General features: G+C 44.0%; 1 protein-coding gene across 1 annotated transcript; it reads right to left on the bottom strand.

Annotated features, from left to right (window-relative positions):
- Positions 1-19,972: 19,972 nt before the first annotated feature.
- Positions 19,973-21,886, bottom strand: LOC125534279 (phospholipase A1-Ibeta2, chloroplastic-like). The gene has a single exon (XM_048697543.1). It carries the CDS (start codon positions 21,803-21,805, stop codon positions 20,186-20,188), a length of 1,620 nt encoding a protein of 539 aa, XP_048553500.1. The 5' UTR covers positions 21,806-21,886; the 3' UTR covers positions 19,973-20,185.
- Between the last annotated feature and the right edge of the window lie 50,203 nt (positions 21,887-72,089).

The following is a 72,089-nucleotide window of genomic DNA, read 5'->3' on the forward strand; positions in this document are numbered from 1 at the left end:
GGACACGCTGGTCGTCACCCGGTACCCCCGGAACAATTCCGGACTCCAATACCCTTCGTCCAATATATCTATCTTCACCTCCGGACCATTCCGGAACTCCTTGTCACGTCCGGGATCTCATCCGGGACTCCGAACAACCTTCGGTAACCACATACTATTTCCCATAACAACTCTAGCGTCACCGAACCTTAAGTGTGTAGACCCTACGGGTTCGGGAACCATGTAGACATGACCGAGACATCTCTCCGGCCAATAACCAATAGCGGGATCTGGATACCCATATTGGCTCCCACATGTTCCACGATGATCTCATCGGATGAACCACAATGTCGGGGATTCAATCAATCCCGTATACAATTCCCTTTGTCTATTAGTATGTTACTTGCCTGAGATTCGATCGTCGGTATCCCCATACCTCATTCAATTTCGTTACCAGCAAGTCTCTTTACTCGTTCCGTAACGCATGATCCTGTGGCTAACTCATTAGTCACATTGAGCTCATTATGATGATGCATTACCGAGTGGGCCCAGAGATACCTCTCCATCACACGGAGTGACAAATCCCAGTCTCGATTCATGCCAACTCAACAGACACTTTCGGAGATACCCGTAGTGTGCCTATATAGCCACCCAGTTACGTTGTGACGTTTGGCACACCCAAAGCATTCCTACGGTATCCGGGAGTTCCACAATCTCATGGTCTAAGGAAATGATACTTGACATTAGAAAAGCTTTAGCAGACGAACTATACGATCTTGTGCTATGCTTAGGATTGGGTCTTGTCCATCACATCATTCTCCTAATGATGTGATCCCGTTATCAATGACATCCAATGTCCATGGTCAGGAAACCATAACCATCTATTGATCAACGAGCTAGTCAACTAGAGGCTTGAAGGAAATATGCCCTAGAGGCAATAATAATGTTATTATTTTATTTCCTTATATCATGATAAATGTTTATTATTCATGCTAGGATTGTATTATCCGGAAACATAATACTTGTGTGAATACATAGACAAACTAAACGTCACTAGTATGCCTCTACTTGACTAGCTCATTAATCAAAGATGGTTATGTTTCCTAACCATAGACATGTGTTGTCATTTGATTAACGGTATCACATTATTAGGAGAATGATGTGATTGACATGACCCATTCCATTAGCTTAGCACCCGATCGTTTAGTATGTTGCTATTGCTTTCTTCATGACTTATACATGTTCCTATGACTATGAGATTATGCAACTCCCGTTTGCCGGAGGAACACTTTGTGTGCTACCAAACGTCACAATGTAATTGGGTGATTATAAAGGAGCTCTACAGGTGTCTCCAAAGGTAAATGTTGGGTTGGCGTATTTCGAGATTAGGATTTGCCACTCTGATTGTCGGAGAGGTATCTCTGGGCCCTCTCGGTAATGCACATCACACAAGCCTTGCAAGCATTGCAACTAATGAGTTAGTTGCGAGATGATGTATTACGTAACGAGTAAAGAGACTTGCCGGTAACGAGATTGAACTAGGTATTGAGATACCGACGATCGAATCTCGGGCAAGTAACATACCGATGACAAAGGGAACAACATATGTTGTTATGCGGTCTGACCGATAAAGATCTTCGTAGAATATGTGGGAGCCAATATGAGCATCCAGGTTCCGCTATTGGTTATTGACCGGAGACATGTCTCGGTCATGTCTACATTGTTCTCGAACCCGTAGGGTCCGCACGCTTAAGGTTTCGATGACAGTTATATGAGTTTATGAGTTTTTGATGTACCGAAGTTAGTTCGGAGTCCCGGATGTGATCACGGACATGACGAGGAGTCTCGAAATGGTCTAGACATAAAGATTGATATATTGGACGGCTATATTCAGACACCGGAAGTGTTCCGGGTGATTTCGGAGAAAACCGGAGAGCCGGAGGGTTACCGGAACCCCCCCGGGAGAAGTAATGGGCCATATGGGCCTTAGTGGAGAGAGAGAGGGGCAGCCAGGGTGGGCCGTGCGCCTCCTCCCCCTGGTCCGAATTGGACTAGGAGAGGGGGGGGGCGCCCCCCTTTCCTTCTCCCTCCCCACTTCCTTTCCCCCTCCTAGTAGGAGTCCTACTCCTACTAGGAGGAGGACTCCTCCTTGGCGCGCCAATAGGGCCGGCCGGCCTACTCCCCTTGCTCCTTTATATACGGGGGCAGGGGGCACCCCTAGACACACAAGTTGATCCTCGTGATCATTTTCTTAGCCGTGTGCGGTGCCCCCTTCCACCATATACCTCAATAATATTGTAGTGGTGCTTAGGCGAAGCCCTACAACAGTTGAACATCAAGATCGTCACCACGCCGTCGTGCTGACGGAACTCTTCCCTGACACTTTGCTGGATCGGAGTCCGGGGATCGTCATCGAGCTGAGCATGTGCTAGAACTCGGAGGTGTCGTAGTTTCGGTGCTTGATCGATCGGGCCGTGAAGACGTACGACTACATCAACCGCGTTGTCATAATGCTTCCGCTGTCGGTCTACAAGGGTACGTAGATCACACTCTCCCCTCTTGTTGCTATGCATCACCATGATCTTGTGTGTGCATAGGAATTTTTTTGAAATTACTACGTTCCCCATCAGTGGTATCAGAGCCTAGGTTTTATGTGTTGATGTTATTTGCGCGAGTAGAACACAAGTGAGTTGTGGGCGATATAAGTCATACTGCTTACCAGCATGTCACACTTTGGTTCGGCGGTATTGTTGGACGAAGCGGCCCGGACCGACATTACGCGTACGCTTACGCGAGACCGGTTCTCCCGACGTGCTTTGCACAAAGGTGGCTAGCGGGTGTCAGTTTCTCCAACTTTAGTTGAACCGAGTGTGGCTACGCCCGGTCCTTGCGAAGGTTAAAACAGCACCAACTTGACAAACTATCGTTGTGGTTTTGATGCGTAGGTAAGATTGGTTCTTGCTTAAGCCCGTAGCAGCCACGTAAAACTTGCAACAACAAAGTAGAGGACGTCTAACTTGTTTTTGCAGGGCATGTTGTGATGTGATATGGTCAAGACATGATGCTAAATTTTATTGTATGAGATGATCATGTTTCGTAACCAAGTTATCGGCAACTGGCAGGAGCCATATGGTTGTCGCTTTATTGTATGCAATGCAATTGCGCTATAATGCTTTACTTTATCACTAAGCGGTAGCGATAGTCGTGGAAGCATAAGATTGGCGAGACGACAACGATGCTACGATGGTGATCAAGGTGTCGCGCCGGTGACGATGGTGATCATGACGGTGCTTCAAAGATGGAGATCACAAGCACAAGATGATGATGGCCATATCATATCACTTATATTGATTGCATGTGATGTTTATCTTTTATGCATCTTATCTTGCTTTGTTTGACGGTAGCATTTTAAGATGATCTCTCACTAATTATCAAGAAGTGTTCTCCCTGAGTATGCACCGTTGCGAAAGTTCTTCGTGCTAAGACACCACGTGATGATCAGGTGTGATAGGCTCTACGTTCAAATACAATGGGTGCAAAACAGTTGCACACGCGGAATACTCAGGTTATACTTGACGAGCCAAGCATATACAGATATGGCCTCGGAACACGGAGACCGAAAGGTCGAGTGTGAATCATATAGTAGATATGATCAACATAGTGATGTTCACCAATGAAACTACTCCATCTCATGTGATGATCGGACATGGTTTAGATGATTTGGATCACGTAATCACTTAGAGGATTAGAGGGATGTCTATCTAAGTGGGAGTTCTTTAGTAATATGATTAATTGAACCTAAATTTACCATGAACTTAGTACCTGATAGTATCTTGCTTGTTTATGTTTGATTGTAGATAGATGGCCTGTGCTATTGTTTCGTTGAATTTTAATGCGTTCCTTGAGAAAGCAAAGTTGAAAGATGATGGTAGCAATTACACGGACTGGGTCCGTAACTTGAGGATTATCCTCATTGCTGCACAGAAGAATTACGTCCTGGAAGCACCGCTGGGTGCCAGGCCTGCTGCTGGAGCAACACCAGATGTTATGAACGTCTGGCAGAGCAAAGCTGATGACTACTCGATAGTTCAGTGTGCCATGCTTTACGGCTTAGAATCGGGACTTCAACAATGTTTTGAACGTCATGGAGCATATGAGATGTTCCAGGAGTTGAAGTTAATATTTCAAGCAAATGCCCGGATTGAGATATATGAAGTCTCCAATAAGTTCTATAGCTGCAAGATGGAGGAGAACAGTTCTGTCAGTGAGCATATACTCAAAATGTCTGGGTATAATAATCACTTGATTCAATTGGGAGTTAATCTTCCAGATGATTGCGTCATTGACAGAATTCTCCAATCACTGCCACCAAGCTACAAGAGCTTCGTGATGAACTATAATATGCAAGGGATGAATAAGACTATTCCCGAGCTCTTCGCAATGCTGAAAGCTGCGGAGGTAGAAATCAAGAAGGAGCATCAAGTGTTGATGGTCAACAAGACCACTAGTTTCAAGAAAAAGGGCAAAGGGAAGAAGAAGGGGAACTTCAAAAAGAACAGCAAGCAAGTTGCTACTCAAGAGAAGAAACCCAAACCTGGACCTAAGCCTGAAACTGAGTGCTTCTACTGCAAGCAGACTGGTCACTGGAAGCGGAACTGCCCCAAGTATTTGGCGGATAAGAAGGATGGCAAGGTGAACAAAGGTATATGTGATATACATGTTATTGATGTGTACCTTACTAATGCTCGCAGTAGCACCTGGGTATTTGATACTGGTTCTGTTGCTAACATTTGCAACTCGAAACAGGGACTACGGATTAAGCGAAGATTGGCTAAGGACGAGGTGACGATGCGCGTGGGAAATGGTTCCAAAGTCGATGTGATCGCGGTTGACACGCTACCTCTACATCTACCTTCGGGATTAGTATTAGACCTAAATAATTGTTATTTGGTGCCAGCGTTAAGCATGAACATTATATCTGGATCTTGTTTGATGCGAGACGGTTATTCATTTAAATCAGAGAATAATGGTTGTTCTATTTATATGAGTAATATCTTTTATGGTCATGCACCCTTAAAGAGTGGTCTATTCTTATTAAATCTCACTAGTAGTGACACACATATTCATAATGTTGAAGCCAAAAGATGCAGAGTTGATAATGATAGTGCAACTTATTTGTGGCACTGCCGTTTGGGTCATATCGGTGTAAAGCGCATGAAGAAACTCCATACTGATGGACTTTTGGAACTACTTAATTATGAATCGCTTGGTACTTGCGAACCGTGCCTTATGGGTAAGATGACAAAAACACCGTTCTCCGGTACTATGGAGAGAGCAACAGATTTGTTAGAAATCATACATACAGATGTATGCGGTCCGATGAATGTTGAGGCTCGTGGCAGATATCGTTATTTTCTCACCTTCATAGATGACTTAAGCAGATATGGGTATATCTACTTAATGAAACATAAGTCTGAAATGTTTGAAAAGTTCAAAGAATTTCAGAGTGAAGTTGAAAATCATCGTAACAAGAAAATAAAATTCCTACGATCTGATCGTGGAGGAGAATATTTGAGTTACGAGTTTGGTGTACATTTGAAACAATGCGGCATAGTTTCGCAACTCACGGCACCCGGAACACCACAGCGTAATGGTGTGTCCGAACGTCGTAATCGTACTTTACTTGATATGGTGCGATCTATGATGTCTCTTACTGATTTACCGCTATCATTTTGGGGTTATGCTCTAGAGACGGCCGCATTCACGTTAATAGGGCACCATCAAAATCCGTTGACACGACGCCTTATGAACTGTGGTTTGGCAAGAAACCAAAGTTGTCGTTTCTGAAAGTTTGGGGTTGCGATGCTTATGTGAAAAAGCTTCAACCTGATAAGCTTGAACCCAAATCGGAGAAATGTGTCTTCATAGGATATCCAAAGGAAACTATTGGATACACCTTCTATCACAAATCCGAAGGCAAGACTTTTGTTGCTAAATTCGGAAACTTTCTAGAGAAGGAGTTTCTCTAGAAAGAAGTGAGTGGGAGGAAAGTAGAACTTGATGAGGTAATTGTACCTGCTCCCTTATTGGAAAGTAGTACATCACAGAAACCAGTTTCTGTGACACCTACACCAATTGTGAGGAAGCTAATGATGATGATCATGAAACTTCAGAACAAGATACTACTGAACCTCGTAGATCAACCAGAGTAAGATCCGCACCAGAGTGGTATGGTAATCCTGTTCTGGAAGTCATGCTACTAGATCATGATGAACCTACGAACTATGGAGAAGCGATGGTGAGCCCAGATTCCGCAAAATGGCTTGAAGCCATGAAATCTAAGATGGGATCCATGTATGAGAACAAAGTATGGACTTTGGTTGACTTGCCCAATGATCGGCAAGCAATTGAGAAGAAATGGATCTTTAAGAAGAAGACTGATGCTGACGGTAATGTTACTGTCTACAAAGCTCGACTTGTCGCAAAAGGTTTTCGACAAGTTCAAGGGATTGACTACGATGAGACCTTCTCACCCGTAGCGATGCTTAAGTCTGTACGAATCATGTTAGCAATTGCCGCATTTTATGATTATGAAATTTGGCAGATGGATGTCAAAACTGCATTCCTGAATGGATTTCTGGAAGAAGAGTTGTATATGATGCAGCCGGAAGGTTTTGTCGATCCAAAGGGAGCTAACAAAGTGTGCAAGCTCCAGCGATCCATTTATGGACTGGTGCAAGCCTCTCGGAGTTGGAATAAACGCTTTCATAGTGTGATCAAAGCATTTGATTTTGTATAGACTTTTGGAGAAGCCTGTATTTACAAGAAAGTGAGTGGGAGCTCTGTAGCATTTCTGATATTATATGTAGATGACATATTACTAATCGGAAATGATATAGAATTTCTGGATAGCATAAAGGGATACTTGAATAAGAGTTTTTCAATGAAAGACCTCAGTGAAGCTGCTTACATATTGGGCATTAAGATCTATAGAGACAGATCAAGACGCTTAATTGGACTTTCACAAAGCACATACCTTGACAAAGTTTTGAAAAGGTTCAAAATGGATCAAGCAAAGAAAGGATTCTTGCCTGTGTTACAAGGTGTGAAATTGAGTAAGACTCAATGCCCGACCAATGCAGAAGATAGAGAGAAAATGAAAGATGTTCCCTATGCTTCAGCCATAGGCTCTATCATGTATGCAATGTTGTGTACCAAACCTAATGTGTGTCTTGCTATAAGTCTAGCAGGGAGGTACCAAAGTAATCCAGGAGTGGATCACTGGACAGCGGTCAAGAACATCCTGAAATACCTGAAAAGGACTAAGGATATGTTTCTCATATATGGAGGTGACAAAGATCTCATCGTAAATGGTTACGTTGATGCAAGCTTTGACACTGATCCGGACGATTCAAAATCGCAAACCGGATACGTGTTTACATTAAACGGTGGAGCTGTCAGTTGGTGCAGTTCTAAACAAAGCGTTGTGGCGGGATCTACATGTGAAGCGGAGTACATAGCTGCTTCGGAAGCAGCAAACGAAGGAGTCTGGATGAAGGAGTTCATATCCGATCTAGGTGTCATACCTAGTGCATCGGGTCCAATGAAAATCTTTTGTGACAATACTGGTGCAATTGCCTTGGCAAAGGAATCCAGATTTCATAAGAGAACCAAGCACATCAAGAGGCGCTTCAATTCCATCCGGGATCTAGTCCAGGTGGGAGACATAGAGATTTGCAAGATACATACGGATCTGAATGTTGCAGACCCGTTGACTAAGCCTCTTCCACGAGCAAAACATGATCAGCACCAAAGCTCCATGGGTGTTAGAATCATTACTGTGTAATCTAGATTATTGACTCTAGTGCAAGTGGGAGATTGAAGGAAATATGCCCTAGAGGCAATAATAATGTTATTATTTTATTTCCTCATATCATGATAAATGTTTATTATTCATGCTAGAATTGTATTATCCGGAAACATAATACTTGTGTGAATACATAGACAAACTAAACGTCACTAGTATGCCTCTACTTGACTAGCTCATTAATCAAAGATGGTTATGTTTCCTAACCATAGACATGTGTTGTCATTTGATTAACGGGATCACATTATTAGGAGAATGATGTGATTGACATGACCCATTCCATTAGCTTAGCACCCGATCGTTTAGTATGTTGCTATTGCTTTCTTCATGACTTATACATGTTCCTATGACTATGAGATTATGCAACTCCCATTTGCCGGAGGAACACTTTGTGTGCTACCAAATGTCACAACGTAATTGGGTGATTATAAAGGAGCTCTACAGGTGTCTCCAAAGGTAAATGTTGGGTTGGCGTATTTCGAGATTAGGATTTGTCACTCTGATTGTCGGAGAGGTATCTCTGGGCCCTCTCGGTAATGCACATCACACAAGCCTTGCAAGCATTGCAACTAATGAGTTATTTGCGAGATGATGTATTACGTAACGAGTAAAGAGACTTGCCGGTAACGAGATTGAACTAGGTATTGAGATACCGATGATTGAATCTCGGGCAAGTAACATACCGATGACAAAGGGAACAACGTATGTTGTTATGCGGTCTGACCGATAAAGATCTTCGTAGAATATGTGGGAGCCAATATGAGCATCCAGGTTCCGCTACTGGTTATTGACCGGAGACATGTCTCGGTCATGTCTACATTGTTCTCGAACCCGTAGGGTCCGCACGCTTAAGGTTTCGATGACAGTTATATGAGTTTATGAGTTTTTGATGTACCGAAGTTAGTTCGGAGTCCCAGATGTGATCACGGACATGACAAGGAGTCTCGAAATGGTCTAGACATAAAGATTGATATATTGGACGGCTATATTCGGACACCGGAAGTGTTCCGGGTGATTTCGGAGAAAACCGGAGAGCCGAAGGGTTACCGGAACCCCCCCGGGAGAAGTAATGGGCCATATGGGCCTTAGTGGAGAGAGAGAGGGGCAGCCAGGGTGGGCCGCGCGCCTCCTCCCCCCTGGTCCGAATTGGACTAGGAGAGGGGGGGCGGCGCCCCCCTTTCCTTCTCCCTCCCCACTTCCTTTCCCCCTCCTAGTAGGAGTCCTACTCCTACTAGGAGGAGGACTCCTCCTTGGCGCGCCAATAGGGCCGGCCGGCCTCCTCCCCTTGCTCCTTTATATACGGGGGCAGGGGCACCCCTAGACACACAAGTTGATCCTCGTGATCGTTTTCTTAGCCGTGTGCAGTGCCCCCTTCCACCATATACCTCGATGATATTGTAGTGGTGCTTAGGCGAAGCCCTACGACAGTTGAACATCAAGATCGTCACCACGCCGTCGTGCTGACGGAACTCTTCCCCGAAACTTTGCTGGATCGGAGTCCGGGGATCGTCATCGAGCTGAACGTGTGCTAGAACTCGGAGGTGCCGTAGTTTCGGTGCTTGATCGATCGGGCCGTGAAGACGTACGACTACATCAACCGCGTTGTCATAACGCTTCCGCTGTCGGTCTACAAGGGTACGTAGATCACACTCTCCCCTCTCGTTGCTATGCATCACCATGATCTTGTGTGTGCGTAGGAAATTTTTTGAAATTACTATGTTCCCCATCAAGGCTTACTAGGGACATGTTGTGGTCTATGTAGTTACACATGTATTACGGTTTCCAGTTAATACAATTATAGCATGAACAATAGGCAATTATCATGAACAAGGAAATACAATAATAACTATTTTATTATTGCCTCTAGGGCATATTTCCAATAGTCTCCCACTTGCACTAGAGTCAATAATCTAGTTCACATCACTATGTGATTGTAATGAATCCAACACCCATGGGGTTTGTTCATATCTCGCTTGCGAAAGAGGTTTATTAGTCAATGGGTCTGAACCTTTCAGATCCATGTGTGCTTTACAAATCTCTATGTCATCTTGTAGATGCAGCTACCACGCGCTACTTGGAGCTATTCCAAATAACTGTTCTATTATACGAATCCGGTTTACTACTCAGAGTCATCCGGATTAGTGTCAAAGTTTGCATCGACATAACCCTTTACGACGAACTCTTTTACCACCTCCATAATCGAGAAAATTCCTTAGTCCACTAGTTACTAAGGATAAGTTCGACCGCTGTCATGTGATCCATTCCTGGATCACTCTTGTACCCCTTGACTGACTCATGGCAAGGCACACTTCAGGTGCGGTACACAACATAGCATATTGTAGAGCCTGCCTCTAAAGCATAGGGGACGACCTTTGTCCTTTCTCTCTCTTCTACCATGGTCAGGTCTTGAGTCTTACTCAATACTCACACCCTGTAACACAGCCAAGAACTCCTTCTTTGCTGATCTATTTTGAACTCCTTCAAAATCTTGTCACGGTATGTATTCATTTGAAAGTACTATTAAGCGTTTTTGATCTATCCTTATAGATCTTGATGCTCAATGTTCAAGTAGCTTAATCCAGGTTTTCCATTGAAAAACACTTTTCAAATAACCCTGTATGCTTTCCAGAAATTCTACATCATTTCTGATCAACAATATGTTAACAACATATACTCATCAAAAATTCTATAGTGCTCCCACTCACTTCTTTGGAAATACAAGTTTCTCATAAACTTTGTATAAACCCAAAATCTTTGATCATCTCATCAAAGCGTACATTCCAATTCCGAGATGCTTACTCTAGTCCTTAGAAGGATTGCTGGAGCTTTGCATACTTGTTAGCATCTTTCAGGATTGACAAAACCTTCTGGTTGTATCACATACAACCTTTCCTCAAGAAAATCGTCGAGGAAACAATGTTTTGACATCCTATCTGCAAGATTTCATAAATAATAAAGTAACTGCTAACATAATTCCAACAGACTCTTAGCGAAGTCTCATCGTAGTTAACTCCTTGAACTTGTCGGGAAACATCTTAACGATAAGTCGAGCTTTCTTAATGGTGACACTTACCATCATTGCCCGTCTTCCTTTTAAAATATCTGCACCCAACAACCTTACGACCATCAAGTAGTTCTTTCAAAGTATATACTTTGTTTTATACATGGATCCTCTCTCGGATTTTATGGCCTCGAGCCATTCGTCGGAATCCGGGCCCACCATCACTTCTCCATAGCTCGTAGGTTCATTGTTGTCTAGCAACATGACTTCCAGGACAGGATTACGTACCACTCTGAAGTAGTACGCATCCTTGTTGACCTATGAGGTTTGGTAGTGACTTGATCCGAAGTTTCATGATCACTATCATAAGCTTCCACTTCAATTGGTGTAGGTGCCATAGGAACAACTTCCTGTGCCCTGCTACACACTAGTTGAAGTGACGGTTCAATAACCTCATCAAGTCTCCACCATCCTCCCACTCAATTCTTTCGAGAGAAACTTTTCCTCGAGAAAGGACCCGTTTCTAGAAACAATCACTTTTGCTTCCGGATCTGAAATAGGAGGTATACCCAACTATTTTTGGGTATTCTATGAAGATGCATTTATCCGCTTTGGGTTTGAGCTTATCAGCCTGAAACTTTTTCACATAAGCATCGCAACCCCAAACTTTTAAGAAACGACAACTTAGGTTTCTCTAAACCATAGTTCATACGGTGTCGTCTCAACGGAATTGTGTGGTGCCCTATTTAAAGTGAATGCGGTTGTCTCTAATGCCTAACCCATAAACAATAGTGGTAATTCGATAAGAGACATCATGGTATGCACCATATCCAATAGGGTGAAGTTATGATGTTCGGACACACCATCACACTATGGTGTTCCAGGCGGTATTAGTTGTGAAATAATTTCCACAATGTCTTAATTGTGTGCCAAACTCGTAACTCAGATATTCATATCTGTGATCATGTCATAGACATTTTATCATCTTGTCACGACGATCTTCAACTTCACTCTGAAATTACTTAAACCTTTCAATAATTCAGACTTGTGTTTCATCAAGTAAATATACTTAGCATCTACTCAAATCATATGTGAAGTAAGAACATAATGATATTCACTGCGTGCCTCAGGACTCATTGGACTGCACACATCAAAATGTATTACTTCCAACAAGTTGCTTTCTTGTTCCATCTTACTGAAAACGAGGCCTTTCAGTCATCTTGCCCATGTGGTATGATTTGCATGTCTCAAGTGATTCAAAATCAAGTGAGTCCAAACGATCCATCTGTATGGAATTTCTTCATGCATATCTACCAATAGACATGGTTCACATGTCTCAATCTTTTCAAAAACGAGTGAGTTTAAAGATCCATCAACATGGAGCTTCTTCATGTGTTTTATACCAACATGACTCAAATGGCAGTGCCACAAGTATGTGGTACTATCATTACTATCTTATATCTTTTGGCATGAACATGTGTATCACTATGATCGAGATTCAATAAACCATTCATTTTAGGTGCAAGACCATTGAAGGTATTATTCAAATAAACAGAGTAACCATTATTCTCCTTAAATGAATAACCGTATTGCGATAAACATAATCCAATCATGTCTATGCTCAACGCAAACACCAAATAACAATTATTTAGGTTTAACACCAATCTCGATGGTAGAGGGAGCATGCGATGTTTGATCACATCAACCATGGAAACACTTCCAACATATCGTCATCTCACCTTTAGCTAGTCTCCGTAGCCTTTTATTTCGAGTTACTAACACTTAGCAACCGAACCGGTATTTATTACCCTGGTGCTACTAGGAGTACTAGTAAAGTACACATTAATATAATGTATATCCAAAATACTTCTGTCGACCTTGCCAGCCTTCTCATCTACCAAGTATCTAGGGTAGTTCTGCTTCAGTGACCGTTCCCCTCATTATAGAAGCACTTAGTCTCGGGTTTGGGTTCAACCTTGGGTTTCTTCACTAGAGCAGCAACTGATTTGTCGTTTCATGAAGTATCCCTTCTTTCCCTTGCCCTTCTTGAAACTAGTGGTTTAACCATCAACAATTGATGCTCCTACTTGATTTCTACTTTCGCTGTGTCAAACATCGCGAGTTGCTCAAGGATCATCATGTCTATCCCTGATATGTTATAGTTCATCACGAAGCTCCAATAGCTTGGTGGCAGTGACTATGAAGAACCACCACTATCTTATCTGGAAGATTAACTCCCACTCAATTCAAGCGATTGTAGTACTCAGATAATCTGAGCACATGCTCAACGATTAAGCTTTTCTCCCTTAGTTTGCAGGCTTAAGAAACTTGTCAGAGGTCTCATACCTCTTGACGTGGGCACTAGTCTGAAATTCCAATTTCAGTCTTTGGAACATCTCATATGTTCTGCGACGTTTCAAAAACGTCTTTGGTGCCACAATTCTAAACCGTTAGTATTACGCACTGAACTATCATGTAGTCATCAAAACGTGTATGTCAGATGTTTCCCAACATCTACAGATGACGCTCGAGGTTCAACACACTGAGCGGTGCATTAAGGACGTAAGCCTTCTGCTCAGCAATGAGGATAATCCTCAGTTTACGGACCCAGTCCGCATAATTTCTACTATCAACTTTCAACTAAATTTTCTCTAGGAACATATGTTAAACAGCAGAACTAAAGCGTAAGCTATGAGATAATTTGCAAAGACCTTTTGACTATGTTCATGATAATTAAGTTCATCTAATCAAATTATTTAATGAACTCCCACTCAGATAGACATCCCTCTAGTCATCTAAGTGATACATGATCCGAGTCAACTAGGCCGTGTCCGATCTTCACGTGGGACGGACTAGTCATCATTGGTGAACATCTTCATGTTGATCGTATCCACTATACGACTCATGTTCGACCTTTCGGTCTTCCGTGTTCCGAGGCCATGTCTGTACATGCTAGGCTCGTCAAGTTAACCTAAGTGTATTGCGTGTGTAAATCTGGCTTACACCCGTTGTATGCGAACGTTAGAACCTATCACACCCGATCATCACGTGGTGCTTCGGAACAACGGACCTTAGCAACGGTGCACAGTTAGGGGGAACACAATTCTTGATATTTTAATGAGGGATCATCTTATTTATGCTACCGTCTTTATAAGCAAATAAGATGTAAAAACATGACAAACATCACATGCAAATCATAAAGTGACATGATATGGCCAATATCATCTTGCGCCTTTGATCTCCATCTTCGAGGCGCGGCATGAACACCATCGTCGCCGGCATGACACCATGATCTCCATCGTCGTGTCTTCATGAAGTTGCCTCGCCAACTATTACTTCTACTACTATGGCTAACGGTTAGCAATAAAGTAAAGTAATTACATGGCGTTTTCATTGACATGCAGGTCATAAATAAATTAAGACAACCCCTATGGCTCCTGCCGGTTGTCATACTCATCGACATGCAAGTCGTGATTCCTATTACAAGAACATGATCAATCTCATACATCACATATATCATTCATCACATCCTTTTGGCCATATCACATCACATAGCAAACCCTGCAAAAACAAGTTAGACGTCCTCTAATTGTTGTTGCATGTTTTACGTGGCTGCTATGGATTTCTAGCAATAACGTTTCTTACCTACGCAAAACCACGACGGTGATATGCCAATTGCTATTTACCCTTCATAAGGACCCTTTTCATCGAATCCGATCCGACTAAAGTGGAAGAGACAGACACCCGCCAGCCACCTTATGCATCAAGTGCATGTCAGTCGGTGGAACCAGTCTCACGTAAGCGTACGTGTAAGGTCGGTCCGAGCCGCTTCATCCCACAATGCCGCCGGATCAAGATAAGACTAGTAACGGTAAGCAAATTGAACAAATCATCACCCACAACTGCTTTGTGTTCTACTCGTGCATAGAATATACGCATAGACCTAGCTCATGATGCCACTGTTGGGGAACGTAGCAATAATTCAAAATTTTCCTACGTGTCACCAAGATCAATCTAGGAGATGCTAGAAACGAGAGATAGGGAGTGCATCTTCATACCCTTGAAGATCGCTAAGCGGAAGCGTTACAAGAACGCGGTTGATGGAGTCGTACTCGCGGCGATTCAAATCACGAAAGATCCGATCTAGCACCGAACGGACGGCGCCTCCGCGTTCAACACACGTACAGCCCGGGGACGTCTCCTCCTTCTTGATCCAGCAAGAGGATAGGAGAAGTTGAGGGAGAACTCCGGCAGCACGACGACGTGGTGGTGGAGTTTGTGGTATTCCTGCAGGGCTTCGCCAAGCTCTATGGAGGAGAAGGAAGAGTTGGAGGAGGGAGGGGCTGCGCCAGGGAAGGGGTGCGGCTGCCCTCTCTCTCCCTCACTATATATAGGGGGAAGGGGGGTGGAGGAGGCGCCCTAGGGTTCCCTAGGGGAGGGGCGGCGGCCACAGGGAAAACCCTAGATGGGTTTGGGCGCCCCCACCACTAGGAAACTTGCCCCCAAGCCGGGAGGGGTGGCTGCCCTAGGGGAGGCGCCCCCACCTCTCCAAGTTACATGAGATGGGGTGGGAGGGGCGCACAACCCCTTAGTGGGCTGGTGTGCCCCTTCCCCTTGGCCCATAAGGCCCCCCAACGCTTGCCGGGGCCTTCGAAACCACTTTCAGACACGCTGGTCATCACCTGGTACCCCCGGAACAATTTCGGTATCCAATACCCTTCATCCAATATATCGATATTCACCTCCGGACCATTCCGGAACTCCTCGTCACGTTCGGGATCTCATCCGGGACTCCGAACAACCTTCGGTAACCACATACTATTTCCCATAACAACTCTAGCATCACCGAACCTTAAGTGTGTAGACCCTACGGGTTCGGGAACCATGCAGACATGACCGAGACATCTCTCCGGCCAATAACCAATAGCGGGATCTGGATACCCATATTGGCTCCCACATGTTCCACGATGATCTCATCGGATGAACCACGATGTCGGGGATTCAATCAATCCCGTATACAATTCCCTTTGTCTATTGGTATGTTACTTGCCCGAGATTCGATCATCGGTATCCCCATACCTCGTTCAATCTCGTTACCGGCAAGTCTCTTTACTCGTTCCGTAACGCATGATCTTGTGGATAACTCATTAGTCACATTGAGCTCATTATGATGATGCGTTACCGAGTGGGCCCAGAGATACCTCTCCGTCACACGGAGTGGCAAATCCCAGTCTCGATTCGTGCCTTCTCAACAGACACTTTCGGAGATACCCGTAGTGTGCCTTTATAGCCACCCAGTTACGCTATGACGTTTGGCACACCCAAAGCATTCCTACGGGATCCGGGAGTTCCACAATCTCATGGTCTAAGGAAATGATACTTGACATTAGAAAAGCTTTAGCAGACGAACTATACGATCTTGTGCTATGCTTAGGATTGGGTCTTGTCCATCACATCATTCTCCTAATGATGTGATCCCGTTATTAATGACATCCAATGTCCATGGTCAGGAAACCATAACCATCTATTGATCAACGAGCTAGTCAACTAGAGGCTTACTAGAGACATGTTGTGATCTATGTATTCACACATGTATTACGGTTTCCAGTTAATACAATTATAGCATGAACAATAGACAATTATCATGAACAAGGAAATACAATAATAACCATTTTATTATTGCCTCTAAGGCATATTTCCAACAGTTTCGTCCTAAGGTGAGCTATCTTCGTCTCCATACTCTCGCTATCTTCAAAGTCGAGCTTATCCAAGACATATGGTCTTGCATGGCAGGGGATGCACTAGTCAAGTTGTAAAAAATGAAAATTACACATCGAAGCAAAGAAGCACAAGTCATGCTTAATTATGAAAAATTACTTGTCGTCATTAAGTATCGTAAAAACTTGGAAGGTCCCGTCCAGCTTGATGGTGAAGCACCTACCGTTTTGTAGGTGATACCTGTCGCACATACCCCGGTCGTCATTGCAGTAATCGCACTCAGGGATCCTATCTTCGTCAGACATTTCCTGTGTTCATAATACAAATACTAAGAATCGACGAAAATTACCGGGAACTCAACACACAGATCACTATTCAGCACGGGTTGACTTTCGGCCTGTCGAGTCTTCCTTGGAAACTCTCATCTCACGTGGTGTATATGGTGGGCACTCCCTCTTTGATATTTTGACAGTCGATGATGGTCGCTCCTCCCTTCGTTCCCGAGTACATTACACCAAAATTTCTAGCACACGAGAAAGAAGGAGACGACCTCGACGACAACATTCGGGATTCTTCCTCTCTCATATATCGACCGTATATGGTGGACACTCCCTCACTGATAGTTGACCATCAGTGATGGTCGCCACTCCTCCTTCACCTAGTGCATTACAAAGTTCTAGCACAAGGAGAAGAAGGAGAAGCGCTCCCCATGACAACAATCAGGATTCTTCCTCTCTCATATATCGACCGTATATGGTGGACACTCCCTCATTGAAAGTACCACAAGGAGCCCCAACAGAATGAAAGTTAACCTGTTACATATATCGAGCAATGACATAAAAATGGCATGTGTTTTGCCGGAATTTTGTTTAATTCATGTTCCGGCAAATCACGGGCACTTGATATTTCCTACCTTATAGCACAAGTCATGCTGAAATCCATGAATTTTTTGGGCTTGACCTTTGCTAGAATAGGATATATCGAGCGCCTGAAATTTGCACGAACAAAAATGAATCAACATTCCGGCAAAACATAGGCCACTCAGAGGTGTTCCCTACAAAATCATACACATGTCCGAAGAGACAACCAATACATGTTGAAATATCATCATACACATGTCCAAGGAGAAGAGAAGGAGGTGGACTTTTAGCTCACCGGCTCGGCTGTTGAGGAAGTAGAGGAAGCTCTGACGATGATCACTACGAAGCCTGTATATTCCACCGAGTGAAAATTTTAGATCATCAAATCTCATGTAGCATTCTTTGATGACAAAGTGATAATGACATAAAAAATAATTAAAGTGTCCACTATATTTCTATATTAAAAACCTATTCGATACCTAAAACATTTGTATATTCGAAAAACCTATTCGATACCTAAAACATTTCTATATTCAAAAACATTATTCGATACCTAAAATATTTAAAGGTGTTTTCTATTCTATTACTAATTTTTCTATTCTATCATTAGTTATAATTTCTTTTCTATTCTATTACCAATTTTTTATTCTATTACTAGTTATAATTTCTACCAACTAAGTGTCCAATACACTTTCTACCAACTAATTTTTTAACTAATTCAGTAAACTAGAAACCATAAAGTAGAAACTACAAAATAATCCAGTAAACTACAAACTATAAACTAATTTAGTTAAATGAGGGAGGAGGCAGGGAGGAGGAGGAGGTGTGGCAGCTGGAGAAGGGAGGAGGAGGACGAGGAGGAGGAGGAGGAGGGGGAGAAGGAGGATGGAGGAGGGGCTGCGGCTGGAGGTGGAGGAGGAGTCTTACCCAGGCTGGCAACGGCGGCAATGGTGTACGGCGGCGCGCGGCGACAGTGGTGAGAGAGAGTGAGCACAGGGAGAGTGAGGTGGACGGTCGGGGGGATAATACTGTCTAGCAGTAGCGATGGGCCACTTACCCCATGCTACTGCTAAGCCAGGCCCACGGGGGCCGCAGTGCCCTCGGGGCTAGCCATAGTAGCAACGCGGGCCAGGAACCCGACGCTGCTGCTACCACGTTAGTAGTAGCACGGGCCAGGCATAGCGCGCTGTTGCTATTGCTAGCCCCGGGGGCACTATGGGCCCCCATTAGCAGTAGCGCATGTTTGTTCAACCCACGCTGCTGCAACGATTTACCTGCAGCGAGGCTTTTAGAGGCGCGTTACTGCTAACTCTCAGCAACGCGGGCCACCTACCCCACACTACTGCTAAGTATCTTCCTATAGACATTTCCCTATTAGTGGTTGGCGCAACTTGGCCTAGTATGTACCATTGATATTTTTAGGGGAGCTCTCACTAGATCCATCACTAACCATAGCCATCTACCGTGGAAGACCACCAGGGGAAGAAACCAACAACCACCGGGTGCAACTCCCGAGCATCAAAGTGAAGCTCCAAAACAATACAAGCCATTCGCCCTTAAGGAAACCCAAACCTAGACCTAGCACATACATAGTCAACTTGCCTCCTCCCTCATCCTCATTCTAGTCGGCGACACCGCCAAAGAAGAAGGGAAGAGGAGTTGATGCAGGCATGCGACTTTCAAGGAGGAAGAGAAGGGGAGAGAAAGAACGAAGTCCATTTGCGACCGCTACAATATAATCTCCCCTTAGAGTGCAAAAAATATAAAAAATAGGTGTGAGCATTGTATCTCTAGTGCACGGCCCCAATTTGATGTGTGGTAGATGGTGGAAAGACCGACTTTTAATATGGGTGTTAGCCAGGGGGTTTCCAAGAAATGACCAAAGCTCCCCGGTAGCTCCCATGCGTGAATTTGGCACATCCATCCGAGATCAGACGGTCCATGTTAAAAATTTATACTTTGCACCTCCAATTCTATTAGCACCATGACCCGACATGAGCATTTATGCAACCAGACGAACGTACGACACATCATCAGCCAATTCGTTAATCCACCATGCATAGCGTCGAGGCAACCCTTGTCCAGTGCCCACTGGATTAGATGGCCATTGACACGTCGCCTTGCTGGCAGTGGTGGAGCTACAAACTAAGAGCAGAGCGAGCCAGTCTAAAGAATATCACCCAATTTTTTTGAAATGGCTTAGTGAGGCTTATACTTTGCATTGTCTTTGTTCTGAGTTGGGCCGGCCATGGCACAGTTTTGCCCTTACGTAGCTTTGCCACTGGCTCTTGGCTATCAGCGCACAATGCACCCCACATAATTTTCATTCTATTATTGTATTATTGCAGATGCCCAAAGTGTATTACTTCATGGTTGTAATGCCTCCGGGCGGGGTACAAGGCCGCAACACCTCACATCTAAATTGTCCCCTTATATCAACACTAGTCCGTTTTCACACTTTACGGTTAACTTTGAGGTTCCTTGCGTACAGTCTTCTGAAAAAGAAGAAAATCTATATTGATATGATGACTATCAATCCTATTAAGCCGAATATTATAGGATGATATACGTGTAACAAATTTACCAAGTACTAGATTCTTCTGAACAAAACAACACGAAATAGATTGTTCATGTCGAACGAGCATGCTGCATGATACGGGGAGAGACATATGCCTCTCTCGTCCAGTACACAAGTTTGCACGTCAGGACACGTGCACTGCAGATACCCAGAGTACACTACATGCATGCGACTGATCAACGTCACGAGGGACTGGCCAGGAAGCCGTACTGCCCATCAGCAGTGCCAGCGCCGTTGGCCGTGGCGGCCCTTGGCATGGCCGCCGGCTCGAACCCGAGCACCCTCGCGCGCTCCACGTAGGCACGCTTCACGCTGGTCCGCTGGTAAACCAGCAGCCCCGCCACGCTGCGACTCGCGTCGGCGCGGAACGGCCGGCCGGAGCCCATGAACCCGTCCAGCAGGTGCAGGTAGGCCTCCAGGTCGTGGCAGCAGGCCGGGCCGGCGTCCGGGCGCAGGCACGGCGAGTCGCGGCTGTCCAGCGTCAGCTCCGCGCCACCCGCGTGCACGTATCCTTCGGCCATCGTCGTCGGTTTCACGAGCCCGGGGACGCGCGTCACCACGTCGCCGGCGTTCACCACGCGCAGCACGTTCACGCCCCGCTCGTGCTGTAGCCGGTCCGCGAACGCGCGGTTGCCTGCCTTCGGGCCGCCGAAGGAAACCACGGAGACGGGCGGCGGCTGATGATCATCTGCAGCGGTGCTGTTACTCGCCGCATCGGCGGCCAGGCACGCGCTTAGCTCGTCGGCGGCGAGGAGGGCCAAAGATGCGCCGAGGCTGTGGCCAACCACCGTGATGCTGAGCTCCTCGCCCTTGTACACCTCGATCAGCCGCCTCACCTCCTCCACAATGGCGTCCGACAGGCTGGGCACGTGGTCGCCGGCCGTCTTGTACAGGCTGAGGAACCCCTTCGCCACCTTGGGCACGTTCTGCGCCGCCGTGGCGTCGTCGCCGTCATCGTCGTCCGACACTGGCACGAGGCCGGTGCGGAGGTTCTCTGCCCACTCAGGGCACGTGGCGGTGCCGCGCAGCACAATGACGATGTCGTGACGGCCCATGCGCCGAACCTCGCGCTCGTTGTCGCAGACGGCGACGTAGCCGGCGAAGCTGGTGCGCTGTGTCAGCCACTTGGGCGCTGACCGCCGCTGCACCCACGGCGGGATTGTCAAGGAAGACGTGGCAAACAGGCTGCGCGTCGGCCGGTACGACCGGTCCGGTAGCACGAGCGCGCGATGCTGGCCGCGGCCGTGCGACGGCGACGACGGCATGGAGTGGAACGCCGTGTAGGCGGCCTGCACGAAGTCGCCGTATCGCAAAACCTCGCGGCGGAGGTTCTGGTCGAGCGGGTCGACCAGGCCCTTCCACGCGCCCTCACCGTGGTAACGTCGCCATTCGGCGGCGATGGAGCCCCTGGGCGAGGGCCGCGGCGAGAGCGTGAGGAGCCGCTGCATTTGTGCCAGGCTACGCGGGGACATCTCGTCCGTGGCGGGCCTCCCTGTGAACGGCAGGAACGTGGACAGGTTCAGCGCGTTGAGGAGACCGCCCCGGCGGCCTTTGCGTTCGTCGGAGTCGGTGGTGGTCTCCTCCCTGTCGCCCCCGCCGGGCTCGTCGGCGAGCGCCTTCTTAGGCCGGACTGGGAGCGGGAGCGGCGGCGGGCGGAGGAGGAGGCGGTCGAGGTTGGCGAGGTGCGTCTTTGTACAGACGGCGTTAGGCTTGGTGGTGATGGCCATCGCCGTTGCGTTTGGGTTGAGAGGCGACGGCCGGCTGTGGCGCGGCGGTGCCGCGATAGCTGCCGCGGCGGACATGGCCGGAAAAGCAAAAAAGCGCGCGGGCGCGGTGCGCCAAATTCGTCGACGTGGAGTGGTTCGAAGGTGGCAATCGCTAGCGTGTGCACAAGCATGTCAAGTGCAAGTGCGGTGGTTTATAGCTAGGCAAGGGGCGCGCGCAAAATGTGCATCACGTGTAGTCGTCACGCGTTGTGCTTTCTTTTGGGTCTGAATCAGGTTACCAAAATCAAGTGCAGTTCTAAACTAAGCGTAGTTCAGATGACTAGATTCTTTGTGGTGAAACATATGCTCATAGAGGCAAAATATGCGTGCATGCATTTATAGAATTGATTGCATGTGAGTATTTGGGTTTATACAGCGTGAAAAAAAGTGAATTACGGTTATTATTCTAAAACAAAATCAATTACAGTTCCTACACCAAGCGGTCAACTTGCTAAGCTATCAAAAATATGAAATCAATTGTGGTTCCCAAAATTCCATTACTAATAAAAGGCGTGAGGCAAAACTAAATGGGGGTGGATCTCTTGTCGGCCCTTTCTACTTGCTCTGATCCTGAATTCTTGATTTGATTTTCTAACACATGTCTAAGTAGATGTCTTGCACGACTGAAATCTAAGTAAGAGCCTTAGTCTATACTCTAAAACGAAGTGTCATCATTATTCTTCTCCGTTTTCTTCTAACAGTTCGGTTAAAGATCGTAATGTACATCTTTTTATTTTTCGAGAAAGATCAGTAGTTCAGCGCTATTAGTACGTAGTAGTACGAAGCACTAGTTGGCGCACGTGCAGAAATAAGCTGCTTCCACCGGCCAGGCCGCAATTCAGTGAACCTGACTGAACTGTTCACACAAAGGAATGATGCATCAACTCAAACTCATGGTGCACGTGTCAGTTACAGCACGGATGTTCTTTCTCTGGGGATACCAGCAGAGCCGGACACCACTTTTTTTCTAGGACGCGTTTCGTTCATATGCACTTGTGTTTTGTGGCCCAATGATAATAAATTTATTACATCTAAAAAGACTGTTAGGCGATTGTGCAGGAACAGCAGCGGCGTCTCATCTATTGAGAAGAAGGAACGGTGTTTGATCTACGATTTAAAAAAGGAACAGTGTTTGATTGAGAGAAACAAAGTCAATACAAACAACTGGAAAGGATGCAAGAGGCATTTTTTTTTGCGGGTGATGCAAGAGGCATTATTAAAGGACTTCACATCTTCAAGATTTTTAGAAAGAGTTATTTATTTATTCATTGCGGGTAAAAACTCATATTACTCGAGCATTAACCGTACAATCCTCTTTGCATAAAGCAATGACTTCTGGGAGACCAGAGCTCAACCAAACTACAGTTCTACTTCCAGTTCTTGCAAAATTTGATAAGAAATCATTAACTAAATTTTGACGACGGTTGATATGAGCAATATAAGTCATACGAAGAGACTTTAGATGCTTGCTCTCTGCCACCAAAGACGCATAGACCGATCTGTCTATTCCATTCTTATTCAACATGTTCATCGTTGAGGAGATCCATTCTTTGAATAGCTAGAGATAACCCCTCCATGCATGCACATATTTCTGCTTCAAGGGCATCTCGGCAAGCAAAGAGTTCCCTGCAAGATGAATAAATGATGTTGCCGAGGTCATCATGAAGCACCATGCTAGCTCCGGCCTTCCCATCCTCTAAATATATCAGGTTTGTAACATATCTTACCCCATCTAGCAAAAATTCTCAATTTATACCCCATTTAGGTGAACTTTGTGCCACATAAGTTTTACTTTCGTACACCCCCTTTGAAAGTTTCCACGAATATTAAAGTTACTTTAAAAAGTTATCACCATATTATCCTCCACATCAAACGTATTGAATACATTGGTTGACTATATTATCCTTTTTGATTGAAGGGATACCTTCTAATCTTCATATTTAATCTGCATCAAAATCCATAAACTTTTCTCGGGGGTGTGTCGAAGCAAAGTTCATGCCACATATTACCACATTTTTAGTGTTTTCCCCAATTTTGGAGCAGACTAGATGCGCCATGTTTGTAGTTTTTCATTTTCTCTAGTTTTTTATCACCTGGTATTTGTAGTGTATCAAATCGGACCAGCATACTAGACCTGGCTTGCACCCGCGCCTAGTCCACACCACACATGCTCTGGTCTTGGTCGCACCACAAGATGCGTTACACCACACCCAACCCGCACCACACCACATCGCGCACTCGCTCAACCGCTAGGGTTTGGTTTCGCCAACGCCGACGGAGATCTCATGTTGGAGGAAGCATCATAGGCTAGAGTTGAAGCACGTAGCATGCATTGGTTATTCCGTTGCTTTGCAAGTGCCAAGCAACAACAAGCCAAGAAGATGGGAAGCATGAAGTCGCCCGCGAAGGCGAAGCCGAGGGGGTTGCCATCCCGACAATGAGCAGCTATAGGTAGGAAGCCAAGGTGTCCACGAGCACGTTCATGGTAAGTTTCCAATGATGACTATTAAATTAGGTTGGGAAGCGTGAGTACCCCGTAGGGCCGCGTGTGGTGTTTATAGATGTTGGCTGAAAGCCTGCAGTAGTGTACATGTTGGGACTATCACTAACGATGTGTCTGGGGGGAAACAAAACATAGAGATATGGATACAAAGAGGTTTAAATGGCTCTATCTCTAACTTGTCTAACACTCCCTCTCAATCTATGCTCTATGGAACTTTTCCAAGATTGAGATTGTACTTGAAGTTAACCAACCTTCTCATTGTGAGAGGTTTTGTGAAACCATCGGCCAACTGATCTCCAGATGAAATGAACCTTATGTCAAGTAATTTTCGAGCTACTCTTTCTCTGATAAAGTGGAAATTAATTTCAATATGTTTTGTGTGTGCATGAAAAACATGATTAACTAAGAGATATCTTACACCAATATTATCACACCATAATCTCGCAGCCTCTGGAGCCTTGATTTCAAGTTCATAGATCAAAGTCTGAATCCACAATACTTTAGCTATAGCATTTGCCAAAGCTTTGTACTCAACCTCGATGCTTGACCTTGAGAGAGTAGTCTGTTTTCTTACACTCCATGATACAAGATTTGTTCTCAGAAACATAGCAAATCCACCTATGGATCTTCTATCATCAGCACACCCTGCCCAACCTGCATCAGAGTAGACAGTGACAAGCATAGATGGAGGGTTGACAATCAGAAGTCCAAGTCCTTATGAGAACTTTAGATACCTCAAAGTTCTCTTAACTGTAGTCCAATGAGTGATGCTAGGTGCATGCAAATATTAACATACTTTGTTTACATAATAGGAGATATCAAGACATGTAAGAGTTAAATATTGTAATGCACCTAGAACAATTCTGTAATTTGTAGCAAACTCTGGTCCAAGTGCGTCTCCACTCTCAACTGTATGTTTTTCTGAAGTTAAGATTGGTGTACTCACAGGTTTGCAATTTTGCAATCCTACTCTCCTGAGTATTTCACTGGTGTATTTTTTTTCTGTGTGAGAAGTATACCATCCTTTACCTGCTTGACCTCTATACATAGGAAGTATTGAAGATTTGCCAAGTCCTTCACGACAAACTTCAGCTTTAGGTCCTTAAGCAGACAGGTAGTGGCATCTGAAACTAGCAACAATTATACCATCAACATAAACAAGCACAAATATAGTGGTGTTGCCTTTACTGTAAAAGAGAATTAAGGTAAAATATGGACCCACCAGCTACATCTTCGCATGCAAGGAAGTGCCTTGTTTTGTGAAAATAAAAATGATTCCTCCCATGACAGCTGAAACCCAACAGCTATATCTTCGCACGCAAGGAAGTGCCTCCTTATCCTTCCTGACAGCTGGGACCCACCCGGTCGAAGCATATGTAGCATTGTCCGTCTTGTCGCAAATGTGTGCGTATATACTGGTCGGTCGGTCTCTCTACAAATATGAACCTTGGCCGAGTAAGTAGCGGCACGTGTCATATAGAGTCCTTGACGTAGCAGTTCAGGCAGTCCCATCTAAACCGTGTACACGTACCTATAGCCACATGATAAAAAATACGGCCACGTACGTACATACAGGTGGGGTCTCAAATGCGTACTCGCGCATATGTACGACCAGGGCTTGTGTATATGGAGAGACAACACACAACAACAACAGCGTCCTATTCATCGGCAGCCAACCGGCTAGGTCGAAATGGAGAAACAACATCGTGTTCATCGGGAGGCAACAGAATGCGTCATGTTCATCGGGAGCCAACCAGCTTGGACGAAACAGTCGAAATGGGGTTTGAAGTACCGCAAAATTAAGGAAACAACCTTTTGTTCGACCGTGTACGGTCGAAACAGGGTTTTGTTTATCGAAAGGAGTCTGGCGTACCGCAAAACGGAGGAAACAGACTTATGTTCGAGCGCCTACGTGAAGGAAATATGCCCTAGAGGCAATAATAAAGTTGTTATTTTATATTTGCTTATATCATGATAAATTTTTATTATTCATGCTAGAATTGTATTAACCAGAAACTTGATACATGTGTGAATACATAGACAAAACACCATGTCCCTAGTAAACCTCTACTAGACTAACGCGTTAATCAAAGATGGTTAAGTTTCCTAACCATAGACATGTATTGTCATTTGATGAACGTGATCACATCATTAGGAGAATGATGTGATGGACAAGACCCATTCGTTAGCTTAGCATAATGATCGTTAAGTTTTATTGCTATTGCTTTCTTCATGACTTATACATATTCCTTTGACTATGAGATTATGCAACTCCCGAATATCGGAGGAATACCTTGTGTGCTATCAAACGTCACAACGTAACTGGGTGATTATAAAGATGCTCTACAGGTATCTCCGAAGGTGTTTGTTGGGTTGGCATAGATCGAGATTAGGATTTGTCACTCCGAGTATCGGAGAGGTATCTCTGGGCCCTCTCGGTAATGCACATCATAATAAGCCTTGCAAGCAATGTGACTAATGAGTTAATTGCGGGATGAAGCATTACAGAACGAGTAAAGAGACTTGCCGGTAACGAGATTGAACTAGGTATGAAGATACCAACGATCGAATCTCGGGCAAGAAACATACCGATGACAAAGGGAATAACGTATGTTGTCATTACGGTTTGACCGACAAAGATCTTCATAGAATATGTAGGAACCAATATGAGCATCCAGGTTCCGCTATTGGTTATTGGCTGAAGAGGTGTCTCGGTCATGTCTACATAGTTCTCGAACCCGTAGGGTCCGCGTTCGATTACGATTTTGTATTATATGAGTTATGTGATTTGGTGACCGAATGTTGTTTGGAGTCCCAGATGAGATCACAGACATGACGAGGAGTCTCTAAATGGTCGAGAGGTAAAGATTCATATATAGGACGATAGTATTCGGACACCGGAAATGTTCTGGGGGTACCGGGTACGTATTGGGTCACCAGAAGGTGTTCCGGACAACCCCCGGCAAGCTATATGGGCCTAATGGGCCAAGAGGGGAAACACACCAGCCACAAAGTGGCTAGTGCGCCCCCCCACATATGGGCTGGCCAAATTGGAGAAGGGAAGGGGAAGAAGGAAAGGAAAAAAGGAATAGGATTCCCCCTTCCCCCTCTTCCCTTCCTACTCCGAGTAGGAATAGGAAAGGGGGGAGGCCGAATTGGGAGAACCCCAGGTAGGATTCCTCCTACTTGGGGCGCCCCCTTGGTTGCCTCTCCTCCCCTCCAACCTATATATATATATGTGTGTGTGTGGGGAGGGGGTGGCAGCGCTAGAACACACAATAAATATTGTTAGCCATGTGCGGCGCCCCCCTTCACAGTTTACGCCTCCTGTCATATTCACGTAGTGCTTAGGCGAAGCCCTGTGCGGATCACTTCACCATCACCGTCACCACGCCATCATGCTGACGGAACTCTCCCTCGACACTTTGCTGGATCAAGAGTTCGAGGGACGTTATCAAGCTGAACGCGTGCAAAACTCGAAGGTGTCATACGTTCGGTGCTTGATCGGTCGGAACGAGAAGAAGTCCGACTACATCAACCGCGTTGTCAAACGCTTCCGCTTTTGGTCTACAAGGGTACGTGGACACACTCTCCCCCTCTCGTTGCTATGCATCTCCTAGATAGATCTTGCGTGAGTGTAGGAAATATTTTTAAATTGCATGCTACGTTCCCCAATAGTGGCATCCGAGCCAGGTCTATGCGTAGATGATATGCACAAGTAGAACACAAAGAGTTGTGGGCGATCATAGTCATACTGCTTACCACCAATGTCTTATTATGATTTGGCGGTATTGTTGGCTGAAGCGGCCCCGACCAACCTTACATGACCACGTTCATGAGACCGGTTCCACCGACAGACATGCAACTAGTTTTGCATAAAGGTGGCTGGCGGGTGTCTGTTTCTCCAACTTTAGTTGAATCAAATTTGACTGCGGTCGGTCCTTGTTGAAGGTTAAAATAGCAAACTTGATAAATCACCGTTGTGGTTTTGATGCGTAGGTAAGAACAGTTCTTACTAGAAGCCCGTAGCAGCCACGCAAAACTTGCAACAACAAAGTAGAGGACGTCTAACTTGTTTTGCAGGGCATGTTGTGATGTGATATGGTCAAGACATGATGTGATATACGTTATTGTATGAGATGATCATGTTTTGTAGAAGTTATCGGCAACTGGCAGGAGCCTTATATGGTTGTCGCTTTATTTTATGAAATGCAAACGCCATGTAATTGCTTTACTTTATCACTATGCATTAGCGAGAGTTGTAGAAGCAATAGTTGGCGAGATGACGACGACGCTACGATGGAGATCAAGGTGTCAAGCCGGTGACGATGGAGTGTTGGGTAACGTAGTAATTTCAAAATTTTCCTACGCACACGCAAGATCATGGTGATGCATAGCAACGAGAGGGGAAGAGTGTTGTCTAGTACCCTCGTAGACCATAAGCGGAAGCGTTATGACAACGTGGTTGATGTAGTCGTACGTCTTCACGGTCGACCGATCCTAGTACCGAAAGTACGTCACCTCCGCAATCTGCACACGTTCAGCTCGGTGATGTCCCACGAACTCTCGATCCAGCTGAGTGTCGAGGGAGAGCTTCGTCAGCACGATGGTGTGATGACGGTGATGATGATGCTACCGTCGCAGGGCTTCGCCTAAGCACTACGATGATATGACCGAGGTGGATTATGGTGGAGGGGGGCACCGCACACGGCTAAGGGATCAATGATCAACTTGTGTGTCTATGGGGTGCCCCCTGGCCACGTATATAAAGGATGGAGGGAGGAGGAGGGCGCGCCCAAAGTGTGGAGTCCTACTAGGAAAAAAGGAAGGGAGAAGGAGAAGGAAGGAAGGAGCTGTTGGGGAACATAGTAATTTCAAAAAAATTCCTACGCACACGCAAGATCATGGTGATGCATAGCAACGAGAGGGGAGAGTGTGACCTACGTACCCTTGTAGATCGACAGCGGAAGCGTTAGCACAACGCGGTTGATGTAGTCGTACGTCTTCACGGCTCGACCGATCAAGCACCGAAACTACGGCACCTCCGAGTTTTAGCACACGTTCAGCTCGATGACGATCCCCGGACTCCGATCCAGCAAAGTGTCGGGGAAGAGTTCTGTCAGCACGACGGCGTGGTGACGATCTTGATGTACTACCGTCGCAGGGCTTCGCCTAAGCACCGCTACAATATTATCGAGGATTATGGTGGAAGGGGGCACCACACACGGCTAAGAATATGATCATGTGGATCAACTTGTGTGTCTAGGGGCGCCCCCTGCCCCCGTATATAAAGGAGTAAGGGGAGGAGGCCGGCCGGCCCCTACTAGGAGGGGGAAAGAAGTGGGGAGGGAGAAGGAAAGGGGGGCGCCACCCCCCTCTCCTAGTCCAATTCGGACCAGGGGGGAGGAGGCGCGCGGCCCACCTTTGGCTGCCCCTCTCTCTCTCCACTAAGGCCCATATGGCCCATTACTTCTCCCGGGGGGGTTCCGGTAACCCTCCGGCTCTCCGGTTTTCTCCGAAATCACCTGGAACACTTCCGGTGTCCGAATATAGCCGTCCAATATAGCAATCTTTATGTCTCGACCATTTCGAGACTCCTCGTCATGTTTGTGATCACATCCGGGACTCCGAACTAACTTCGGTACATCAAAACTCATAAACTCATAATATAACTGTCATCGAAACCTTAAGCGTGCGGACCCTACGGGTTCGAGAACAATGTAGACATGACCGAGACACGTCTCCGGTCAATAACCAATAGCAGAACCTGGATGCTCATATTGGCTCCTACATATTCTACGAAGATCTTTATCGGTCAGACCGCATAACAACATACGTTGTTCCCTTTGTCATCGGTATGTTACTTGCCCGAGATTCGATCGTCGCTATCTCAATACCTAGTTCAATCTCGTTACCGGAAAGTCTCTTTACTCGTTTCGTAATACATCACCTCGCAACTAACTCATTAGTTGTAATGCTTGCAAGGCTTATGTGATGTGCATTACAGAGAGGGCCCAGAGATACCTCTCCGACAATCGGAGTGACAAATCCTAATCTCGAAACACGCCAACCCAACATTCACCTTTGGAGACACCTGTAGAGCTCCTTTATAATCATCCAGTTATGTTGTGACGTTTGGTAGCACACAAAGTGTTCCTCCGATAAACGGGAGTTGCATAATCTCATAGTCATAGGAACATGTATAAGTCATGAAGAAAGCAATAGCAACATACTAAACGATCGGGTGCTAAGCTAATGGAATGGGTCATGTCAATCACATCATTCTCCTAATGATGTGATCCCATTAATCAAATGTCAACACATGTCTATGGTTAGGAAACATAACCATCTTCAATTAACGAGCTAGTTAAGTAGAGGCATACTAGTGACGTTTGGTTTGTCTATGTATTCACACAAGTATTATGTTTCCGGATAATACAATTCTAGCATGAATAATAAACATTTATCATGATATAAGGAAATAAAATAATAACATTATTATTGCCTCTAGGGCATATTTCCTTCAGGAGCGCCCCCTTTCCCTAGTCCAATTCGGACCAGTCCACGGGGAAGGGGCGCAGCCACCCTTGCGGCCTTTCTCTCCTTCCCGGTATGGCCCATTAAGGCCCAATACGAATTCCCGTAACTCTCCGGTACTCCGAAAAATACCCGAATCACTTGGAACCTTTCCGATGTCCGAATATAGCCTTCCAATATATCGATCTTTACGCCTCGACCATTTCGAGACTCCTCGTCATGTCCCCGATCTCATCCGGGACTCCGAACAAACTTTGGTCATCAAATCACATAACTCATAATACAAATCGTCACAGAACGTTAAGCGTGCGGACCCTACGGGTTCGAGAACTATGTAGACATGACCGAGACTCATCTCCGCTCAATAACCAATAGCGGAACCTGGATGGTCATATTGGTTCCTACATATTCTACGAAGATATTTATTGGTCAAACCGCATAACAACATACGTTGTTCCCTTTGTCATCGGTATGTTATTTGCCCGTGATTCGATCGTCGGTATCTCAATACCTAGTTCAATCTTGTTACTGGAAAGTCTCTTTACTCGTTCCGTAATGCATCATCTCGCAACTAACTCATTAGTCACATTGCTTGCAAGGCTTATAGTGATGTGCATTACCGAGAGGGCCTAGAGATACCTCTCCGATAGGCGGAGTGACAAATCCTAATCTAAATCTATGCCAACTCAACAAACACCATTGGAGACACCTGTAGAGCATCTTTATAATCACCCATTTACGTTGTGACGTTTGATAGCACACAAGGTGTGTTGGAAATATGCCCTAGAGGCAATAATAAAATGGTTATTATTATATTTCATTGTTCATGATAATAGTCTATTGTTCATGCTATAATTGTGTTATCCGGAAATCGTAATACATGTGTGAATACATAGACCACAACACATCCCTAGTGAGCCTCTAGTTGACTAGCTCGTTGATCAAAAGATAGTCATGGTTTCCTGACTATGGACATTGGATGTCATTGATAACGGGATCACAACATTAGGAGAATGATGTGATGGATAAGACCCAATCGTAAGCATAGCTCAAAGATCGTATAGTTCATTTGCTGTAGCTTTTCTGAATTTCAAGTATCATTTCCTTAGACCATGAGATTGTGCAACTCCCGGATACCGTAGGAGTGCCTTGGGTGTGCCAAACGTCACAACGTAACTGGGTGACTATAAAGGTACATTACAGGTATCTCCCAAAATGTCTGTTGGGTTGGCACGAATCGAGACTGGGATTTGTCACTCCGTATGACGGAGAGGTATCTCTGGGCCCACTCGGTAATGCATCATCATAATGAGCTCAATGTGATCAAGTGGTTGATCACGGGATCATGCATTACGGTACGAGTAAAGTGACTTGCCGGTAATTAGACTGAACAAGGTATTGGGATACCGACGATCGAGTCTCGGGCAAGTAACGTACCGATTGACAAAGGGAATTGTATACGGATTGATTGAATCCTCGACATCGTGGTTCATCCGATGAGATCATCGTGGAGCATGTGGGAGCCAACATGGGTATCCAGATCCCGCTGTTGGTTATTGACCGGAGAGTCATCTTGGTCATGTCTGCATGTCTCCCGAACCCGTTGGGTCTACACACTTAAGGTTCGGTGACGCTAGGGTTGTTAGGAAGACTTGTGTGTGATTACCGAATGTTGTTCGGAGTCCCGGATGAGATCCCGGACATCACGAGGAGTTCCGGAATGGTCCGGAGGTAAAGATTTATATATGGGAGGTTGTCATACGGTCGCCGGAAAGGTTCGGGGGCATATCGGTATTGTACTGGGGCCACCGGAGGGGTTCCGGGGGTCCACCGGGAGGGTCCACCTCTTCCGGGGGGCCTTATGGGCTGTATGGAGAAGGGAACCAGCCCAAGTGGGCTGGGTCGCCACACCCCCCTAGGGCCCATGCGCCTAGGGTTGGGGGGAAACCCTAAAGGGGGGCGCCCCCTTGCTTGGGGGGCAAGCCCCCTTCCCCTTGGCCGCCGCCCCCCTCTAGATCTCATCTAGAGGGGGCCGGTCCCCTTCCCCCTTCCCCTATAAATAGAGGGGTGAGGGGAGGGATGCTTACAACATCCAAGGCGCAGCCCCTCCCCTCCCCAACACCTCTCCTCCTCCATAAGAGCTTGCTGAAGCCCTGCCAAAGTATTGCAGCTTCATCACCACCACGCCGTCGTGCTGCTGTTGGAGCCCTCTTCCTCAACCTCTCCCTCCTCCTTGATGGATCAAGGCGCGGGAGACGTCCTCGCTCCGTACGTGTGTTGAACGCGGAGGTGCCGTCCGTTCGGCGCTAGGATCTTCGGTGACTTGGATCACGACGAGTACGACTCCATCAACCCCGTTCTCTTGAACGCTTCCGCTCGTGATCTACAAGGGTATGTAGATGCTCTCCCCTCTCCCTCGTTGCTAGATGACTCCATATATTGATCTTGGTGATGCGTAGAAAAAGTTTTAAAATTCTGCTATGTTCCCCAACAGTGGCATCATGAGCTAGGTCTATGCGTTGTTACTATGCACGAGTAGAACACAAAGTAGTTGTGGGCGTCGATATTGTCAATTATCTTGCCGTTACTAGTCTTATCTTGATTCGGCGTCATCGTGGGATGAAGCGGCCCGGACCAACCTTACATGTACGCTTACGTGAGACCGGTTCCACCGACTGACATGCACTAGTTGCATAAGGTGGCTGGCGGGTGTCTGTCTCTCCCACTTTAGTCGGATCGGATTCAATGAACAGGGTCCTTATGAAGGGTAAATAGAAATTGGCAATTCACGTTGTGGTTTTGGCGTAGGTAAGAAATGTTCTTGCTAGAATCCTATAGGAGCCACGTAAAAACTTGCAACAACAATTAGAGGACGTCTAACTTGTTTTTGCAGCAAGTGCTTTGTGATGTGATATGGCCAAAGGATGTGATGAATGATATATGTGATGTATGAGATGATCATGTTCTTGTAATAGGAATCACGACTTACATGTCGATGAGTATGACAACCGGCAGGAGCCATAGGAGTTGTCTTTATTTATTTATGACCTGCGTGTCAACATAAACGTCATGTATTTACTTTACTTTATTGCTAAAGCGTTAGCCATAGTAGTAGAAGTAATAGATGACGTGACAACTTCAAGAAGACACGATGATGGAGATCATGATGATGGAGATCATGGTGTCATGCCGGTGACAACGATGATCATGGAGCCCCGAAGATGGAGATCAAAGGAGCAAATGATATTGGCCATATCATGTCACTATTTGATTGCATGTGATGTTTATCATGTTTTACATCTTATTTGCTTAGAACGACGGTAGCTTAAATAAGATGATCCCTCGAATTAATTTCAAGAAAGTGTTCCCCCTAACTATGCACTGTTGCGAAGGTTCGTTGTTTCGAAGCACCACGTGATGATCGGGTGTGATAGATTCTAACGTTCGAATACAACGGGTGTAAGCCAGATTTACACATGCAATACACTTAGGTTGATTTGACAAGCCTAGCATGTACAGACATGGCCTCGGAACACAGAAGACCGAAAGGTCGAGCATGAGTCGTATAGAAGATACGATCAACATGAAGATGTTCACCGATGTTGACTAGTCCGTCTCACGTGATGATCGGACACGGCCTAGTTGACTCGGATCATGTTTCACTTAGATGACTAGAGGGATGTCTATCTGAGTGGGAGTTCATTGAGTAATTTGATTAGATGAACTTAATTATCATGAACTTAGTCTAAAATCTTTACAATATGTCTTGTAGATCAAATGGCCCACGTTGTCCTCAACTTCAATGCGTTCCTAGAGAAAACCAAGCTGAAAGACGATGGCAGCAACTATACGGACTGGGTCCGAAACCTGAGGATCATCCTCATAGCTGCCAAGAAAGATTATGTCCTAGAAGCACCGCTAGGTGACGCACCCGTCCCACAGAACCAAGACGTTATGAACGCTTGGCAGACACGTGCTGATGATTACTCCCTCGTTCAGTGGGGCATGCTTTACAGCTTAGAACCGGGGCTCCAAAAGCTCTTTGAGAGACACGGAGCATATGAGATGTTCGAAGAGCTGAAAATGGTTTTTCAAGCTCATGCCCGGGTCGAGAGATATGAAGTCTCCGACAAGTTCTTCAGCTGTAAGATGGAGGAAAATAGTTCTGTCAGCGAGCACATACTCACAATGTCTGGGTTGCATAACCGCTTGACCCAGCTGGGAGTTAATCTCCCAGATGACGCGGTCATTGACAGAATCCTTCAGTCGCTTCCACCGAGCTACAAGAGCTTTGTGATGAACTTCAATATGCAGGGGATGGAAAATACCATTCCTGAGGTATATTCAATGCTGAAATCAGCAGAGGTAGAAGTCAAAAAGGAACATCAAGTGTTGATGGTGAATAAAACCACTAAGTTCAAGAAAGGCAAGGGTAAAAAGAACTTCAAGAAGGACGGCAAGGGAGTTGCCGCGCCCGGTAAGCAAGCTGCCGGGAAGAAGCCAAAGAATGGACCCAAGCCCGAGACTGAGTGCTTTTATTGCAAGGGAAGTGGTCACTGGAAGCGGAACTGCCCCAAGTACTTAGCGGACAAGAAGGCCGGCAACACTAAAGGTATATGTGATATACATGTAATTTGTGTGTACCTTACCAGTACTCGTAGTAGCTCCTGGGTATTTGATACCGGCGCGGTTGCTCACATTTGTAACTCAAAGCAGGAGCTGCGGAATAAGCGGAGACTGGCGAAGGACGAGGTGACGATGCACGTCGGGAATGGTTCCAAGGTCGATGTGATCGCCGTCGGCACGCTACCTCTACATTTACCTACGGGATTAGTTTTAAACCTCAATAATTGTTATTTAGTGCCATCTTTGAGCATGAACATTGTATCAGGATCTCGTTTAATTCGAGATGGCTACTCATTTAAATCCGAGAATAATGGTTGTTCTATTTATATGAGAGATATGTTTTATGGTCATGCTCCGATGGTGAATGGTTTATTCCTAATGAATCTCGAGCGTAATGCTACACATATTCATAGTGTGAATACCAAAAGATGTAAGGTTGATAATGATAGTCCCACATACTTGTGGCACTGCCGCCTTGGTCACGTAGGTGTCGAACGCATGAAGAAGCTCCAGGCAGATGGACTTTTAGAGTCTCTTGATTACGAATCATTTGACACGTGCGAACCATGCCTCATGGGTAAAATGACCAAGACTCCGTTCTCAGGAACAATGGAGCGAGCAACCAACTTATTGGAAATCATACACACTGATGTGTGCGGTCCAATGAGTGTTGAGGCTCGCGGTGGCTATCGTTATGTTCTCACCCTCACTGATGACTTGAGTAGATATGGGTATGTCTACTTAATGAAACACAAGTCTGAGACCTTTGAAAAGTTCAAGGAATTTCAGAGTGAGGTTGAGAATCAACGTGACAGGAAAATCAAGTTCTTGCGATCAGATCGTGGGGGAGAATACTTGAGTCACGAATTTGGCACACACATAAGAAAATGTGGAATAGTTTCACAACTCACGCCGCCTGGAACACCTCAACGTAATGGTGTGTCCGAACATCGTAATCGCACCCTATTGGATATGGTGCGATCTATGATGTCTCTTACCGATTTACCGCTGTCATTTTGGGGCTATGCTTTAGAGACTGCCGCATTCACTTTAAATAGGGCCCCGTCGAAATCCGTTGAGACGACACCGTATGAATTATGGATTGGGAAGAAACCTAAGCTGTCGTTTCTAAAAGTTTGGGGATGCGATGCTTATGTCAAGAAACTTCAACCTGAAAAGCTCGAACCCAAGTCGGAAAAATGCGTCTTCATAGGATAACCTAAGAAATTGTTGGGTATACCTTCTACCTCAGATCCGAAGGCAAGATCTTTGTTGCCAAGAATGGGTCCTTTCTAGAGAAAGAGTTTCTCTCGAAAGAAATAAGTGGGAGGAAGGTAGAACTTGATGAAGTATTACCTCTTGAACCGGTAAGTGGCGCAGCTCAAGAAAATGTTCCTGAGGTGCCTGCACCGACTAGAGAGGAAGTTGATGATGATGATCATGAAACTTCAGATCAAGTTGCTACTGAACTTCGTAGGTCCACGAGGACACGTTCCGCACCAGAGTGGTACGGCAACCCTGTCTTGGAAATCATGTTGTTAGACAACGGTGAACCTTCGAACTATGAAGAAGCGATGGCGGGCCCGGATTCCGACAAATGGCTGTAAGCCATGAAATTTGAGATAGGATCCATGTATGAAAACGAAGTGTGGACTTTGACTGACTTGCCCGATGATCGGCGAGCCATAGAAAATAAATGGATCTTTAAGAAGAAGACAGACGCGGATGGTAATGTGACCATCTATAAAGCTCGGCTTGTCGCTAAGGGTTATCGACAATTTCAAGGGGTTGACTACGATGAGACTTTCTCACCGTAGCGAAGCTGAAGTCCGTCTGTATCATGTTAGCGATTGCCGCATTCTATGATTATGAGATATGGCAAATGGACATCAAAACGGCATTCCTTAATGGTTTCCTTAAGGAAGAATTGTATACGATGCAGTCGGAAGGTTTTGTCGATCCTAAGAATGCTGACAAGGTGTGCAAGCTCCAACGCTCGATTTATGGGCTGGTGCAAGCATCTCGGAGTTGGAACATTCGTTTTGATGAGATGATCAAAGCATTTGGGTTTATGCAGACTTATGGAGAAGCCTGCATTTACAAGAAAGTGAGTGGGAGCTATGTAGCATTTCTCATATTGTATGTGGATGACATACTGTTGATGGGAAATGATATAGAATTCTTGGAAAGCATAAAGGCCTACTTGAACAAGTGTTTTTCAATGAAGGACCTCGGAGAAGCTGCTTATATATTAGGCATCAAGATCTATAGAGATAGATCGAGGCACCTCATTGGTCTTTCACAGAGTACATACCTTGACAAGATATTGAAGAAGTTCAAAATGGATCAGTCAAAGAAGGGGTTCTTGCCTGTATTGCAAGGTACGAGATTGAGCACGGCTCAATGCCCGACCACGGCAGAACATAGAGAAAAGATGAGTGTCGTCCCCTATGCCTCGGCCATAGGGTCTATCATGTATGCTATGCTGTGTACCAGACCTGATGTAAACCTTGCCGTAAGTTTGGTAGGAAGGTACCAAAGTAATCCCGGCATGGAACACTGGACAGAGGTCAAGAATATCCTGAAGTACCTGAAAAGGACTAAGGAAATGTTTCTCGTTTATGGAGGTGACGAAGAACTTGTCGTAAAGGGTTACGTCGATGCTAGCTTCGACACAGATCTGGATGTCTCTAAGTCACAAACCGGATACGTGTATATTTTGAATGGTGGGGCAGTAACCTGGTGCAGTTGCAAGCAAAGCGTTGTGGCGGGATCTACATGTGAAGCGGAGTACATGGCAGCCTCGGAGGCAGCACAAGAAGCAGTCTGGGTGAAGGAGTTCATTACCGACCTAGGAGTCATACCCAATGCGTCGGGCCCGATGACTCTCTTCTGTGACAACACTGGAGCTATTGCCCTTGCCAAGGAGCCCAGGTTTCACAGGAAGACCAGGCATATCAAGCGTCACTTCAACTCCATTCGTGAAAGTGTTCAAAATGGAGACATAGAGATTTGTAAAGTACATACGGACCTGAATGTAGCAGATCAGTTGACTAAACCTCTCCCTAGAGCAAAACATGGTTAACACCAGAACTGCATGGGTGTTCGATTCATCACAATGTAACTAGAATATTGACTCTAGTGCAAGTGGGAGACTGTTGGAAATATGCCCTAGAGGCAATAATAAAATGGTTATTATTATATTTCATTGTTCATGATAATTGTCTATTGTTCATGCTATAATTGTGTTATCCGGAAATCGTAATACATGTGTGAATACATAGACCACAACACGTCCCTAGTGAGCCTCTAGTTGACTAGCTCGTTGATCAAAAGATAGTCATGGTTTCCTGAATATGGACATTGGATGTCATTAATAACGGGATCACATCATTAGGAGAATGATGTGATGGACAAGACCCAATCCTAAGCATAGCTCAAAGATCGTATAGTTCGTTTGCTGTAGCTTTTCTGAATGTCAAGTATCATTTCCTTAGACCATGAGATTGTGCAACTCCCGGATACCGTAGGAGTGCCTTGGGTGTGCCAAACGTCACAACGTAACTAGGTGACTATAAAGGTACATTACAGGTATCTCCGAAAGTGTCTGTTGGGTTGGCACGAATCGAGACTGGGATTTGTCACTCCGTATGACAGAGAGGTATCTCTGGGCCCACTCGGTAATGCATCATCATAATGAGCTCAATGTGATCAAGTGGTTGATCACGGGATCATGCATTACGGTACGAGTAAAGTGACTTGCCGGTAACGAGACTGAACAAGGTATTGGGATACCGACGATCGAGTCTCGGGCAAGTAACGTACCGATTGACAAAGGGAATTGTATACGGATTGATTGAATCCTCGACATCGTGGTTCATCCAATGAGATCATCGTGGAGCATGTGGGAGCCAACATGGGTATCCAGATCCCGCTGTTGGTTATTGACCGGAGAGTCATCTCGGTCATGTCTGCATGTCTCCCGAACCCGTAGGGTCTACACACTTAAGGTTCGGTGACGCTAGGGTTGTTAGGAAGACTTGTGTGTGATTACCGAATGTTGTTCGGAGTCCCGGATGAGATCTCGGACGTCACGAGGAGTTCCGGAATGGTCCGGAGGTAAAGATTTATATATGGGAAGTTGTCATACGGTCGCCGGAAAGGTTCGGGGGCATATCGGTATTGTACCGGGGCCACCGGAGGGGTTTCGGGGGTCCACCGGGAGGGTCCACCTCTTCTGGGGGGCCTTATGGGCTGTATGGAGAAGGGAACCAGCCCAAGTGGGCTGGGGCACCACACCCCCCTAGGGCCCATGCGCCTAGGGTTGGGGGGAAACCCTAAGGCCTCGTTTGGTTTCAAGGGCCAATTATCCCAGGGCTCTAATCCCCCTCGGGGGGATTTCCATGGCCTCTCCCACACCACGGGGAGATTACCATGCCAGTTTGGTCAACAGGGGGGAGGGGTGGGGATCACGTCCAGAAAGTGTAAACAAAATTGTAATATTCAGGAATCATGAAAATGACTCAGTTTCTTTACAGAAACATCATACCAATTCATAAGTAATCGAAATTTATGTATATTTCCTTGAAAAAAAAGAAAAATCAGAAATGACACAAAGTACTAGAGAATAATTCGGGAATTTTAATGAAAAAACATGAAACACATAGATAATCAACAAAATAACACTTCAACCCACTGACAAGCGCTAACCACAAGTTATACATATCGATTCGCACAAATAACATAGCACTACCGAGGTGTCCTAATCATGGTTTAACATCAAAAACACAAACTACGGCTAGAAATCCAGCAATAATAAGCATTTTGTTCCATAAAAAAATGCCCATGTGTGACTGATCCATAGCAAAATGTTTGTTGTCGAAATAGTTACTCTACTGAAACTTCCATCATCAACTTCTTTGAACATTTTTATCAGATAGCTTTAGTAAACCTGCAAAACAAGAAAGAACAGTGTTGTTACCACACAATATCACGTTTAAAACTATATATAAGCACATATTTTTATTTACATGCATGTTTCGCAAAGAAACAGATGCACACATAATAAAATGTTGTCCTCTCTGACAATAATCTACAGGAAAACTCAAAACCTTAACAATACATTGATTCATGTTTTCATTGCTTTGTCACTAATACACGTTTTTCAAATCAAGCTTGAATCTAAGACAACAACAGATCAATTCAATGGTGTATGAATAAAGTCAAAATGGACAGATGATGAACTGAAAAAACACTTGGGTTCATAGAGTTTGAACCCAAAGCAATTATCAAGATTACATATGCTCATCCCATAGTTCTTTAGCTTGGTACAAAACGGAAGAACTTGAATGATTAATGTTCAACGTTGTCAATGGTTAGAGTTAAACTGAATAGTTAGCTTGATACTAATGCTACCTTTATCAATGGAATTAAATTCCAACAAGTATTATAGGAAGATAAGCATACTTCAGGTTATCTTGAAGATTCTAAGTTAAAATTAGGACAAGGCTAATCCAGGCTGACTAGTCCCTTCCATATGTGATTTTTAGATTAAGTTTACTGACAGAAGCAAATTATATCAAGACCATAATTTCAGAGAACTTACCAAGCAACACATGGACCAACTAGCAATTCTACAACAGAGCATCTACTCTTGGCATGGTGAAGAAAATAAAATGGAATTGTAAGATAATGCACAAGAAGTAAGATCATAGGAAGCTCGATTTGTATGAAGAAAAAACTGTAGCGCTCGATGATTAACCTGGCATCGACGTTAAAGATTTCGCCAGGATTGGAGGGGAATCGCTGGAAACGGCTAGGATTGGGATCTTGGAGCCCGTCCTTGGTGCCAGCATTGTAGGTGCCCTTAAACTACCATCATAGTCATTAATCTAGATAAATTAAAGCACTTGCTATTGTCAGAGCACCTGCATTTGACGCACAATAATATAAATTTTAGTTGATGGCACAAAACTTTGCCAGATATAGTGCGCATCTCCACCTGATATTTCTAAACCAAAACAAAGAAAAAATAACTCAGTCCAGAGAGTATGGAGAGCTGCAGGTTACTATGTTCACAAGATGAGTCATAAAACTATATCGATCTACATGTATCTAAATCTAATTGATAATCAATGTTGTGTACCTCCTATAACATACGAAATATGATGTTAATTGTTAACTATGAAAATACTATTGACAAATAGAGGATGATCTGTTTAGGATGGACAAATACATAATTATGAAATACTTTGGACAAATACATAAGAGGTACACATACTATATATGGACAAATACATAGCTATGAAAATGAACCAACTGAACCACAGGTCTGCTGTATACAAGTGGACAGATTTATCAAATAGATAAGCAAATATTACACCACAAAAAAAGATAAGCAATTTTTAATGAACAATAAAATGTAGTGATCAGGAGCAGGCAAGTTTCTCTCTGCATCAAGCTTCAGAATACATTTTTCAATCCGTATGGCCAGAACGGTATGCTACATTGGAACAACTCGTAGGCAGCTAGAAAGAAAATAAAAATTCGTTTGGATCTGGGCTCAAGTTCATCAGGGACGGAGGCATGAACTGGAGAAAATATATGAGGTTGAAGAGGGCAGGAGGAGGAGGGAGCTAACCTTGATCGGAGAAGGTAGAAGTCGCGGTCGCCGAAGGGGGCCAAAACTTTGATGCAGATGGAAGATCTGGGGAAGGAGGAGGGTGACGGTTGCGGTCCGTCGCCATCGCTGGAGGGGAGTTTCGATCCTGAGCCCCAGAGGGAGGAGGTCAGGGGCGTCGCTTCGGTTGCCGGCGCAGGAGCTCGGAGGCGGAGGAGACGGGGCACCGGATCTTGGTCGACGGCGCCTGTTGTTCACTTGTACCGCTCAAGATGGGGGTTTCCTTTCTGATCTCTGGGGTCGTGGAGTTTCTTCCCGTGGAAACAATGTGGGTTGGGTAGGGCTACCTCCCGTACAGATGCATCCAAATGTCGTGGCGGATCTCCCGGGGCCAACTCAGCCCGAGGTTCTCTGGCCCGGGGAAATAGTGGGGATCCCGGGGGGATTACTTGCAACCAAACGAGGCTTAAAGGGGGGCGCCCCCTTGCTTGGGGGGCAAGCCCCCCTCCCCTTGGCCGCCACCCCCCTCTAGATCTCATCTAGAGGGGGCTGGCCCCCTTCCCCCTTCCCCTATAAATAGAGGGGTGAGGGGAGGGCTGCTTACAACATGATTAGTACTGCAGCTTCATCACCACCACGCCGTCCCTCCCCTCCCCAACACCTCTCCTCCTCCATAAGAGCTTGGCGCAGCCCCTCCCCTCCCCAACACCTCTCCTCCTCCATAAGAGCTTGGCGAAGCCCTGCCGGAGTACTGCAGCTTCATCACCACCACGCCGTCGTGCTGCTGTTGGAGCCCTCTTCCTCAACCTCTCCCTCCTCCTTGCTGGATCAAGGCGCGGGAGACGTCCTCGCTCCGTACGTGTGTTGAATGCGGAGGTGTCGTCCGTTCGGCGCTAGGATCTTCGGTGACTTGGATCACGATGAGTACGACTCCATCAACCCCGTTCTCTTGAACGCTTCCGCTCGTGATCTACAAGGGTATGTAGATGCACTCCCCTCTCCCTCGTTGCTAGATGACTCCATAGATTGATCTTGGTGATGCGTAGAATTTTTTTTAAAATTCTGCTACGTTCCCCAACAAGGTGTTCCTATAGTATTCGGGAGTTGCATAATCTCATAGTCAGAGGAACATGTATAAGTCATGAAGAAAGTAGTAGCAATAAAACTGAACGATCATTATGCTAAGCTAACAGATAGGTCTTTTCCATCACATCATTCTCTAATGATGTGATTCCGTTCATCAAATGACAACACATGTCCATGGCTAGGAAACTTAACCATCTTTGACTAACGAGCTAGTCAAGTAGAGGCATACTAAGGACACTCTGTTTTCTATGTATTCACACATGTACTAAGTTTCCGGTTAATACAATTCTAGCATGAATAATAAACAATTATCATGATATAAGGAAATATAAATAACAACTTTATTATTGCCTCTAGGGCATATTTCCTTCAGTCTCCCACTTGCACTAGAGTCAATAATCTAGTTCACATCGTCATGTGATTTAACACCAATAGTTCACATCTTTATGTGATTAGTTCACATCTCGATGTGACTAACACCCAAAGGGTTTACTAGAGTCAATAATCTAGTTCACATCGCTATGTGATTAACACCCAAAGAGTGATCATGTTTTGCTTGTGAAAGAAATTTAGTCAACGGGTCTGCCACTGTAACATCCCAAAATTCTAAATTTTGGAATGTTATATTAAATAGATAGATTTGATTGGTTGCTTGATTGTTGTATGATTGATTGAGTGAAATTCGAAACTTTTTAAAGTAAAATGAGAGGGAATAAAAGGACTTTCCCAAACTTTCATTTTTGCATTTTGATCTCCATGAATTTAAATGCTTTTCAACACAAAACCCTAGAGAGAAGATGACATGACTTCTTCCATTTAAATCAAATGAAAAGGGTTGTTGAAAATATTCGAATTTCATTTGAAAATATTTCCATTTCTGAAACTTTAAGCAACTCAATGATTTTCATGTGAGAAAAAATAAAATGACATCTTCAAAATATATGAAATATGAGTTGGAAGTTTTAAAAGAATTAAATTCAAAGTTCTTTTGAATTTATTTTCAATTTGGAGTTATTTGAGTTTTATTCAAATTATTTTTTCTCCAAAAATAAAATACATGGAAATTAGGGTAACATGATTCCCTACATCAGAAAATTGGAGATAAATAAGTTTGAAATCATTTTTGTATTTTTAAATTGAATTTTATTGGATTTTATTAGACCAGTAGCACTCTTTGAATTATCTGAATTTGTGTAGATTTTATTTGGCATTATAAAAATGTTCAACTTGTAGGAAATCTTTTTCTGAAAATTTTGATATATAATATGCCTAGGTTATACTTTTTTTATTTCGCATTATTTTATTTACCCATGGTGTTTTAAAAAAAATTCCCGTCGCCCGCTGGGCCGGCCCAGCGCCCGAGCAAGGCCAAGGCCCAACGGCCCAATCCCGTTCGCCCCCGAGCTCCGCACGGAGACTCCGCCGCTAGCACGCCATCGCCGCTGCCGTGACCTCCGCGGACTCCGCGCCCGCCGCCTTTGCCCCTCGCCCACGCATCGCCCGCCCCCCCCCCCCCATAAATAGCGCGCCCCGCCGCCGCGCCGCTCTCGCCTCGCCTCGCCGCCTCCGCCGTCGAGCGCAACAGCCGCCGGCCGCGACGTTGTCGACCACCCCCGACGCCACCACTGCACCCGCCGCCCAGCGCCGCCCCTCCCCGACCTCTTCGCTGGCCTCGACGACCGCCGGAGCCGCCGCCCCGATCGGATCCGAGTCGCGGAGAACCGACGCCGCCGCGGTAAATCCTAACCCCGATCCGCCACCGGTTTTTAACAAAAAAACCGCCTCTGATCGGTCCGATCCAGATCGGAACTTTTTAAAAAAAACTAAACCGTCTCGTTTTTATTTAGCGAACGTTTTTCGTTTAGTTAATTTCAGTGAATAGATTCGTCCGTTAGAATTCCGTAATGAACGTTCATTAATTAGATTTTTTTTCTTTTTCTATTATTTTTTTAGTAAGGGACTTCTTTGTAGAAGTTTTATTTACAGTTTAACCCTTGGACTTCAAACTCTCACAACTTTTTACTCGTTTGTCCAAATTCAATGAAACCAACGCCCACTTCTTCGTTATGATACCCTCTAGACAGTAATCCAACTCAAACATGTTTTTGGAAAGTTAAAAATTTGAATTAGATCAGATTTGAATTCAAACTTCGTTTGATCATAACTTGAGTTTCGTAGCTCCGTTTTAGCTGATTCTTTTTGCAAATCGAAGCTCTTGACCTAAACTTTCTGATAAGGCCAAATTCACATAATTTTGGTACTGTTAGAAATTGTTTTACGTTGCAAGAGTTATTTTCTTGGTTTTGATGTTTTCCGATTTGTTCTTCGTTCTTTCCGACCCTTTTGAGTGATTGCTTATGTGTGGTTACTATTGCTTGCTTACGATAGATTGACCGGAATGTGACGAGTAGAACTATCAAGAGTTTGAGTGCGAATCATCTTCATCAACATTGCAGGCAAGTTCACACTTTGATCATATTCCTTTCATACCCAGTTTTCATGCATTAGTTTCAACCTCAAACATTGCTTGAGTAGGATTGATAACATGTGCGTATTGGGAAGTAGTTGATGAGGTAGGAACCTATTGCCTTGCATTCAAACCTTGGGAGTTAATATTACGTTATGCTTATACTGCTATGCTATGCTCGTAGACGTGGATTGGGTTTGATAGTATTCATGACATATGTGAGATTGTTAATTAATGGTTTACTTAAGGTGGCAACTTTAACACACATCTGGGTGGATTGAGGCACCTGGGTATTCCAGCGATTGCCTGTTTAGGCACCTGGGTATTCCAGCGATTTCCTATTTTTTTATGGACCGCCACCCAGGCTCAAAGGGATCATGAGATTATTCATACTAGAAACTTCCGTGTGTAGCCACAAACTACTATGGGCTCTAGCATAGTTGATTAAGTCATGTGAACTCTTACAGTGGTAGACTAGCAGATGTAGGGGAAAGTAGGTGTAACGGTCTACCCGATCGTAAGGTGCTAGCGCTTCTGAAAGACTATGTCTCGGTCATACGTTTCTCAAACACCATGTAGTGCGAGAATCCCAACGGAGGAGATCGAGTCTTGTGGGGAAAAGTGCGCAAACCTCTGCAGAGTGTATAAACTAATCATGATTAGCCGTGTCCCCGGTTATGGACGTCTTGAGTATCTAGTACTTGGATTATCATGTGAATCTCATCATGTTACTTTAAATTAAGTTTGTTGGGTTTAATGATGTTATTTAATTGGGATTGAGAATGCTATCAACCATTCTCAATGTTCAACAACCACCATGATAGTTAAATAAAAATTTATTCTTTTGCAGTAGGGAAAAATTGGCTTTTCGCAAAAATCTTATAACCATAGAGCTTTTCCACCAGCCATATATGCATGTAGTGATAGCCATTGTTTATCATTTCTCTCTATGGTGTGAATTTGCCAGTACATTCAATGTACTGACCCTTTGTGGCTGCAACGTCTCATGTTGCAGGATTATCTTACGACGAGTAAGTGATACGTTAGGGTTACGATTTCTACACTCAACTTTACCGTTGGTGTTGATGGGAATCCACAACCTTGTTACTTCTGCTATTTTGGATTGAGGTAATAGTATTTATGTTACTTTATACATGTGGTTTACCTCTGTTATAAATCCTCGAGTACTGTGTGTGTCAGCATACCGATTCAGGGATGACACTTAAGCACGGAGACTTGATCCATTCGGGTCGGGTCGCTACAGCCACATTCAGAGCCGTATGTATTTTGCAAATTTTCTATGTCTACAATGCTTTACACAGAGCTACTCTAGCTAATTACTCCCGCTTTCAATATGTATCTAGATCGAGACTTAGAGTCATCCAGATCGGTGTTCAAAGCTTGCATCGACGTAACTCTTTACGACAAACTCTTTGTCACCTCCATAACCGAGAAACATTTCCTTATTCCACTAAGGATATTTTTGACCGCTGTCCAGTGATCCACTCCTGGATCACTATTGTACCCTCTTGCCAAACTTATGGTGAGGTACACAATAGGTCTGGTACACAGAGCATACTTTGTAGAACCTATGACTGAGGCATAGGGAATGACTTTCATTCTCTTTCTATTTTCTGTGGTCGGGTTTTGAGTCTTCTCAACTTCACACCTTGCAACACAGGCAAGAACTCCTTCTTTGACTGTTCCATTTGAACTATTCAAAATCTGTCAAGGTATGTACTCATTGAAAATATATCAAGCGTCTTGATCTATCTCTATAGATCTTGATGCTCAATATGTAAGTAGCTTCACGAGGTCTTTCTTTGAAAAAATCCTTTCAAACATTCCTTTATGCTTTCCAGAAAATTCTACATTATTTCCGATCAACAATATGTCATTCACATATACTTATCAGAAATGTTGTAGTGCTCCCACTCACTTTCTTGTAAATACAGCTTCACCAAGTCTGTATAAAACCATATGCTTTGATCACTTTATCAAAGCATATATTCCAACTCCGAGATGCTTGCACCAGTCCATAGATGGATCGCTGGAGCTTGCTCACTTTGTTAGCACCTTTAGGATCGACAAAACCTTTGTTGCATCATATACAACTCTTCTTTAAGAAATCCATTAAGGAATGCAGTTTTGACATCCATTTGCCAGATTTCATAAAATGCGGCAACTGCTTAACATGATTCGGACAGACTTTTAAGCATCGATATGAGTGAGAAAATCTCATCGTAGTCAACACCTTGAACTTGTCAAAAACATTTTTGCGACAATTCGAGCTTTGTAGATAGTAACACTACTATCAGCGTCTGTCTTCCTCTTGAAGATCCATTTATTCGCAATGACTCACCGATCATCAGGCAAGTCAATAAAAGTCCATAATTTATTCTCAATGACTCACCGATCATCTGGGCTCATTATCGCTTCGTCATAGTTCGTAGGTTCGTCATGGTCTAGTAACATGACTTCCAAAACAGGATTACCGTACCACTCTAGTGCGGACCTTACTTTAGTTGACCTACGAGGTTCGGTAGTAACTAGATCTGAAGTTTCATGATCATCATCATTAGCTTCCTCACTAATATGTGTAGGAATCACTGGAACTGATATCTGTGATGAACTAATTTCCAATTTGGGATAAGGTACAATTACCGCATCTAGTTCTACTTTCCTCCCACTCACTTCTTTCAAGAGAAACTCCTTCTCTAGAAAGGATCCATTCTTTGGAACAAAATATCCTGCCTTTGGATCTGTGATAGAAGGTGTACCCAACAGTTTATTTTGGGTATCCTATGAAGATGCACTACTCCGATTTGGGTTCGAGCTTATCAGTTTGAAACTTTTTCACATAAGCATCGCAACCCCAAACTTTAAGAAACGACAGCTTTGGTTTCTTGCCAAACCATAGTTCATACGGTGTCATCTCAATGTATTTAGATGGTGCCCTATTTAATGTGAATGCAGCTGTCTCTAATGCATAACCCCAAAACGACAGTGGTAAATCGGTAAGAGACATCATAGATCGCACCATATCCAATAAAGTACGATTACAACGTTCAGACACACCATTATGCTGTGTTGTTCTAGGTGGCGTGAGTTGCGAAACTATTCCACATTGTTTCAAATGCAGACCAAACTCGTAACTTAGATATCCGCCTCCGTGATCAGATCTTAGAAACTTTATTTTCTTGTTACGATGATTTTCCACTTCACTCTGAAATTCTTTGAACTTTTCAAATGTTTCAGACTTATGTTTCATTAAGTAGATATACCCATATCTGCTCAAATCATCTGTGAAGATCAGAAAGAAACGATACCCGCCGCGAGCCTCAACACTTATCGGATTGCATACATCAGTATATATTATTTCCAATAAGTCAGTTGCTCGCTCCATTGTTCCGGAGAATGGAGTCTTAGTCATCTTGCCCATGAGGCATGGTTCGCAAGCATCAAGTGATTCATAATCAAGTGATTCCAAAAGTCCATCAGCATGGAGTTTCTTCATGCGCTTTACACCAATATGACCTAAACGGCAGTGCCACATATAAGTTGCACTATCATTATTAACTTTGCATCTTTTGGCTTCAATATTATGAATATGTGTATTACTATGATCGAGATTCAGTAAACCACTTATGTTAAGTGTATAACCATAGAAGGTTTTATTCATGTAAATAGAACAACAATTATTCTTTGACTTAAATGAATAACCATATTGCAATAAACATGATCCAATCATATTTATGCTCAACGCAAACACCAAATAACATTTATTTTAGGTTCAACACTAATCCCGAAGGTAAAGGGAGTGTGCGATGGTGATCTTATCAACCTTGGGATCACTTCCAACTCTCATCATCACCTCGCCCTTAACTAGTCTCTATTTATTTTGCAACTCCCGTTTCGAGTTACTACTCTTAGCAACTGAACCAGTATAAAACACTGATGGGTTGCTATAAACACTAGTAAAGTACACATCAATAATATGTATATCAAATATACCTTTTTTCACTTTGCCATCCTTCTTATCCGCCAAGTATCTAAGGCAGTTCCACTTCTAGTGACCATTTCCTTTGTAGTAGAAGCACTCAGTTTCAGGGTTGGGTCTATCTTTGGGCTTCTTCATGGGAGTGGCAACTTGCTTGCCATTATTCTTGAAGTTTCATTTCTTTCCAATGCCCTTTTACTTGAAACTAGTGGTTTTGTCAACCATCAACATTTGATGCTTTTCTTGATTTCTACCTTCGCCGATTTCAGCATCACTAAGATCTCGGGAATCGTTTTCGTCATCCCTTGCATATTATAGTTCATCACTAAGTTCTAGTAACTTGGTGATAGTGACTAGAGAACTTTACCAACTACTATCTTATCTGGAAGATTAACTCCCACTTGATTCCAGCAATTGTAGTACCCAGACAATCTGAGCACATACTCACTGGTTGAGCTATTCTCCTCCATCTTGTAGGCAACATACTATCAGAGGTCTCATACCTCTCGACACGGGCATTAGTATGAAATACCAATTTCAACTCTTAGAACATCTAATATGTTCCGTGGCATTCAAACCGTTTTTGAAGACCCGGTTCTAAGCCGTAAAGCATGGTGCACTAAACTATTAAGTAGTCATCATACCAAGCTTTGGCAAACGTTCATAACGTGTGCATCTGCTCCTGCAATAGGTCTGTCACCTAGCAGTGCATCAGGGACATAATTCTTTTGTGCAGCAATGAGGATAATCCTCAGATCACAGACCAAGTCCGCATCATTGCTACTATCATCTTTCAACTTCTTTTTCTCTCGGAACATATCAAAATTAAATGGGAAGCTACATCGCAAGCTACTGATCTACAACATAGATATGCAATTACTATCACGACTAAGTTCCTGATAAATTAAAGTTCAATTAATCATATTACTTAAGAACTCCCATTTAGATAGACATCCCTCTACTCACCTAAGTGATCACATGATCCATATCAACTAAACCATGTCCGATCATCACGTGAGATGGAGTAGTTTTCAATGGTGAACATCTCTATGTTGATCATATCTTCTATATGATTCATGCTCGACCTTTTGGTCTCCAGTGTTCCGAGGCCATATCTGCATATGCTAGGCTCATCAAGTTTAACCCGAGTATTATGCGTGTGCAAAACTGGCTTGCACCCGTTGTATGTGAGCGTAGAGCTTATCACACCCGATCATCACGTGGTGTCTCAGCACGAAGAACTGTCGCGATGGTGCATACTCAGGGAGAACATTTATACCTTGAAATTTAGTGAGGGATCATCTTATAATGGTACTGACGTACTAAGCAAAATAAGATGCATAAAAGATAAACAACACATGCAATCAAAATATGTGACATGATATGGCCATCATCATCTTGTACCTTTGATCTCCATCTCCAAAGTACTGTCATGATCTCCATCGTCACCAGCATGACACCATGATCTCCATCATCTTGATCTTTATCAATGTGTCATCACATGGTCATCTCGCCAACTATTGCTTTTGCAACTATTTCTATCGCATGGTGATAAAGTAAAGCAATTACATGGCGCTTGCATCTTATGCAATAATGAGACAACCATAAGGCTCCTGCCAGTTGCAGATAACTTCAACAAAACATGATCATTTCATACAACAATTTATATCTCATCACGTCTTGACCATATCACATCACAATATGCCCTGCAAAAACAAGTTAGACGTACTCTACTTTGTTGGTGCAAGTTTTACATGGCTGCTACGGGCTGAGCAAGAACCGTTCTTACCTATGCATCAAAAACCACAACGCGGTATAGTGATTGCTTTTTGATCTTCAGAAAGAATCATGTTCATTGAATCCGATTCAACTAAAGTTGGAGAAACTGACACCCACCAGCCACCTGTGTGCGAAGCACGTCGGTAAAACCAGTCTCGCGTAAGCGTACGCGTAATGTCGGTCTGAGCCGCTTCATCCAACAATATCGATGAATCAAGAATCAACTAGTGACGGCAAGCAATATGTATATACCCACGCCCACAACTCCTTTGTGTTCTACTCGTGCATATAACATCTACGCATAGTTCTGGCTCTGATACCACTGTCGGGTAACATAGTAATTTCAAAAATTTCCTACGCACACGCAAGATCATGGTGATGCATAGCAACGAGAGGGGAAGAGTGTTGTCCACGTACCCTCGTAGACCGTAAGTGGAAGTGTTATGACAACACGGTTGATGTAGTTGTATGTCTTCATGATCGACCGATCCAAGTACCGAAAGTACGGCAGCTCCGCGATCTGCACATGTTCGGCTTGGTGACGTCCCACGAACTCTTGATCTAGCTGACTGTCGAGGGAGAGCTTCGTCAGCACGACGGCGTGATGACAGTGACGATGATGCTACCATCGCAGGGCTTCACCTAAGCACTATGATGATATGACCGAGGTGGATTATGGTGGAGGGGGGCACCGCACACGGCTAAGGGATCAATGATCAACTTGTGTGTCTACGGGGTGTCCCCTGGCCACGTATATAAAGGATGGAGGGAGGAGGAGGCCGGCCCTCATAGGGCGTGCCCAAAGTGTGGAGTCCTACTAGGACTCCCTAGTCCTAGTAGGATTCCACCTCCCACATGGAATAGGAAAAAGGGAAGGGAGAAGGAGAAGGAAGGAAGGGGCGCCCCCTTTCCCTAGTCCAATTCGACTCGTCCATGGGCAAGGGGCGCGGCCACCCTTGAGGCCTTTCTCTCCTTTCCCGTATGCCCCATTAATGCCCAATACGAATTCCCGTAACTCTTCGGTACTCTGAAAAATACCCGAATCACTCAGAACCTTTCCGATGTCCGAATATAGCCTTCCAATATATCAATCTTTACGTCTTGACCATTTCGAGACTCCTCGTCATGTCGCCGATCTCATCCGGGACTCCGAACAAACTTCGGTCATCAAATCACATAACTCATAATACAAATCGTCACAGAACGTTAAGCGTGCGGACCCTACGGGTTCAAGAACTATGTAGACATGACCAAGAATCATCTTCGGTCAATAACCAATAGTGGAACCTGGATGCTCATATTGGTTCCTACATATTCTACGAAGATCTTTATCAGTCAAACCGCATGACAACATACGTTGTTCCCTTTGTCATCGGTATATTACTTGCCCGAGATTTGATCGTCGATATCTCAATACCTAGTTCAATCTCGTTACCGGAAAGTCTCTTTACTCGTTTCGTAATGCATCATCCGACAACTAACTCATTAGTCACATTGCTTGCAAGGCTTATAGTGATGTGCATTACCGAGAGGGCCAAGAGATACCTCTCCGATAGACGGAGTGACAAATCCTAATCTCGATCTATGCCAACTCAACAAACACCATTGGAGTCACCTGTAGAGTATCTTTATAATCACCCAGTTACGTTGCGATGTTTGATAGCACACAAGGTGTTCCTCCAATATTCGGGAGTTGCATAATCTCATAGTCAGAGGAACATGTATAAGTTATGAAGAAAGTAGTAGCAATAAAACTGAACGATCATTATGCTAAGCTAATGAATGGGTCTTATCCATCACATCATTCTCTAATGATGTGATTCCGTTCATCAAATGACAACACATGTCCATGGCTAGGAAACTTAACCATCTTTGATTAACGAGCTAGTCAAGTAGAGGCATACTAGGGACACTCTGTTTGTCTATGTATTCACACATATACTAAGTTTCCGGTTAATACAATTCTAGCATGAATAATAAAAAATTATCATGATATAAGGAAATATAAATAACAACTTTATTATTGCCTCTAGGGCATATTTCCTTCATGGAGATCATGATGGTGCATTGGAGATGGAGATCAAAGGCACAAGATGATGATGGCCATATCAAGCCACATATTTTCATCTTATTTTCCTTAGTACGGCGGTAGCATTATAAGATTATCCCTTACTAAAATTCAAGATATAAGTTTTCTCCCTGAGTATGCACCATTGCGACAGTTCGTCATGCTGAGACACCACGTGATGATCGGGTGTGATAAGCTCTACGTTCACATACAACGGGTGCAAGATAGTTTTGCACATGCGGAATACTCGGGTTAAACTTGACGAGCCTAGCATGTACAGACATGGCCTCAGAACACTGGAGATCGAAAGTTCGAACCTGAATCATATAGTAGATATGATCAACATAGAGATGTTTAGCATTGAAAACTACTCCATCTCACATGATGATCGGACATGGTTTAGTTGATATGGATCACGTGATCATTTAGATGACTCGAGGGATGTCTATCTAAGTGGGAGTTCTTAAGTAATATGATTAATTGAACTTAATTTATCATAAACTTAGTCCTGATAGTATTTTCATCTCTATGTTGTAGATCAATAGCTCACGTATAGCTCCTTGTTTTATTTTTGATATGATCCTAGAGAAAACTAAGTTGAAAGATGATAGTGGCAATGATGCGGACTGGGTCCGTGATCTGAGGATTATCCTCATTCCGCACAGAAGAATTATGTCCTTGATGCACTGCTAGGTGGCAGACCTATTGCAGGATCAGATGCAGACATTATGAATGTTTGACAAGCTCGGTATGATGACTACTTGATAGTTTAGTGCACCATGCTTTACTGCTTAGAACCGGGACTTCAAAATGTTTTGAACGCCATGGAGTATGTGAGATGTTCCAAGAGCTGAAAATGATATTTCAGACTCATGCCCGTGTTAAGAGGTATGAGACCTATGACAAGTACTTTGCCTACAAGATGGAGGAGAATAGCTCAGCTAGTGAGCATGTGCTCAGAATGTCTGGGTACTACAATCGCTTGAATCAAGTGGGAGTTAATCTTCCATACAAGATAGTGATTGACAGAGTTCTCTAGTCACTATCACCAAGTTACTAGAACTTCATGATGAACTATAATATGCAAGGGATAATGAAAATTATTCCCAAGCTCTTTGCGATGCTGAAATCGATGAAGGTAGAAATCAAGAAATAACATCAAGTGTTGATGGTTAAAAAAGAACACTATTTTCAAGAAAAATGGCAAGGGAAAGAAAGGGAACTTCAAGAAGAATGGCAAGCAAGTTGCCACTCTCGTGAAGAAGCCTAAAGCTAGACCCAAACCTGAAAGTAAGTGCTTCTACTGCAAAGGAAATGGTCACTGGAAGCAGAACTGCCCCAAAAAACTTGGCGGATAAGAAGGATGGCAAAGTGAACAAAGGTATACTTGATATACATGTTATTGATGTGTACTTTACTAGTGTTCATAGTAGCCCCTGGGTATTTGATACCGGTTCAGTTGCTAAGATTTGTAACTCGGAACAGGAGTTGCAAAATGAACAGATACTAGTTAAGGGAGAGGTGACGATGTGTGTTGGAGCTAATTCCAAGGTTGATAAGATCACCATCGCACATTCCCTTTATCTTCAGGATTAGTGTTGAACCTAAAATAAATGTTATTTGGTGTTTGCGTTGAGCATGAAGATGATTGGATCATGTTTATTTCAATACGGTTATTCATTTAAGTCAAAGAATAATTGTTATTCTGTTTACATGAATAAAACCTTCTATGATCATACACTCAAATGGTTTATTGAATCTCAATCGTAATGATATACATATTCATAATATTGATGCCAAAAATATGCAAAGTTGATAATGATAGTGCAACATATTTGTGGCACTGCCGTTTAGGTCATATTGGTGTAAAGCGCATGAAGAAACTCCATGTGGATGGACTTTTGGAATCACTTGATTATGAATCATTTGATGCTTGCGAACCATGCCTCATGGGCAAGATGACTAAGACTCCGTTCTCCGGAACAATGGAGCGAGCCACTGACTTATTGGAAATAATGCATACCAATGTATGCGGTCTGATGAGTGTTGAGGTTCACCGCGGGTATCATTATTTTCCAACCTTCACGGATGATTTGAGCAGATATGGATATATCTACTTGATGAAACACAAGTCTGAAATATTTGAAAAGTTCAAAGAATTTCAGAGTGAAGTGGAGAACCATCGTAACCAGAAAATAAAAGTTTCTACGATCTAATCGCGGAGGCGAATATTTGAGTTATGAGTTTGGCCTTCAATTAAAACAATGTGGAATAGTTTCACAACTCACGCCACCTGGAACACCACAACGTAATGGTGTGTCCAAACATCGTAACCGTACTTTCTTAGATATGGTGCGATCTATGATGCCTCTTACTGATTTACCACTATCGTTTTGGGGTTATGCATTAGAGACAGCTGCATTCACGTTAAATAGGGCACTGTCTAAATCCGTTGAGACGACACCGTATGAACAATGGTTTGGCATGAAACCTAAGCTGTCGTTTCTTAAAGTTTGGGTTTGCGATGCTTATGTGAAAAAATTTCAGTCTGATAAGCTCGAATTCAAATCGGAGAAATGTGTCTTCATAGGATACCCAAAAGAAACTGTTGGGTACACCTTCTATCATAGATCCGAAGGCAAGATCTTTGTTGCTAAGAATGGATCCTTTCTAGAGAAGGAGTTTCTCTCAAAAGAAGTGAGTGGGAGGAAAGTAGAACTTGATGAGGTAAGTGTACCTTCTCTCGAATTGAAAGTAGCTCATCATAGAAAACCATTCCCGTGATGCCTACACCAACTAGAGAGGAAGCTAATGATAATGATCATGGAACTTTAGATCACGTTACTACCGAACCTCGTAGGTCAACCAGAGTACGATTCGCACCAGAGTGGTATGGTAATCCTGTTCTAGAAGTCATGTTACTAGACCATGACGAACCTATGAACTATGAGGAAGCGATGATGAGCCCAGATTCCGCAAAATGGCTTGAGGCCATGAAATCTGAGATAGGATCCATGTATGAGAACAAAGTGTGGACTTTGGTGAACTTGCCCAATGATCGGCAAGCCATTGAGAATAAATGGATCTTCAAGAGGAAGACATACAATGATGGTAGTGTTACTATCTACAAAGCTCGACTTGTCACAAAAGGTTTTCGACAAGTTCAAGGTGTTGACTACGATGAGATTTTCTCACTCGTAGCGATGCTTAAGTTTGTCTGAATCATGTTAGCAATTGCCGCATTTTATGAAATATGGCAAATGGATGTCAAAAGCTACATTTCTTAATGGATTTCTTAAAATAAGAGTTGTATATGATGCAACCAGAAGGTTTTTGTCGATCCTAAAGGTGCTAACAAAGTGTGCAAGCTCCAGCAATCCATCTATGGACTGGTGCAAGCATCTCGGAGTTGGAATATATGCTTTGATAATGTGATCAAAAGCATATGGTTTTATACAGACTTTTGGTGAAGCCTGTATTTACAAGAGAGTGTGTGGGAGCTCTATAGCATTTCTGATAGTATATGTGGATGACATATTGTTGATCGGAAATGATATAGAATTTCTGGATAGCATAAAAGGATACTTGAATAAGAATTTTTTCAATGAAAGACCTCGGTGAAGCTACTTATATATTGGGCATCAAGATCTATAGAGATAGATCAATATGCTTGATAAGACTTTCAATGAGTAGATACCTTGACAAGATTTTGAAGGAGTTCAAAATGGATCAGTCAAAGAATGAGTTCTTGCCTGTATTGTAAGGTGTGAAGTTCTATAAGACTCAAAGCCCGACAACGACATAAGATAGAGAGAGAATGAAATTCATTCCCTATGCCTTAGCCATAGGTTCTATAAAGTATGCCATGCTTTGTACCAGATCTATTGTGTACCTTGCCATGAGTTTGGCAAGGGGATACAATAGTGATCTGTAACACCCCGGATGTAACTTTCCCAATTTATACTCCAACTCTTCTCGTTTCCGGCGTTAAGTTATTTTATTTTCTCGGGTTCGGGTCTTTGTCTCCGTGTGTTGTTGTCGTTGTCATGCATCTCATATCATGTCATCATGTGCATTGCATTTGCATACGTGTTCGTCTCATGCATTCGAGCATTTTCCCCGTTGTCCGTTTTGCATTCCGGCGCTTCGTTCTCCTCCAGTGGCCAATTCTAGCTTTCTTTCGTGTGTGGGGATTAAAAATTTCCGGATTGGACTGAGACTTGCCAAGCGGCCTTGGTTACTACCGGTAGACCGCCTGTCAAGTTTCGTATCATTTGGACTTCGTTTGATACTCCAACGGTTAACCGAGGGACCGAAAAGGCCTTGTGTGTGTTGCAGCCCAACACCCCTCCAATTTGGCCCAAAACCCACCTAAGCCTTCTTCATCATCTAGATCGTTCGATCACGATCGCGTGGCCGAAAACCGCACCTCATTTGGACTCTCCTAGCTCCCTCTATGCCTATAAATAGGTCCTTCTCGAAAATCCGGATCTCCCTCTTCCCCGAAACCCTAATTTTTCCCCTCCGCGCCGCCGGACACGTCCGGGCGACGCCGGACAAATCCCGCCGCCGCTCCCAGCCTCTCCCGTCGCGCCATGTGGCACCTGCGCCGCCGCCCACCGCTCCGGCCCGGGAGGCCCACAGCCGGCCCCCGCGAGCCCACGCCCCGCCGCCTGCCTCCTCGCCTGACCGCGCCGCCCCGTTCCTAGCCGCGCCGCCTGCCTCCGCCAGCCGCCGTCGCCGGAGCGACCCCCGCCGCCTCGCTGCACCCGACGCCGGCTGCCGCCTCCTCGCCCGCCCTGCCGCCTCGCCCGCCCGGCCGCCGCGCCGCCTCGCCCGCCGTCCACTGCCGCCATCATGCCACCGCGGGTCGCCGCCGCCGCGCCACCGCGGGTCGCCGCCGCCGCCGCCGCGCAGCGCGCCGCCCCCACCGCCAGCTCCCTCCTCCGGCGAGGATCCGGCGCCCCGGCCCCTCTTGCCTCGGATCCGGTCACCTCCGGCGAAACTCCGGCCGCTACAGTGATTCCGGCGAACTTTGAAACTCGTGCAAACCCTAGATCCGGAGGTTGAATTTTCTTCTAAGTCCCAAAAATTCCAGATCCAAGTGTTCCTGTTCATAGCCTCGTAACTTTGCATCCGTAGCTCCGATTCATGCATTTAGCATATCAAAATGTTCATCTCAGAGAGTACATCATTTCACTCCATTGCATCATTTTCATTTGAGTTCATCTTGATGCCCGAAATGCTGTTAGAAGAGGGCTACTTGAGATAATTTGTCAGATCTGCTGCTCCATTTAGCTTTTTGTCATTTTTGCCATGATTATTGTGTGCATGATATGCCCACGAGTTCTACATATGTTTTGTTAAGGGTTTTGTCATCTTTCCAGAGGTGCAACCCATGTATTTTTGTGATGTGTGTGGTGACTAGCACAAGCTTGCCAAGTGAGGCACTTGGTAATTCTGTTTTCAGGGACTTAGCAATTCTACTAAGTCCTTGAGCTGTTTATCTCATATTGCCATATGTTCATGTTGTTTCCTAGTGATCCGTGCCTCTTTTGAGGATGATCAGTAAGGATGTTTTGTTAATATTGTAGTGATATATCCATCCATGTCTTTGTTTGCAATTATGGAGCACCCTAGCTTGAGTCAATCGAGCTCTACTTTTGCTACTTTGTGAATCTGGGCAGATTGTCAACTTGTTTGCAATTTTGCTAATGATGTAGTTGATCCGTGCATGCTATATTATTGTTCTTGTCATGTCTAGCTTGAATTTTGTGTGTTCTTGATGGATGTATGCTTAGATTATCATGACTTGCTCTGTAGTGAGTGCATCGAGCTCGTAAACATGCCTACTTGAGTTATGTTTCAGCATGTGTCAGTTTTCACTAAGTCTGAAAACTGATTATGTTTTTGCTATGTTTGCATGCTTGCAATTGTATTTTCTGATCCCTTTTGGCTCAAGGTCACTAAGGGACTTTTGTTAAGCTCTTTGAGTAGCTCCATGCCATGCTTTACTTTTCCATGTTCAGGTCCTGTAGCATGTAGTTTTGTGGCTCCGAAGTGTGCTACCTGATCTGAAATTTCCAGACAAGTGTTAATTTCACTAAGTCTGAAACCTGTTTGCCATATGCATTTTTGCCATGCTTGTTTGAATCTGTTAATGGATGAATTGGCGTAGCTCAGTGCTAGACTTTTGTTAAGCATCTTGAATGCATCCCTGCCATGTATTTTGTTGTCATATTTGGGTGCTGTAGCATGTTCATCTCATTGCATTTAGATGGCTACTTGCTGTAAATCGCAGACTGGTGTCATATTTGAATCGCTTGCCATTTCCAAACCGTAACTCCGATTCCGGTGTTCTTTATATAGTTTTCAAGCGATTTCATCTCATATTTCTAGTGGCACACTTGGATTCCCAAGTTGAGGCCAGGTTCATGCATTCCCTGTCATATCTTGCATATGCATCCCGCATCGCATCTCGCATAGCATATCATCATTGCATCATTTTGTTTGATCCTTGCACATGGTTGATTTGTGTCCTTGTTGCTTGTTTGTCTTGTTTGGGTAGAGCCGGGAGACGAGTTCGCAAACGAGGAGCCCATTGAGTTTGCTTTCGAGGATCCAGTCAACTCTGACAACTGTGCAGGCAAGATGATCATACCCTCGAAATCACTACTATCTTTGCTATGCTAGATTGCTGGCTCTTTTGCTATGCCAATGCTACGATGCCTACCACTTGCTTTCAAGCCTCCCAAATTGCCATGTCAAACCTCTAACCCACCATGTCCTACCAAACCGTTGATTGGCTACGTTACCGCTTTGCTCAGCCCCTCTTATAGCGTGGCTAGTTGCAGGTGAAGTTTGGAGGCCGTTCCTTGTGGGAACATTTATTTACTTGTTGGGATATCATTATATTATCTTGTTATCTTAATGCATCTATATACTTGGTAAAGGGTGGAAGGCTCAGCCTCTCGCCTAGTGTTTTGTTCCACTCTTGCTGCCCTAGTTTCCGTCATATCGGTGTTATGTTCCCGGATTTTGCGTTCCTTACGCGATTGGGTTATAATGGGAACCCCTTGACAGTCCGGCTTGAATAAAACTCCTCCAGCAATGCCCAACCTTGGTTTTACCATTTTCCACCTAGCCTTTTCCCTTGGGTTTCGCGGACTCAAGGGTCATCTTATTTTAAACCCCCGGGCCAGTGCTCCTCTGAGCGTTGGTCCAACCTAGAGCACCGTGCGGGGCCGTCCCTTGGCAACTTGGGTTACATTGGCTCCCATACGCTTAGCTTATCCGGTGTGCCCTGAGAGCGAGATATGTGCAGCTCCTATCGGGATTTGTTGGCACAGTGGGTGGTGTTGTTGGAGTTGTTTTATCACTGTCGGAGTTGTCTTGAAGTACCGAGATACCGAGTCTGATCGGAACGTCTTGGGAGGAGGTCTATTCCTTCGTTGACCGTGAGAGCTTGTCATGGGCTAAGTTGGGTCTCCCCTGCAGGGATTTGAACTTTCGAAAGTCGTGCCCGCGGTTATGGGCAGATGAGAATTTGTTAATGTCCGGTTGTAGATAACTTGAACCTTAACTTAATTAAAATGAATCAACTGAGTGTGTTACCGTGATGGCCTCTTCTCGGCGGAGTCCGGGAAGTGGACACGGTGTTGGAGTAATGTTTGCGCAGGATGTTCTCTATTTTCTCGCTCGCTCTTTGCCCCCTCTTCTCGCTCTCTTTTGCGAACAGGATAGCCACCATATTTTGCTTAGTCGCTTGCTGCAGCTCCACTTATATTTACCTTGCCTTACCTATAAGCTTAAATAGTCTTGATCGCGAGGGTGCGAGATTGCTGAGTCCCTGTGGCTCACAGATTACTATTACACCAGATGCAGGGCCTGATGATTCCGCTCCAGGTGACGCGCTTGAGCTCAAGTGGGAGTTCGACGAAGACTCTCAACGTTACTATGTTTCCTTTCCTGATGATCAGTAGTGGTGCCCAGTTGGGGGTGAACGGGACCGTTGTCGCATGTTGGGTTATCTTTTATTTTGGCGCCGTAGTCGGGCCATGAGTGTTTGGATGATGTAATGTTATTTATGTACTTGATTGACGTGGCGAGTGTAAGCCATCTATGTTATCTCCCTTTTTATTATCTATATTACATGGGATGTTGTGAAGATTGCCTAACTTGCGACATATGCCTTCAATGCGATTATGCCTCTAAGTCATGCCTCGACACGTGGGAGATATAGTCGCATCGAGGGTGTTACATGATCCAAGAGTAGATCACTGGACAACGGGAAAAAAGTATCCTTTAGGACTAAGGAAATGCTTCTCGATTATGGAGGTGATAAAGAGTTCATCGTAAAGAGTTACGTCGATGCAAACTTTGACACTGATCTAGATGACTCTAAGTCTCAATCTAGACACATATTGAACATGGGAGCAATTATCCAGAGTAGATCCGTGCAGAGCATTGTAGACATAGAAATTTGCAAAATACATACGGATCTGAGTGTGGCAGACCCGTTCACTAAATTTCTCCCACAAGCAAAACATGATCACACCTTAGTACTCTTTGGGTATTAATCACATGGCGATGTGAACTAGATTACAAACTCTAGTAAACCCTTTAGGTATTGGTCACATGGCGATGTGAACTATGGGTGTTAATCACATAAAGATGTGAACTATTGGTGTTAAATCACATGGTGATGTGAACTAGATTATTGACTCTAGTGCAAGTGGGAAACTGAAGGAAATATGCCCTAGAGGCAATAATAAAGTTGTTATTTTGTATTTACTTATATCATGATAAATGTTTATTATTCATGGTAGAATTGTATTAACCAGAAACTTGATACATATGTGAATACATAGACAAAACACCGTGTCCCTAGTAAGCCTCTACTAGACTAGCTCGTTACACAAAGATTAAGTTTCCTAACCATAGACATGTGTTATCATTTGATGAATGGGATCACATCATTAGGAGAATGATGTGATGGACAAGACCCATTCATTAGCTTAGCATAATGATCATTAAGTTTTATTGCTATTGCTTTCTTCATGACTTATACATATTCCTTTGACTATGAGATTATGAAACTCCCGAATACCGGAGGAATACCTTGTGTGCTATCAAACTTCACAACGTAACTGGGTGATTATAAAGATGCTCTATAGGTATCTCCGAAGGTGTTTTTTGGGTTGGCATAGATTGAGATTAGGATTTGTCACTCTGAGTATCGGAGAGGTATCTCTGGGCCCTCTCGGTAATGCACATCATAATAAGCCTTGCAAGCAATGTGACTAAAGAGTTAGTTGTGGGATGACGCATTACAGAATGAGTAAAGAGACTTTCCGGTAACGAGATTGAACTAGGTATGAAGATACCAACGATCGAATCTCGGGCAAGTAACATACTGATGACAAAGGGAATAACGTATGTTGTCATTACGGTTTGACCGATAAAGATCTTCGTAGAATATGTAGGAACCAATATGAGGATCCAGGTTCCGCTGTTGGTTATTGACCGGAAAGGTGTCTCGGTCATGTCTACATAGCTCTCGAACCCATAGGGACCGCACGCTTAACGTTCATGACAATTTTGTATTACATGAGTTATGTGATTTGGTGACCGAATGTTGTCCGGGGTCCTGGATGAGATCACGGCATGAGGAGGAGTCTTTAAATGGTAGAGAGGTAAAGATTCATATATAGGACGATAGTATTTGGACACCGAAGTGTTCTGGGGGTACCAGGTACGTATTGGGTCACCGGAAGGTGTTCCGGGCAACCCCCGGTAAGCTATATGGGCCTAATGGGCCAAGAGAGAAAACACACCAGCCACAAAGGGGCTAGTGCGCGTGCGCCCCCCCCCCCCATATGGGCTGGCCAAATTGGGGAAGGAAAGGGGAAGAAGGAAAGGAAAAAGGGAATAGGATTCCCCTTCCCCCTCTTCCCTTCCTACTCTGAGTAGGAATAGGAAAGGGGGGAGGCCGAATTGGGAGGACCCCAAGTAGGATTCCTCCTACTTGGGGTGCCCCCTTGGCTGCCTATCCTCCCCTCCAACCTATATATATGTGGGGGGCAGCGCTAGAACACACAACAAATATTGTTAGCCGTGTGCGGCGCCCCCTCCACAGTTTACGCCTCCGGTCATATTCACGTAGTGCTTAGGCGAAGCCCTGTGCGGATCACTTTACCATCACTATCACCACGCCATCGTGCTGACGGAACTCTCCCTCGACACTTTGCTGGATCAAGAGATCAAGGGACATCATCAAGTTGAACGCGTGCGAAACTCGGAGATGTCGTACGTTCGGTGCTTGATCGGTCGGAACGAGAAGAAGTTTGTAACAGCCTGGTTTTTGGCCCCTTCTTTTTCTTTTGATTTTCTGAGGTTTTTTCCTGAGTTTTCTTTATTCATGGTTGTGTGGTCTTGAAACTGAAGACGATGAACTCTTCTTTGCTTCCATAGTGGCTTGTCATACCCAAAACCTTCCCTAGACCTTTCCATTTTCATCATAGCCCAAATCCCAATAATCTTTTCATTGGGAATATTCCTTTTTCTATTAAAGGAATTATCTTTTGCCCTAGGTTGTGAAGCAACCTACATTTCCCTCACTCCTAAAATTCCCAAATAATTCTCATAAATAGTTTGGGTCATATCTTCCTCAAATATGGCAAAAATATTTCATTTGCCATGTTTATCATCATGCTCAAATAATTCATTTCCTATTCTGCCCTAAATGGCACATTGTAAAGCAAGTGCTAATTTTCTTTTCCCAATTGACCTCAAACCCCTTGGACATCTTTTCCTGTCCATATCATTGCCACATGCCAAAGTGCAACCTCATTTGCCTAGTAATTATATATTTATGAATTTCCAAAGTTTTTGTCCAAAAAGAAACTTTGTGAAGGAGGTACAGGCTAGGCATATCCAAATGAGTTGCAATTTTGCATGGTCCTTCATATCATCATAGCCCTCCACTAAAGTAGAGCTCATGTCATGCCTCCATGTGAGCTCATCTTCAATTCTTTTATTCTGCCCAAATTTTCAGTTTGTGAAGAAAGTATATTTTATCTTGCTCCATTATGGTTGTAAATTTTTCTAGGCCTTCTCTTATTCATATAACCTCTCTCCACCCAATTTGGGCATATTTCATCTAGCCAATTTTCCTCTAGATTTTTTGCAAGTTTCTGGTCAGTGGAAATGTTTGTGAAGGAAGTACCATTTTGGTTTATCCAGATGGTATGAAACCTATTTCAGCATCTTCACATGACCAAATAACTCTGCCCTGCCCAAGTTGAGCTTAAGTTGATATTCCATGTGAGAGCATCATCATGATCTTCATTTTGGACCATTTCAGTCAGTCGCAAAGAAACTATATTAATCTTTGATCCTTTTGCCTCCAAAACCCCCAGGATTCTTGTCTTTTCGTATTCAATCATCATAGACAACACCATCTGACCCCATCAATTTCCTGTTGATCAGCAGTGCTCTGCCAAGTTTGATGCAGCAAACTTCAGAGGAAGAATCCCATCGATCCAGTGCACCTCCTTTTGATCTATCGCTTCTCCTAGCCTCAGTGATGCATGGACTTGTCACCAGACATCTCAAGGCAGCCGCTCGTGTCCTCATCGTGCCAGTACTGGTGGTGACCATCGTTTTGGCATGCTATTGTCGCGTCTAGAGCATCGTTTTGCCTCGGCCCTGCTCGTGCTTGTCGTCTTCAAGCGCGTGAACCTGTCTAGCGTGTTTCCCGCATCGTCACCGTCTCTCTGGAGCTCTTGCCCCCTCTATCTTCTTCTTCAGTGAGCCGTCCCCGTTGCCGCACAGTTCCGGCCCGTGACCGCGTCATCTTCCTCGGCCTTGTCTTCTTCCTCCTCTTGGCCCCGAGCGCTGCCTCGTCTCCGTGACCTCTGTGCCTCGTACTCTTCCCTCTCGTCGCCTTCCCGTGCCACCCCGTGCTCGCTGGCCGTCGCGAGAGCTTGGCCGGACCCGAGCGGCGGCATCCATCTCGAACCGCCTTGCCCCGCATTTTTAAGCCAGCCCAGACCCCCTCCGATCTCACCACTCGCCTCCCCTCACTCCTCTGGTCCCGCCTAGCCACTTCCCCGAGCTCGAGGAGCTCCCATTGCCCTCCCTCGCCGCCATGGCCGCCGCGGTGCTCCGGCTAAATTAGCCCGAAGCCGAGCCCTCCTCCACCTCTAGCCACCACCATCGCCTTCCCCACACTACAGTGATCCTCCCTGTGCCCTCTCCCTCTCGCCGGAGCCACTATGGCCACAAGCCCATCACTCGAGCCACCGTCCGCCGGCGCCCAAGTCCCGCTCGTCTTCGTCCTCTCCGAGCTCCGTGTCCTTGCTGACTCGATGCGCCTCGTCGTGCTAAGTTCGCCGGTAGGTCACACGCCATGGGAAGTGGCCGGGATCACCGGCGAGCCTCGTCGGGGTGAGCTCCCTTGCTCGGCCCGATGCGTCCAGGCGGGAGGAAGAAGAAGACCTGCCAGGCGGGCCTCTCATCGCCCCCGTCCCCACCAGTCAGCCGCACGGTGTTGACCCCGCCCCTCCATGTCATTTAAGTGGAGGCGTATTCCCTGGAATACGTTTTCCACGCAGGAAAGCGTATTACCTTCTTCCTCGGCCAAAAATACATTTTCACTTCTCGAAAACGTATTCCCTTCTAATGCACTTTCAGCTTTTCTGTCCAGGCCCTGTTTGCAAATATTTTCTTTATAGATAGGTCCCTGGCAGAAAACACTTCACAACTTTTTCATTATGTGTTCACATTTTGAAAATGACCTTTATGCCCTTGCCCTAATCAGCCCCCTCTAAGAGAGAACCCTTACCGGCGATTCTTTCCGCGGCTTCACCGCACCTCTTCCCGGAGCCTTCTTCATCCCCAGGCAAGCCACAACACCCACTTGCATGATGGTCATGCAGTAACCATGGTTTTCAACTTGAATATTTAATAACTTTCTGATTGCTTTGATACGGTTATCGTTGTTTCGGTGATGCTTATGGATTTGTGTTCACTTTCATGATATGTTTTTATGCACCTGGTTATCATGTACTAGTCGCTAGTATTTCTATCGTATTTCATGCTTGGTAGAAGTACATGTTGGTAATGGCCTTCGGTGCATGACTATCGTCGGTTCCGAGTACTGTTGTTATGCATGCTTCGTTGCATTTAGTTGGTTAAATGCTTTCATGGTAGTATTATCGTTATGTTATTGCCATGGTATTCATTTCTGATGCTAGTGGTCATGCTATGCTTATGGTAGAGTTATGCTTGTGTTATTCATGTTTGTTCATGCTCATTCGGGCATATGATTTATGGTTGGAGATTATGTTGCACATCCCTGCTCATGTTGGTATCATGCATTGTAGTTGCATCATGTTATTTTCATATGAGTCAGCTAATTAATATGCAAGTTAAACCAGACTGTAATAGAACTTGAACATGTGTTGGCTGAGTTATAGTGCCACCGTATCGAGCTGATCAGTGCAGCCACACTTGCCTTTATGGGAGGGTGATGTCTACTACACAACCTTCTTATTGTAGACGTTGTTGGGCCTCCAAGTGCAGAGGTTTGTAGGACAGTAGCAAATTTCCCTCAAGTGGATGACCTAAGGTTTATCAATCCGTGGGAGGCATAGGATGAAGATGGTCTCTCTCAAACAACCCTACAACCAAATAACAAAGATTCTCTTGTGTCCCCAACACACCTAATACAATGGTAAATTGTATATGTGCACTAGTTCGGCGAAGAGATGGTAATACAAGTGCAATATGGATAGTAGATATAGGTTTTTGTAATCTGAAAATATAAAAACAGCAAGGTAACTAATGATAAAAGTGAGCACAAACGGTATTGCAATGCTAGGAAACAAGGCCTAGGGTTCATACTTTCACTAGTGCAATTTCTCTCAACAATAATAACATAACTGGATCATATAACTATCCCTCAACATGCAACAAAGAGTCACTCCAAAGTCACTAATAGCGGAGAACAAACGAAGAGATTATGGTAGGGTACGAAACCACCTCAAAGTTATCCTTTCTGATCAATCTATTCAAGAGTCCGTAGTAAAATAACATGAAGCTATTCTTTCCGTTCGATCTATCATAGAGTTCGTACTAGAATAACACCTTAAGATACAAATCAACCAAAACCCTAATGTCACCTAGATACTCCAATGTCACCTCAAGTATCCGTGGGTATGATTATACGATATGCATCACATGATCTCAGATTCATCTATTCAACCAACACAAAGAACATCAAAGAGTGCCCCAAAGTTTCTACCGGAGAGTCAAGATGAAAATGTGTGCCAACCCCTATGCATAAGTTCACGAGGTCACGGAACTCGCAAGTTGATCACCAAAACATATATCAAGTGGATCATGTGATATCCCATTGTCACCACAGATAAGCACATGCAAGACATACATCAAGTGTTCTCAAATCCTTAAAGACTCAATCCGATAAGATAACTTCAAAGGGAAAACTCAATTCATCACAAGAGAGTAGAGGGGGAGAAACATCATAAGATCCAAACATAATAGCAAAGCTCACGATACATCAAGATCGTGCCAACTCAAGAACACGAGAGAGAGAGATCAAACACATAGCTACTGGTACATACCCTCAGCCCTGAGGGTGAACTACTCCCTCCTCGTCATGGAGAGTGCTGGGATGATGAAGATGGCCACCGGAGAGGGATTCCCCCCTCCGGCAGGGTGCCGGAACGGGTCTAGATTGGTTTTCGGTGGCTACGGAGGCTTCTGGCGGCGGAACTCCCGATCTATTCTGTTCTCTGATGTTTTTAGGGTATATTGATATATATATAGGCGAAATAAGTCGGTCAGGGGAGCCACGAGGGGCCCATGAGGGTGGGGGCGCGCCCAGGGGGTAGGGCGCGCCTCCCTGCATTGTGGCTACCTCGAAGCTTCCCTGACATCTACTCCAAGTCTCCTGGATTGCTTCCATTCCAAAAATAACTCTCCCGAAGGTTTCATTCCGTTTGGACTCCGTTTGATATTTCTTTTCTTCGAAACACTGAAATAGGCAAGAAAACAACAATTTGGGTTAGGCCTCCGGTTAATAGGTTAGTTCCAAAAATAATATAAAAGTGTATAATAAAGCCCATAAACATCCAAAATAGATAATATAATAGTATGAATACTTCATAAATTATAGAAATGTTGGAGACGTATCAGCATCCCCAAGCTTAATCCCTGCTCGTCCTCGAGTAGGTAAATGATAAAAGAAATAATTTATGAAGTGTGAATGCTAGCAAGTGCACAAGTTTGATCAATGCTAATTTCAATCACCTTTTCTAGCATCATTATATATCATAACAGTAGCTCAACTCATAGGACTTCTCATGATCAAGTAACAAGCTAGTCACATGTTAAAGTATAGATCATAAACTTTTTGAAAACTAACAAACCGTGTTATTATTCATCAAACAGTTACAATTCATCTTATTTTTAGGAAGGGTCTATGTCAGAGCTTTGATTCAGCAAACTTCACATACTCAACTATCATTTAGTCTTCCACAATTGCTAACACTCACGTGATATTTATGGGTTCAAAGTTTTAATCAGACACAGAGAAAGATAGGGGCTTATAGATTCACCTCCCAACCTTTTACCACAAGGGTAATGTCAACAATAATAGTTCATGACGCCTTACATATATATATATATAGGGTCGCACTATTCGTCACCCTGGGTGAGTAATAGTTATTCTTCACCCCCTCTATTTTACCATCAATGCACCGTAATTTTATGTTTCGTAAGATTTGTCTTATTTCCGACGCAAAAAGGGACCGTAAAAAAATATATAATCATCGTAAAAAATATTTTATGTTATGTAAAATTACAAACGTAAAAACATAGTCTAAAATACACATAAACTACAAATTTTCTTGTCTTATGACCTATATTATTATTTTCTTATGTCAAATTTTACCTAGTGAATCAATAAGAATGTAACTATTTGAATTCCAAACGTAATTTAATTATGAAATGATCGTAAGATTACCTCGGGTGAAGAATAACTTATGATGCACCCTGGGTGATGAATAGTAACACTATATATATATATATCAGGATCTTTCCAACACAATGTGCTTGCCAAAGGATAAAATGTAAAAAAGGAAAGGTGAAGATCACCATGACTCTTGCATAAGGTATAAGACAAGAATAAAAGATAGGCCCTTCGCAGAGGGAAGCAGAGGTTGTCATGCGCTTTTATAGTTGGATGCACAAAATCTTAATGCGAAATAACATCACTTTATATTGCCACTTGTGATAGGGACCTTTATTATGCAGCCCGTCGCTTTTATTGCTTCCACATCATAAGATCGTATAAAGCTTATTTTCTTCACACTAATAGATCATACATATTTAGAGAGCAATTTTTATTGCATGCACCGATGACAACTTACTTGAAGGATCTTACTCAATCCATAGGTAGGTATGGTGGACTCTCATGGTAATACTAGTTTAAGTGGTGTTTGGAAGCACAAGTAGTATCTCTACTTGGTGCAAAGAATTTGGCTAGCATGAGGGGGAAAGGCAAGCTCATCATGTTGAATGATCCATGACAATATACTTTATGTCAGATATAAGCAAATATAACCCATTATGTTGTCTTCCTTGTCCAACATCAACCTTTTAGCATGTCATATTTTAATGAGTGCTCACAATCATAAAAGATGTCCAAGATAGTATATTTATATGTGAAATATCTCTTCCCTCAATATTTTTTCATGAATTGTTCAAGTGACCAATACAATGTTTGCTAACCTTCAATAAATTTACCACCTCTACTTCTTATATGTGAAGTCATTAATCCCCATGGGATAAGCATATGAAACATATATAATTTCAGATTTATGATATTCGCTCATTCAACTATTTACTCATAGGATATAAGTGAAGCACACGAGTAAATAACAAACTACTCCAAAAAGATATAAGTGAAGATCAATGAGTAGTTAAATAATTATTTAGCCACGTGAAGACTCTCCCATTTAATAATTTCAGATCTTGATATTCAAAAAACAAGCAAAACAAAATAAAAATGACATCTAAGAATAGCAAACATCATGTGAAGAAGCAAAAAACTTAGGATCAACCCATACTAACCGATAGTTGTTGAAGAAGAAAGGTGGGATGCCAACCGGGGCATCCCCAAGCTTAGACGCTTGAGACTTCATGAAATATTATATTGGGATGCCTTGGGAATCCCCAAGCTTGAGATTTTGTGTCTCCTTAATTCCTCTCATATCACGGTCTCCCTAAATATCAAAAGCTTCATCCACACAAAACTCAACAAGGACTCATGAGATAAGTTAGTATAAACCAATGCAAAAACCTAATCATACTCTTCTGTAGAAAATCACTAAAATTATTATTCAACATTCCATACTAAATGTCTCTGCATATTTAATAGTCCTATCCTCAAATAGAATCATTAAACAAGCAAACATATGCAAATAATGCAAACATAACAGCAATCTGCCTAAACAGGACAGTCTGTGAAGAATGCAGCAAGATGCATACTTCCATAGATCCAAAAATTATGAAAGAAAATTCGCACTGTAGTAAATTTATCAGAGCTTATTATTCAAAAGGTTTCAACATTTTATCACATTCTGACTTTTCTAGGGAATTTTTGCAACAGTGGTAAACTTTATGTTTTCAAACAGCAACATGTAGACTTGTAAAATAAGCATAGTAAAGGCCATCAATGCCACTTTTATTGAAATAAAAGATGCAAAACATTGTTCTAAATAACAGCAAGCAAATCCTAACAAAATAAATTGACACTCCAAGCAAAACACATATCATGTGGTGAATAAAAATATAGCTTCAAGTAAAGTTACAGATGAACGAAGACCATCCCCAAGCTTAGGCTCTTGGTTGTACTTGAATATTACCTTGGGTAGACTTGGGCATCCCCAAGATTAGGCTCTTTTCCACTCCTTATTCCATAGTCCATTGAATATTTACCCAAAACTTGGGAACTTCGCAACACAAAACTTAACAGAAAACTCATAAGCTCCGTTAGTATAAGGAAATAAACCACCACTTGAGGTACTGTAATGAACTAATTATAAATTCATATTGGTGTAATATCTACTGTATTCCAACTTCTCTATGGTTCATACCCTCCGATACTACTCATAGATTCATCAAAATAAGCAAATAACAGACGAAAACAGAATCTGTCAAAAACAGAACAGTCTGTAGTAATCTGTAGGTTTCGAATACTTCAGAACCCCAAAAATTCTAAAATAAATTTCTGGACGTGAGGAATTTATCTATTAATCATCTGAAAAAATAATTAACTAAATATCACTCTCCAATAAAAAAATGGCAGCTAATCTCGTGAGTGCTAAAGTTTCTGTTTCTTTACAGCAAGATCGCAAAGACTTTCCCCAAGTCTTTCCAAAGGTTCTACTTGGCACAAACACTAATTAAAAGCATAAAACCACATCTAAACAGAGGCTAGATGAATTATTTATTACTAAACAGGAGCAAAAGGCAAAGAACAAAAATAAAATTGGGTTGCCTCCCAACAAGCGCTATCGTTTAACACCCCTAGCTAGGCATGATGA

This window comes from Triticum urartu, chromosome 1 (assembly GCF_003073215.2).
Source record: "Triticum urartu cultivar G1812 chromosome 1, Tu2.1, whole genome shotgun sequence".
NCBI lineage: Eukaryota > Viridiplantae > Streptophyta > Magnoliopsida > Poales > Poaceae > Triticum > Triticum urartu.

Coding starts and splice junctions, on each gene's coding strand:
- LOC125534279 (XM_048697543.1), bottom strand. CDS start 21,805: ATGTCCGCCGCGGCAGCTATCGCGGCACCGCCGCGCCACAGCCGGCCG.